Consider the following 69,934-nt stretch of genomic DNA (forward strand, 5'->3'; position numbering starts at 1 on the left):
CCTACATCGTCAGATGTTGCTCCAGGGGTGGCGTGTCAGAGAGCTGACCCCTGCATTTGGCCACGTGGCCACCGCCAGTGGCCTTGAGAAGCGCGTTCCAGTGGCTCGGTGGCAAGAAAAGTCCCGCTGGGCTATTGTAGAAAGAATGGCAGCTGATTCTGCAGCTCGCGTTTGTTGGTGGCAATAGGGGAGGCGGAACTGAAGCGGAAGTACAAACTAGGAATAACGAAGGGGGAGGGGAGGTGCAGGCTGGAGGGCCGGGTCCGAGCATGGTTCCCCAAGCCTTTGGAAACCCACAGCAGGTGCGCGGCACGAAAGAGACAGACCCCAACCTCCGCCGGCCCCGCCCCGCCCCGCCCCGCACGACGCGCGTGCGCGACTGGGCGGCAGGCGGCTAGCGGGCGGCAGTGCGCAGGCGCGCGTCGTGCCCGCCCCTTCCTCCGCGGCCGGCCCAGTTCCGCGGGGGCCACTCAGGAGCCAGGAGCCGGGCGGCTCTTAAAGGAGAAACGGCGGCGGGCGCGGAAGGTGGGCCCCGTCCTTCCACCGCGGTCCCGCCCGCGCCTGGCGGCGGCGCAGGCGCCGTGGGAAGCTGGTAAGGCCGGGCCGGGCGGGCGCTCGAGGCGGCCCCGGGATGGCCTGTGCAGTGCCCGGTCCGCTCACCGTACGTGTTCAGTGCTGCGGCCCGGGACCGGGTGGGGCGGGCCCCGGCCCCCGGCCCCCGGCCCCCAGGACGCTCCTTGCAGTGGAAGCTGTTTCCCACCCGGCTCCCCTTCCGGGAGGAGCTCCCCGTGGAAGAAGCACGCCCCCGCCCGCCGTTCCTGCCCCTCGGGGGTCGGGTCCCCTACCTCCCGCCGACGGCAGCGAGTGCTATGGCAACGGTTTGGTCCTGCCCATCCCCCGCTGAGACCGCGGAGGCCGGCCGGCGAGGGGCGGGTCCGGCCGGCCCACGCGCGTCCTCTGCCTTGCAGGGCCCGGGCCCATGGCTGCCTCCCCGGCAGAGGCCGACGCATCCCACAGGCGGCGGGAGAAGCGGCGGCAGCTGGATGCGCGCCGCAGCAAGTGTCGCATCCGCCTGGGCGGCCACATGGAGCAGTGGTGCCTCCTCAAGGAGCAGCTGGGCTTCTCCCTGCACTCGCAGCTCGCCAAGTTCCTGCTGGACCGGTTAGGGCTGGACGGGGATGGGGGGGGGGGGGGTAAGGGGGGTCACCCAGAGTCCCCCATCCTCACCCCAAGTGCTGGCCCATTGCTCACTTCGGCGTATGGTATGGACTGATTTGTGGCCTCCCAGGGTCCTGCCCCACCCTCTGCGCCCCCATCGCACAGGGGCCCGTAAAGCTTGCCCCCCTAAGTGTGTGAGGGCCCTTAGTTGAGGACACTTGTCCGACTGGGCCCGACCTGACCTGCCTCTTGTCCCTCTGGCAGGTACACTTCTTCGGGCTGTGTGCTCTGTGCAGGTGGGTAGGCAGCAGCTGGGGGAAGGGGCTCAGGTGCCATAGAGGGTCCCAGGAATACTCTCCCTAAGGGGACTGGATCAGGGGGAGCCCTGTGGGAGTTTGGGAAGAGCTAAGGCGTGGGGGAGCCCAGGGCAGTTGGATGAGAGCAGACTGGGGAAGGGAGCCGTTTCTCAGGACCTTGCTGTCTGGGCTCTGAAGAATGGAGAACGGGACTAGGGACCAGAGTTGCTCAGGGGTGTTACCAGGCAAGGCTCTCTGGGTATGGCTCTCAAGGGTGAGAATAGGGGGCACCCCAGCTTGCTCTGACTGTCACCTTCACCCCTTTAGGTCCTAAGCCTTTGCCCCCCAAGGGTCTGCAGTATCTGGTGCTCCTATCTCATGCCCACAGCCAAGAGTGCAGCCTGGTGCCCGGGCTGCGGGGGCCCGGGGGCCGAGATGGTGGGCTTGTGTGGGAGTGCTCAGCGGGCCACACCTTCTCCTGGGGCCCCTCTTCAGGCCCCACACCTCCAGCGGAGCCCAAGCCAGCCCTCCTTCCAAGTACTTCCCCGAGAAGCTGGTGCCCAGAGGCCAGGGGTGGGCAGGAGCCTGCAGGTAGGCGGGGGGAAGAAGAGCTGTGGAGAATAGGAAGGGAAAAGGGTTTCCATCTCTGCAGCTCAGAACCTTTGGCTCTAAAAATGATCTGTTCTCAATGGAAAACTATGCTGTCCAGGAAATATATCCTTAATACATCTTAGGTGTAAAAAGGAAAGTACATAATAGGGTATACGGCATGTGTTTTGGTGGGAAAATAAGGGGAGAAACACTTTTGAAAGAAGGAGATCTCTCTGGGAAGGCAAGTGGAAACCAGATTGCCTGTGGGGAGAGTTAGGCCACGAGGGGGCAGTATTGGAAAGGAGGCTTCACAGTGTACCTTTTTATACTTGTGTGTGCTTTTTTTAACCATGTGAATGTGTCATCTTTAAAATAAAATACCCTTTCCCACTGTAGTAGCCTCTGCCCCTTCCTAAGAGTCCTCCCATGAATTCAGACCTTAGAGTCCACCTGCCCTCATCCCTCCAGCCAGAGTTTCTTCCCCCTTAACCCCACCTGTGCCAACAGGTTTGGAATCTGAGCATGAGGAGAGGACTCGGGAGGCGAGGCTGCCCAGGTGAGGCTGGGTGAAGGAGGGACAAGCTAGATGGGTGGGCAGTAGGGGTGAGGGGTCAGAACCTCAGGCTTGCCTTCTTTGCCCCTGCAGGGGAATGGGACCCCCACCGGAGTCCTTCCTGCCTCCAGGAGAAGACGAGGGGGAGGACGAAGATGAGAGTGAAGAGGAGATGCTCAGTGACGCCAGCCCATGGACCTACAGCTCCTCCTCAGACAAGCAAGTTGGGGCTGAGGGGGGACACTGAGCAGAGCAGGAGGGTGGGGGCAGCTGACCAGGGATGAAGAGCTTTGCAGACTTGGTGGGAAAGGCAGAACGAACTGGAGGCTTGAAATTGGGTGGGAAGGGGTTAAGTTAGGCTTCAAGGGAGAATGAAGGCCGAATGCAGATATGAGTAGAGGCCTGGGTGTTGTTGTTCTGAGTTTGGGATCGTCTCGATTTAGGGGCTGGGGTGGGGCTGTGGCTGGCAGGGGGCCCAGGGAGTTAATGTCCTCCTCTTCATTCTTTCAGTTGTGAGCCAGATGCCCCCAGACCACACCCTTTCCCTGTCACCCATGCACTTAAGGAGGGAGAGACACCTCTGGCCCCTGCAGCTGCCCCCACTTCGCTTGCTGTGCCACCCTCATCAGCATCCTCACTGGGTTCTGGAGCTCCTCTGTCTGTAGAAGATGAGGGGGAACCGGAGCTCACTCGGACCCCTCAAGTGGCCCAGCAAACTGAGCCCCTGGCCAGGTAACCTATTGGCTGAGACAGAGGGCAGGGGTGTCCTGGGACATGGCCCTTCCTCGAGGCCCTCTGCTCCCTCTTTGCTGCTCGTAGCCCTGGGAGTCAGGTCCAGTCTGCTCTGGCGGTGGCCTGGGATGAGGACAGTGCACAGATTGGCCCCAAGAGAATTAGGTAAGGCTCGGGGAGGGGGCTGAGGGAGCGGGCTGAGAGGAGAGCCTGCAGGAGTCTTCATGCTCCTCCCTATTCTGCTCCCCCAGGAAAGCTGCCAAAAAGGAGCTGCTGCCCTGTGACTACCCTGGCTGCGGAAGGATCTTCTCCAACCGGCAGTATTTGAATGTGAGGATGTGAAGGGCACAGGTTGGGTTCCATGTGGCCTCGGTGGAGAAGGGCTGAAGGAGAAGCTGAGGCAAAGGAACCTGGGGTGTGGGGAGACTGGAAGTCAGGAAAAGAAGGGTTGGGGTGGACATGCAGAGCTTACCTGCAGTTACTAATCACTAAACCAGGTGACTGGTAGGAAGGCAGAAAACCCAGCCTTGGACACACTACCACTGCCCACTGCTGCTTGTGGCATGGCCTCCAGGGACCACAGGTTCTCTGGGTGAGAGTGACTGTTATAAGCACTTGACCTTTTGATCTTCGAAACGTCCTTAGGGAGTAGATGCTGATACTGTTCCCACTTTGCAAACCAGGAAGCCAGGGTACACATGGCTAAACGCTGTCCAAGGCTCCTCAGCTAGTGTGTAATAGTGCTGGGGTCTCCGAGTTTTGTCCCCATATCCAGGAGAAGTTTGAGGCACAGAAAGGGCAGGGCCCACCCCTACACTCAGCCAGAGCCCTCGGGGCAGGTCTGGGGTCTGAGGAGGCTCACGCAGGGCTGGTGAGGCATGGGTGTACCAGGAGCAAGTAGAGGGAGAGAGTCCCCAAGTGGCAAGCGAAGCTCTGGGCTGTGGACGTCAGCAGGGCTGGGCAGATACACTGAGCCTGTTCCAGGAGGAGACGGAAACAGCCCCAACAGCAGTTTAACTCAGTGGACAAAAAATAAGACGAGAATTCATGTACTGGACAACAGTGGGGTGACTGGGGGGGTACGGAGGAGGGTGGGTGGAGGTGGAAGAGGGCATGGAGGGGATAAATAGTGATGGAAAAAATAAATAAAATGAAATCAGAACAAAGGAAAGAATGTGGGATCTTGGAGGGGAAGCCCATGGGATTTAATGAGACGGGGTGAACCTGGGTCACAGAAGAAGAGAAATGTATTCCAGAAGTACTTGGAAGTCAAGGTCGAAGAACACACTACCCTTAAGAGTGTTCCAGGTTGAGAGTATGTGTGTCCAAAACAGATGTCAGAGAAAAGCGTATAACACATATCCGGGGTGATCTTTTGCTGAAAAGTAGGCCATCGGGTGATGTTGTACTTGAATATTGACAGTGAAGAGGGCAATCATGCCCCTACGATCTGTCCATCCCCAGCAGACAGCACAGTCATAGTTGGGGAACTGGGCATGACAAGGGGAAGTTGTGGCAAGGACGTGAGGTCATAGAAGTCAAGGCGACAACAAGATGAGGGCATTCTGTGGTCAGGATGGGATGGGAGGGCGCTCACGTGTAGGTGATGTGAGCCATGCTGACGGTTTTCGGCAGAGGAGCCTGTCCGGTGGGCCGGCTCCGGGGTCTCCCTGAGGGGCCCGTTCCCTTCCTTCCGTAGCACCATAAGAAGTACCAGCACATCCACCAGAAGTCCTTCTCCTGCCCGGAGCCGGCCTGTGGGAAGTCCTTCAACTTCAAGAAACACCTGAAGGAGCACGTGAAGCTGCACAGTGGTCAGTGGGGGGAATGCCTCCTCGTTTCCCCCTGTGGGTCCTTTCAGCACCCCCTTGGGGACCCATCACCTCCCCCTGTGGATCCCTTTACCTCCACCTGTGGGTCTGTCATGTCCTCCTGTGGGACCGCTCACCTCCCCTTGGGGTTCCTGTACCTTCCCACCTGTGAGTCCCTTCACCTCCCCTGTGGGGCCATCAGCTATCTGCAGTCCCTGTCACACTCTCCAGGTGACTCACTCGCACACTCATCATGCAGAAGCTCCCTGTGTGTTGAGCACGTACCTGCTTGAGGCTGTTGTGGGTGCTGAGACGCCTCAGTGAGCAAAGCAGGCAGCCCTCACCTAAGCTGGCCCCTCCCATGACACAGAGCCCGGCAGAAGTGAGGAGTGCATGGGGAGTTGCTCTGGTAGAAAGGGAAGGTGCTTTGAGCAAAGACCTCAGTGAAAGGAGAAATGGAGACGTGTCCATCTCTACGAGCAGCGCGTGGAAGGATGAGAAGACAGATAGGTGATGGGGCCCCAAGACTCCCATGAGGATGGCTTGGCTCCTGGGCAGATGAGATGGATTCCGCCTCAGGGTCTTGAGCAGTGAAGGGACACAGCTGACTTTAAAAGGAGAGCTGTGGCCCTAGTCAGTTTGGCTCAGTGGATAGAGTGTCGGCCTGCGGACTGAAGAGTCCCGGGTTCGATTCCAGTTAAGGGCACATATCTTGGTTGCAGGCACCAGGCCCTGGTCGGGGGCATGCAGGAGGCAACCAATCGATGTGTCTCTCTCACCTTGGTGTTTCTCACTCTCCCTTTTCCTTCCACTCTGCCTAAAAATCAATGGGAAAAATACCCTTGGGTGAGGAATTAAAAAAATAAAAAGAGAGCTATGGCTGCCAGGTGGCGTAGGGGATGCAGGGTGTGCAGGGCGCAGTGATGGTGGTCTGGAGCTGACGAGAGTGGATCCAGAAGGGCTGCCATGGGAAAGACACATTAGCACAGGTGGGATGGGCAGGAGGAGACGGGTGACTTGGAGGATTCCAGCCTGAGCAGCTGGGCAGGAGGTAATATGGCTTCTTGAAACACACGTGCTGTAGGAAAGGGACATTTTATTTGGGGCATACCAATAGGTACCCCAGAAGATGTGAATCCGGAGTTTGGGGATATGGGTAAAAAAGTAGGTTTGTCATGAGCACATGGTTGGTTTTGGAGCTGTGGGTGGCATAACCCCACACGGAAGGACTGAGCCAGGTGAAGAGGCTCGAGCGGGCAGGTAGGAAGGGCAGCTGCAGAGGAGCCAGCGAGGCAGGCGAGGAAACTGGTATTGAAGGACCAAGCAAAGTACTGGGGAGGGGCGTGTGCCGGCGCACAGGGCTGAGGAAGAGGACGAGGGCAGGTCACCAGACATGGTGGGAAGCCATCCTTGACTAGATGGTGGGTGACAAGGGGAATGACAGCCCGAATGGAGGGAGTTCCAGGCAGGAAGGAGCTAAGGAAGTGGAGACGGTGAATATGAACAACTCTGGGAATTGCTGAGAAAACAAGCAGAGAATTGGGGTCTTAGCTAAGAGGGCTGTAAGCTTGGGGCACACAATGGGACCGATCCCTCAGAGAGGAAAGACTTACTGACTAGGGGGGTGGGGAGTGGGCAACCTGTGGTCAGTGAGGGGGTATCTCAGGCACAGTCGGAAGGTGGCCGCAGAGGAGCAGGCGGTAGTCACATATGTGGGCACAGAAGCTTTCTGGCTGGTGATTTGGGGGCAGGATATGAGCATCCTCTCTGGGCTTCACTCTTATTGATGGCTTCAAAACCAGCTCAGTGCTGCATGGAGCTGCTGAGAGGAGGTGGTGCGAACATGGCCTTCTGGACTCCAAAGAGGGGCGAGTGAGCTGACCAGGGAAGTGTGGAGGCTGAGGGGAGGGGTTTCTGCCCCGCAGTATACAAGGGCAGGCCAAGGGTTGTGTTTATGCTGCATTGGTTTTAACCTAGCAGGTACAGCTGAGGGAGAGAGGGACAGGTGAATTGGTGTGAGTGACAGAAGGCTACACAGCTGTCTTAGAAACCGCACTGGGCAAGCGGTAGTGGGGTGTGCATTGGGCCCTGGACTGGCAGCCTGGAGTCACTGGATTATCATAGTGTGACAAGGTAGGGTATTGTAGGCAGGCCCGTGGCTGGAACTCGGATGGTTGAAACTGTGGTGATGGGGTATGTCTTGGGAGTGGTGGTTGAGAAGGGTGGGCTGCTAGGTCAGTGAAGGTCATGTCACGGAACAGAGACGTGAGTGCTGGCCAAGTAGGAAGTGAACTGACACCAGGATAGCTGGAGAGAAGGCCGGGAGCCAGTATTGCATGGGGCACAGGGGAGTAACGGAGTCGAAGGCTGCCAGTGTGTGATCTGATGGCAGGGTATACAGTGGTGTTGCAACAGGTCTAAAGGGCCCTTGAGAAGCTTGGAGGTGGCAGGGAGGGCAGGTTCCAGAAAAAATAGAGAGGGGATTGCTGACCACCACAGGCCGTTGTTGGGGGCCAGGATGGATGTGATGTGGAGGCTGAATGGGGACAGTACTCCTGTGGGGGCTGGTGGATGGGCTGAGGAGGGGCCACAGCCTGGAGATGGATGCTGGGGTGTCCCCATGCCCCCGCAGACACCCGGGACTACATCTGTGAATTCTGCGCCCGGTCTTTCCGCACCAGCAGCAACCTGGTCATCCACCGGCGCATCCACACTGGAGAGAAACCGCTGCAGTGAGTGTGGGGTGTTGGAGAGGGGGCCGGCAGGACACTCGGGCCACTGGGCCGAGGCCCCTGACTCCCCTCTGCTGACCCTGGCACAGGTGTGAGATCTGCGGGTTCACCTGCCGCCAGAAGGCCTCCCTGAACTGGCACCGGCGCAAGCATGCAGAGACAGCGGCCACCCTGCGCTTCCCCTGCGAGGTCTGTGGCAAGTGCTTTGAGAAGCCAGACAGCGTCGCAGCTCACTGCAGCAAAAGCCACCCAGCGCTGCTCCTGGCCCCGTCAGAGCAACTCAGCCCAGCGGAGCCCAGTTCCGGTGTCGCTCCCCCTGCGCTCCTGGGGGCCAGTGATGGGTGCAGGCCCTCGGGTTTCTCAGGCTCTGACCCTGCCTCCTGAGCAGTGACCACGGGACTGGAGAGGAGAAGGGCCAGCGCCTGGGCCCTGGGAACTAGGCTGCGGGAGTCAGGGCACAGGCAGGACTGGACTCCAGGGCAGTGAGGCAGTAGTACTCTTCCTACAGACAGAATAAACTCAGTATTTTACGTGGACGTGTGGGCAGTGAGTGATTTTGCACCAGAGGCGCAGGAATCCTGATTCCTTTGTAGGCACTCTGCCGGTGCAGCCAGGCACCAGCCCTGTGCCTCTCTGCAGCCCCCCTCAAGGACCCAGATTTCCCCATTTGCTTGGGCACTTTGCAGCCTTTCCTGTGGAGTGTCACACCCACTCTCACTGGAGCAGAGCAGGCTGTGAGCGCAGGGAGAGTACTGGGTCATTCTGGAGGTCTGGACCAGCAGGCATACGGTACGTCACCCTGGTCCATGTTCTGTCCGTTAACCGGGAGAAGCAAACACACAGGCCTAAGAATCTTGGCTTCTAGTACACGATCAAGAGGGCTGTGCATGCAGCATTGCTCAGCTGCCTTGGGAAGAGCAAGACCTAGGGACTTGGAATGGGCCTGACTCTCAGGTCACTTCTCAGGTTTGCAGAGGCAGCGGCCTCGGGGTTGGTAAAGGAGGCTCTTGGCATCCGGAACCCAGACACATACCTCCTATTCCACCAGTCATAGCAGAAAACGGCTGGCCCAGGAAATGTGCACCCTGCCCTGTTGCCTCTGGAGTCTGAGCTTGATTCACGTGTTCCACTTGGCTGTGCTAGGCTTTGGGGACCCATGTGGTCTTAGCCTAGGTCCCAGGGCTAATGCTGCCCACCTGGCTGGAGAATACTGCCCTGAGAGGCACTGGATCTGGGACAGGCGGGCAGCCCTGCTGAAGGCTCCCGCCAGCCTTCATGAGAGGGGGCCATCTCTCTCAGGCAGCAGCTGTGTGCCTCTGATGTACAGATGTCCTCAGGTAAGCTAGCTCCGCTGCCATTTCTGCCTGCAAATTTCCGATCTGTCAGAAGACCAAGGAGGCTAGTAGCTAAGGGGAACCATGAGGCAGGAAGAGCAGGTGGGATGTGACAGTGGCCACATCTGTGATCATTACCTGAAGAGGCAGGACATCAAAAGTACCCAGGCAGGAGAGGCAGAGGAGACTCAGGCTGGGAAAAGAAGATGGGGCAGAGAAAACCGCTCAAGTGGGAAGACAGGAAAACACCCGAGAGCACAGCGGCTGGGGACACCCCAGCCCCCAGGCTCTCCCAAGTATCTGGGGGCCTGTCCTGACTCCTCCCCCCGCCCACCAGAGGAACAGGACTGACAAGGAAGTAGGTGTAGGGCTCCGCAGCAGGCCAGGTAGTAAAGGCTCCACCTGCTGAGTTGGCCCGCAGTCCCTGCGACACTTTTGGCGTTTGCATAGCCTACTCCAGGGATGCCTCTCAGCAAGGGTCCCTTAGCTGGGACACAAGAAGTCCCTGCTTTCGCTGTCCTGCCTGCCCAGCGTAGATGAGGGCGGTGCCCTGGGTGGTGGAAGTGGCACGAGCATGATTAAGGGCCAGCTGGTGCTGCGAGGGCGAGCGGCTGTGGCTGAAGCACTTGCACTCGGCACGTTGTGGCTCACCCACGTGTGGCCGCTCACCCAGGTGCGTCTCGCGGCGCAGCGCCAGCTGGGGGTCCCGGGGGCGGGGCGCGCCCGGCCAACGCCCACTCGGCCTCCCCCGACCCTCCCTCCCGGGCACAGGCACTGTGAATGCAGACACGAGCCCACCCGGAGCGGAGGAGCTGGGGGAGTGTAGAGGTCAGGACTTCATGAAATGTGTGCATTCTTTCCTGTTCTCCTGATTCCGATTGTTAGCTTTCCCTCTTCTGTACCTGCTGCTTTCACTGCTGGGAATCCGTGTCCGCTGACCTCTGTGGAGTCACTGGGGGCAGCGTGGGAAGCGGCCGTGTTTGTGGTGCGGGCACTGAAATTGCCCTCTACCGTAGGTCCCCTCACCGGTAGCCAGCTGGCTCTTCGGACACCGGACACCGCGCGGCACCCAGTCAGCCGGCTCGCCGGATCCCCTCGCGGACTGAGACCGGCCGCCGAATTGGGGAGCAGGGAGGTGCCTCTGAGTAGGGGGTCCCGCTTCAACTCCGCTCCCCCGTGGTGGCCTCAGCGGGCCGTGCCGCTGCCTGCCGGAAGACCAGGAGGCTTACGAGTGCTGCTCGGCCGGCTCAGCCCGCGGGGCCGGCTACCCGGAGCGGAGGACCGCGCTCGTCCCGCCCGCCTCCGGCCCCGGGCCCGCCTTCCTCCCAGGCCAGCCAATCCCTGCTCCTGCTGAGGACGCGGCGCGGAGCCCAGCGCACCCTCCGCGTCCGCCGCTGAGTCGGGTGCCCCGCCTGGTCCTCCTGAGACCCGCGCACCCTTCCCGTGCCATGGCCGTGTGTCCTCGCAGGTGCTACCACCGCCCAAACCGCCCCGGTAGTGAGGCAGCTTCCAGTGAGGCCGGATGATTCCTGTGCTCACTTGCCAGTGCGTTTCCCTAGTGTTTTCTTTTGTTAAGCATTCCAGCTGCAGTGCCCTCACCATAAAAAAACGGCAGCTTCCCACGCCACAGAGGTCAGCTGACACGGATTCCCAACATGGAAAGAACCAAGTACAGAAGAGTGAAATCTAACCATCTAGAATAATGAGACCAGGAAAGAATGCATGCATTTCATGAATTCCTGAATTTTAGATTTTACTTTTTTTAAGCAATGATGATTTTTATTAACTTTACTAGAAGCCCGGTGCATGAAATTCGTGCACGGAGGGGGGTTGTCCCTCAGCCCAGCCTGTACCCTCTCCAATCTGGGACTCCTGGAGGGATGTCCGACTGCCCGTTTAGGCCCGATCCTGGCAGTCGGACATCCCTCTCACAATCCAGGACTGCTGGCTCCCAACTGCTTGCCTGCCTGCCTTCCTGATTGCCCCTAACTGCTTCTGCCTGCCAGCCTGATCACCCCCTAACCACTCCGCTGCCAGCCTGGTTGATGCTTAACTGCTCCCCTGCCAGCCTGTTTGCCCCCAACTTCCCTCCTCTGCCAGCCTGGTCACCCCTAACTGCCCTCTCCTACAGGGTTGATCACCTCCAACTGCCCTCCCTTGCAAGCCTGGTCCCTCTCAACTGCCCTCCCTTGCAGGCCGGGTGCCTCCCAACTGTCCTCCCCTGCTGGCCATCTTGTAGTGGCCATCTTGTGTCCACATGGGGCAGGATCTTTGACCACATGGGGCAGCTATATTGTGTGTTGCAGTGATGATCAATCTGTATATTACTCTTTTATTAGATAGGATAGAGGCCTGGTACAGGGGTGGGGGCCAGCTGGTTTGCCCTGAAGGGTGTCCCTGATCAGGGTGGGATTCCCTTGGGGCGTGGGGCGGCCTGAGCGAGGGGCCTGTGGTGGTTTGCAGGCCGGCCACACCCCCTGGCAACCCAAGTGGAGGCCCTGGTATCTGGAATTTATTTTCCTTCTACAATTGAAACTTTGTAGCCTGGCCGAAACCAGTTTGGCTCAGTGGATAGAGCGTCGGCCTGCGGACTCAAGGGTCCCAGGTTCGATTCCGGTCAAGGGCATATACCTTGGTTGTGGGCACATCCCCAGTGTGGGGTGTGCAAGAGGCAGCTAATCGATGTTTCTCTCTCATCGATGTTTCTAACTCTCTATCCCTCTCTCTTCCTCTCTGTAAAATAAAAATCAGTAAAATATATTTTTAAAAAAAGAAACTTTGTAGCCTGGAGCGGAGCCAAGCCTGCTGCCATTTCTGTGGCAGTTAATTCACCTTCTACAATTGAAACTTTGTAGCCTTAAGCGGGTGGGCCTGGCCAGGGTGTGCAGAAAGCTTTGCTTCCCCTGTTGCTGCCGGCAACCCTGGCCTGCTCTCTCAAGCTCCTTTCTGCCGCCATTTGTTTGAATTTGTTTACCTTCTATAATTAAAACTTTGTAGCTTGAGTGGAGTCTTAGGCCTGCAACGGCTATGGAAAGCTTGGCTTGCTCTGTTACCTGGGAAACCTTGCTCTCTGTGGCTGTAGCCATCTTGGATGGGGTTATTTGCATGCTCGCCCTGATTGGCTGGTGGGCGTGTCTTATGTAGCGGAGTGATGGTTAATTTGCATATTACCATTTTATTAGAGAGGAAGTTGCAAACATTATAAAGCCAGATCAAAATGGATTTCAGGAAATGAAAGAGGAAAACAAGGGCAAACTTATAAGTTGCATCAGTAACATACATTCAGCCGAGCAGGTGTGGCTCAGTGGTTGAGCATCAACCAATGAACCAGGAGGTCATTGTTGGATTTCTGGTCAGGGCACATGCTGGGGTTGCGGGCTTGATCCCCAGTAGGGGGCGTGCAGGAGGCAGCCAATCAATGATTCTCTCATCATTGATGTTTCTTCCTCTCCCTTCCTCTCTGAAATCAATAAAAAATACATATATTTTTTAAAAACACATTCATTTTAAGGATGTGATGCAGGGATTAAATGTATTTTTAATTAATTTAAACAACTCGATAGAAAATGATTTGAGAGTGTGCTGCCACCTTCAAGGTCTTGGATACAGATTTCATCAGAGACTGCTACTACTTATGCAGGTGAAATAACTGTGGAGAGCTATAGTAAAGTAGATGTAGGTAAACTAGATAAACCTGGTATAGCACAAAAACAGAATATTTGTTGAGAGTATATTTAAAGAACAGCTTTAAAATAGAAGCTTCTTACGAGAAGAGATAAACCAAATAACTTACATGCATAGCCCATAGACACGGGCAATAGGGTCGTGAAGATCTGGGGGATGGGAAGGGGGGCTGAAGGAGGTGGAGTGGGAGACATCTATAATACTATCAACCATATATATATATATATAAATATATTTTAAACAAAAAAAAAAAAAAAAGCATCTTCCTAGTCCTAAATGATGCAATTTTAGTCCTTAATAGCTTAAATAAAGAAAGCTACATTAGCACTGGCCAGGTGGCTCAGTTGATTGGAGTGTCATCCCTTTCTACCAAGAGGTTTGATTCCCGATCAGGTCACATACCTAGGTTGCGAGTTTGATCCCGGTAGGGGCGGGTACTGGAGGCAACTCATCGTTTTTTTCTCTCTCTTGTCCATGTTTCTCGCTCTCTCCCTCTCCCTCTCTAAAAATCAATAAAAACATATCCTCGGTGAGGATTTAAAAAGAAGAAAGCTACATTAGATAAAAAATAATGTTCCAAATCACATCTAGGAATCAGTGGTTCACAAAATAAGACAGACAATGAGCTTAAAATTATGAAACAGAACCTTCAGGGGGAAATCAGTTTCAAAGTAAAATACAAGGTAAGGATAAAAATCAGTTTTTATGATTGAAACCAAAGACTAAGAGCAGTAGTATAAATCATACTAGTATCACATGCAAATTTGTAGCATCTTTAGAAAATATTTTTATTTTGGTTATTTTCACAGATTGGAGCATTTAAAATGTAAGTAGATACATTTAAACTTAACATACACTGCACTGTTAAAAATATTTTACATAATCTTAAATACTGGAAACAAGAAGACAGGTTCGAGATGGAGGTGGCGGCAGCCACTGCAGCCTGACAGGAGCCCCATGGCATGCGCCCAGCCCTGCCTCAGTCCATCTGGACAAAATTCACCATGGAGTCACCATGGAGCCCCCCTGCCGATGGGGCTGAGCCATCCTGGGCAGTGGGCACTGTCAAAGTGTACCTGCCCAAGCAACGCCCAGTGGTGACTGCCCAGATGGCATGCGTGTTTACGACACCCCAGACAAGGCTCTCGGGGTGCAGGGTCTCCATTAGGATCGCTGTGTGGTCTACCGGCTCATCAAAGGGTGAAAGACAGTCACTGCCGGGGACACAGCCATTGCCCCCTGGATGGCGAGGAGCTCATTGTTGAGGTCCTTGAAGATGTCCCACTGACCACGCACAGTTTTGTACGGAAGACCTCCTTCAGCCTGGCGTCCTGTGACTTCTGCCTTAAGTTTCTGTCCCATGGCTTCCACTGCCAAACCTGCAAGTCCCACCAGCATTGTTCCTCTAAGGCCCCCACCATCTGTGTTGATATTGTTGCAGAAGACCAGAGAAAAACCAAGCAACGCTTTAGAGAAAGGGAGTTCCACTGTTACGCTGGTGGGCTCAGCGGGATAACTTCCCAAGTCTGAGCAAAGTAACATGCAGGGGGCTTCTCTTTTATATCTATCTGGTGTCTTTGTCCCTCAAATATGGATTATGCTTCCGGTCCTTTTCACAGGCTTTGCAAAAAGGCCCCAGGTGTTGGGGATCTCCAGGCCATATCTGATGGTCTGGCCTGGCGCCTGCACTAATAACCCCTCCTCCCCCCCGGGGCTGTGCACTGTTCACAGTTTATGGCCTCTGTGAAATGTGAGCATTTAGATAACAGGTTCTGCAGGACCAGTTTCTGGGAAAGAGGCAATGACTTAATTATAGGCTATCAAGAATGTACACTGGGCTTGCTGGCACAGATCCAGATTGCTAGCCCCCCAAATATCAGGGCTACATTAGCCCTTTTAGCCTTCTCAATATGAGTACCAACTGCCAGCAGTACTAGCACAGTATCCAGGATTTGTCCGGAGGCTACAGACAGCATGAGGCTCCCTCCATCCATCCCCTGAGTGAGCCGCTAACCTCTCAGGGTTCCAGCTCCGGCACCCAGCACCGAGACCCTGAGCACTTCCCTTTCCTGCCGTGGCCAATGCCCCCCTGCGGCGCATCCGCTCCACGTCTACCCCCAATGTCAATATGGTCCGCACCACAACGCCCCGGGACCCCAGCCTCATCCAGCTCGCTGCCCAGAGTTTCAGCACTGACGCTGCTGGTAGTAGAGGTGGCAGTGATGGAGCGGCCCGGGGGAGCCCCAGCCCAGCCAGTGTGTCCTCGGGGAGGAAGTCTCCATATTCCAAGTCCCCGGCAGAACAGCGGGATAGGAAGTCCTTGGCTGATGACAAGAAGAAAGAGAAGAATCTGGGGTCGCGATTACTGGCAGGTGCCACCCAGTGAGGTGCAGCTGCTGAAGAGGACCGGGACGGCTCCTTTGGCACCGTGTTTCGTGGGCGGTGGCATGGCCATGTGGCCGTGAGGATGCTCAAGGTGGCCCAACCCGCAGCTGGGCAGGCCCAGGCCTTCAAGAAGGAGATGCAGGTGCTCGGGAAGACACAGCACGTCACCATCTTGCTGTTCATGGGCTTCATGACCCGGCCGGGGTTTGCCATCACCTCACAGTGGTGCGAGGGCTCCCACCTCTTCCGTCACCTGCACGTGGCCGCACACGCTTCCACCCGGTCCAGCTCAGTGACGTGGCCGGCAGACTGCCCAGGGCAGGACTACCTCCCCAGAGCACCATCCACCGGGATCTCAGGTCTAACAACATCTTCCCACACCAGGGGCTCCCAGGGAAGATCCGTGGCTTCGGCCTGGCCGCGGTGAAGACGCGGTGGAGCGGGGCTCAGCCCCTGGAGCAGCCCTCGGGCTCTGTGCTGTGGGTGGCGGCTGAGGTGATCCGTAGGCAGGACCCGAACCCCTACAGCCTCCAATCGGATGCCTATGCCTATGGGGTTGGACTCTACGAGCTTATGACCGGCTCCTTGCCTTATAGCCACATTGGCAGCCGTGACCAGATCATCCTTATGGTAGGCCGGGGCCAAGTCTTCAGCAACTGGCCCGAGGCCATAGGGCGCCTGCTGTCTGACTGCCTCAAGTTCTAGCAAGGGGAGCGGCCCCTCTTCCCCCAGATCCTGGCCACGACTGAGCTGCTGCAGCGGTCACTCCCCAAGACTGAGTGGAGTGCCTCCAAACCCTCCTTGCATGGCACCCAGACTGAGGAGTTGTCCACCTGCCTACTCAGCGCAGCCCGCCTTGTGCCTTAGGCCCCGCCCCCAGCCACCAATCTCAGCCTTCTACACCAAGGAGCCCTGCCCACCGATCAATCAATGTTCCATCTCTGCCCTGACACTGCCTCAGGAAACCCCATTTCTGCTTTGGGAGATGAGGGGATCCCCATGTGCTTTTCTAATTTCTCTGGAATTGGGGGACCCCAAAAGACTGAGACCACAGCCTCATCCATAGTTTGGTTTTCTCTTGACTGTGGGGATACTTCTAAATTTGGGAGCTCCTCCATCTCCAATGGCTGGGATTTGTAGCAGGGATTCCACTTAGAACCTCTCTGGAATTTGTGCCTGATGTGCCTTCCACTAGGTTTTGGGGTCCCCAGCACCTCATATGGATTTGGGGGTCCCTTCTGTATCTCCCCCATCATTCAAGGACTCCCCTCTTTCATCACTAAGAAGCACAAAATTCTGCTGGGGAAAAAATAATCTTAAATACTTTTTTTAAAAAATATATAAAGCTTAATTGATGCAGTGAGTTATTGTGCCTGAAGGTCTGTATTGAGTTCAAAGACTGGTGTCACCACTTACCAGTAGTATGTTCCTCCATTTCCTCAATTGTAAAGTGAAGGTACAATATTACCTCCATTGGTTGTCTGGAGGATCAAATGAATAAAAATAAACCACTCAGAACTGTTCCTGGCAAAGATAAACACTGCATTGAGTGTTTGATGGTTTTTGTTTGTTTGTTTTTTGTTAATCCTTACCCGAGGATATTTTTCTTTAGATTTTGGGGAGAGGGAAAGACAGAGAGAAACATCAATGTAATTGGTTGCCTCCTGCACCCGCCCTGACCAGAATCAAATCCGGGACCCTTTGGTCTGCAGGCTGGCAGGCTATTCATTGAGCCAAACCAGCAAGGGCAAGTGGTTTTCCGTTTTTATTACTAAATGAGATGAGCAACTTGGAAAAATAATTTACTTCCAGATTTTACAAGGGTAGAAATAATTCAGGGATTTTAGTAATATAGGCTGTCCCTTTTATTAACATTTATTAGCAGATTTAATATATATTACTGGGAGCAAATTTTCAAACATTTTTTAAACAGCTTTATTGAGGTATAATTGACATACAGAATCTCACATACTGAAATGTACAATTTCAAAAGTTCTGACATATGTATACACAAATCAAATTCTTACTTTAATCAAGATAGAGAACACACCCACTACCCATAAGTTTCTGTGTGCCATTTTGCAATCCCTCCCACCTTTCCCCTAGGCAAACATTGATCTGCTTCCTGTCACCATACATTAACCAACTAATATGTTTAATTAGCAATTGATGGTGATATTTATTAAATATTTGAATGATGGTAGAAAAAAATGCAAGCATATAAAAAGGTAGTTTCTATGCTAATTTGAAAGAATATTTGCACCCTAATGTTAATTGAAGCATTATTTACAATAGCCAAGATCTGGAAGCAGCCCAAGTGTCCATCAGCAGATGAAAGGATAAAAAAGCTGTGGTACATTTACACAATGGAACACTACTCAGCCATAAAAAAGGAAACCTTACCCTTTGTGAGAGCATTATACTGGAGAGCATTATGCTAAGTGAAATAAGCCAGTCAGAGAAAGACAAGTACCATATGATGTCACTCACATGTGGAATCTAATGAACAAACTGAATAGGAAGCAAAATAGAGACAGGCTCATAGATAGAGAGCAGGCTGGCTGCTAAGGTGGGGTGGGGGTGTTACAGATAATGAAAAGCTAGGAAAGTTCCTAAGCAAGTGGAACAGGGAAACTGAAACTAGAAAATTAAACAAAGCCAAACAGTTTACAACTAGTTTGCAGCAGGACCTTATCTTGAGAGCAAAGGCTTAAAACCTCTCCTCACTAACTAAAGAGTGCAGGAAAGCAGAGGGAAGGGAAGGAGGAGGAATCTTAATGCCCCTTCTAGCTAACCAGAGAATGCATAGCATAAATCACCCTGAACTGCTAAGGCAGCAGTTGGGAAGGAGGAATGAAAAAAGTGCAGTTTTTTCATCTCACTGTTTAAACTGGGAGGCCAACAGTTTTGGGGCTTGTCAAGATAAAATTGCTAGGCCTGGCTGGTGTGGTTCAGTGGTTGAGCGTCAACCTATGAACTAGGAGGTCACGGTTCAATTCCTGGGTTGCGGCTCGATCCCCAGTGGAGGGCATGAAGGAGGCAGCCAATCAATGATTCTCTCCTCATTGATGTTTCTATCTCTCCCTTTCCTCTCTGAAATCAATAAAAACATATTTAAAAAAAAACCCTGTAATATTGATATTTAGAAAAAAAAGATAAAATCACCTGGTACTTCTCATAAATTCTAGGAAAGCCATAACAAAATAAAATGAGAGACCTTAAGAGTTAATCTGTCCCAACATATCCAGCAGAGGAATTTTAAAACATATAGACAGAAAGTATAAAATACTGAATCCCCACCAGACCATGCTTTTCAGGCTAGCTGAGAAGCCATCTGCACTCTACACCAGTTGTAGTTTAAATAGATTTGTTTGCCTTGCTTCTTTTTAAAAAATATATCTTGACTGCCCTGACGGGTTTTGCTCAGAAGGGTCCCAGGTTCGATTCCCATTAAGGGCATGTACCTCAGTTGCAGGCTCAATCCCCAGCCCAGTTTGGAGTGCATGTGGGAGGCAACCAATCGATGTGTCTCTCTCACATTGATGTTTCTTTCTCTCTGTCTCTCCACCTCTCTTCCACTCTCTCTAAAAAATAAATGGAAAAATATATCCAGGTGAGGATTAACAACAAAATAAAATGAAATAGTAATATATATATATTTATTTACTGATTTGAGAGAGGAAAGGAGAGGGTGAGAAAAACATCTCGGTGAGAGCAAAACATCAATCACCTGCTGCCCACAAGCATCCCAACCAGGGATCAAAACCATAACCTGGGTATGTGCTCTGACTAGGAATCAAACCAGCAAACTTACGGTGCAGGGGACGATGCTCACCTGACAGAGCCACACCGGCCAGGCTTGCCTTGCTTCTTTAATAAATTTACTTGCTTTACTTTTTAATAAATTGGCTTTACTACAAAGCAATCATCCCAAGTCACTCATTTGAATTCCTTCCTGTGAGATTGAAAGAACCGAGGAGGAAACAGCCCTCTCCCTTCAACTCAGGGGGGTGTCCTGTGACAACTTTTTTGGTGTTTCTGGGGTGCCTGTAACAAAGGGATTGAACAAAAAAGAGAAAAAACTCATGGACACAAACATCACTATGGTGATTGTTGGGAGGGAGGCGGTGGTGGAGGATATGGGGGGGGGGGTAAATTGTGATGGACAAATCTGACTTGGGGTGGTGAACACACAAAAGTGTACTAGTACAGATGATGTGCTGTAGAATTGTGCACCTGAAACTGAATTTTTGTTAACCAGTATCACTTACCTCAATAAATTCAATAAAAGGAAAAAAGTTTCTAATAGTAGAAAAAAATAAAAACCAAAATGAAAGAAATTTGGGTGAAGAAATTACAAAATAAAAATTTATGAGAATATTTTATTTCACTGAGAAATAGTTGACTCTGATACCACCTAGTAATTAATGGCATTACTAACATCTGTATATGGCTTTCATATTTTTATATTTCATTCATTAGCTTAGTCAACAGGGGTGGGTTGGTTATTTGTGCCAGGGACTGGAAGAGGGTAAACGTGGTGGGGAGATCGTGTAGACCTGTGCTGTCCGTTTGTCACTAGCTCCATGTGGATATTCAAACCACAATTAAAATTTTAGTTCTACAGTTCCACTAGCTACATTTTATCTTATTTATTATTATTATTACTAGAGGCCCGGTGCACGAATTCGTGCACACGTGGGGTCCCTCGGCCTGGCTGGCAATCAGGGCCGATTGGGGCCAGCAGGCCCGGGGGAGGGACTGCTGGAGGTTGGCCGGCCATGGGAGGTTGGCTGTGGGAGCACTGACCACCAGGGGGCAGCTCCTGCATTGACAGTCTGCCCCCCTGGTGGTCAGTGCGCATCATAGCAACTGGTCGACCAGTCATCAGTCTACTGGTCCTAACGTCATTTAGGCTTTTATGTATATAGATTATTTTGATGCACCGTTCCTAGAGTTACTGCAATACCAGGCCAATGTGTGGAGTGGACAGAGCAAGCTCCTATTCCATCTCCTAACTCCAAAAATCCATTTAGTATATCGTCCTCGGATAGAGGACGTATCAGATATTAAACTGATAAGAACAGATACTAAACTTGATCTTAGTCAAAAGGCCGAGAAGCGATTACTAGCTACATTTTAAGTTCTCAATAGTGCAGATACTGAGATTCCCATCATTGCTGAAAGTTCTATTGAACAGTTGATTCAGGAGACATTTTAAAATTTTTTATTGATTGATTGATTTTAGAGAGAGGAAGGAAGAGAGGAACATCAATTTTGTTGTTTCACTTCTTTGTGGGCTGGCTTTCACTTCTTTGGTTGATTCTTCTTTTTATTATTGATTTTTTATAGAAAGGAAGGGAGAGGTCTTGAGAGTTAAACATGGATGAGAGAGAAACATCGATCAGCTGCCTCCTGCACACCCCCAAGGTACATGCCCTTGACCGTACTCGAACCTGGGACCCTTGAGTCCGCAGGTGGACGCTCTATCCACTGAGCCAAACCAGCTAGGGCTGGTTGATTCTTGTATGTGCCCTGACCGGAGATTGAACCCACAACCTTGTTGTATTGGGGCGGATTCGGGCCTGGGTACACAGAAGGTGGGTAAAATGCAATCATCACAGTTTTACAAAATTAAAGGACAAACAAACTGATTCCCATATGTACCTTACATGGTTGTTGTACAGCACCTCAATAATAAAAAGGAACGTGACAGAAGACTGAAGCATTTATTATGCAGCAGGTCTGTTCACTGAGACACTCAGGGTCCCGCTAACCCACTGCAGCGAGCAACGTCACTACCTGGAATTTTAAAAATAAAATTTCTAATTTTGTGGAAGAAAACCTGTTTGCAATCCCTTTTAAAGGATCGTCTGGCACTGCTGGTGAAAACAACTTTTTCCCGTGGCGTGAAGAGGTGAGGGAGGAGGGAAGGGCCTGGCAGCAAGCTCCTCCTCGCGGCGGGCTCCGGAGCGCCGAGCGCCCGGGGAATCTCGGGTTAGCGCTCGCAGGGGTCCGCTTCCCGGGGCGCCCGAAGGAGAGATGTACCCCTCGGAGCCGTTGGTCGGACACGCAGGGCACCGCTGACTTCACCGCAGTGAGCACAAACACTTGTGGAAAACGACAGCCCAGCTCAACGGCTACGTCCGCCAGAGGCCGGACGCCAGTGCCCACCCAGCCAGCCAGCCGCGCCGAGAGCCCACCAGCCCACTTCCGGCGCGCTTCCAACTTCCTGGGCGAGGCCGGAAGTGGCTTCCCGGCGCTCAGTTCCACAGGGCCGTAAAGCAAGATGGCAGCGCTCGCTCCGACGTGGTTGGCCAGTCTTCATCCTATTTGTAGCACTTCTCTACCTACCAGGACCCCTCTGTTTCCATCTTCTGTCCTCGTTTCTCTCAGTAAAGCTCGCCCATATTTCAGTCTCATTCATCTGTGGCAGAGTACTGGCCGAAGGCAACGTGAGCTGACCTGTGCGCTTTGGGCGCCATTTTGTACGGAAACTGCTGGCCGGTTGGGCGGGGCGAGCGGCGGGGAACCCAGTCTAGGCCGCTGGCAGGAGATCGTGGGAGGGAGGGAGGGCGGGCTGGGGGGTGGCTGAGGGCGTTGCTATCCGCATGTATTTCCGCTTCCTCTCGGCCCCGTCCTATTAGGTTGGACCGGCTTGTTGTGGGGAGGGCGGGGGGAAGGTTGTTTGGAGCTTCGCGCACGGGAGGGTAAACTGAGGCCGAGCTGTGCGTGGGAGACCTTTGCGCCCGACTGTGCCGGAGGTCTGGGGACGGTCTCGGAGTGTTCGCAGGCTGGAGGAAGACGAGAAGGTGGGGCGGGGCTGGGAGTTGCGAGGTGAATCGCGGGGGTGAGCCCGGGGGTCGCCGGGGGGCGGGCAAGAGCGGCTGAGACGCGGAGGGGTCGGACCTCGGGTCCTGGAGGGCTGAGAAGTTGAGGGGGCCGGTCGTAGCTCGGGGCTGTGGGAGGACGAGAGTGGGGCCTTGCGGCCGGCGTTCTGGTGTTGAGCATGTCCTTGGCCTTTGTTTCCCTTGCAGCTCCCCAGAGACTTAGCCGCAGCGTCCGTTCGGGCCCAGCCGTCTGTCCCCAGCTGCCACCCCAGCCTGGTGGCGCCTGCCTCCGTCCTCCCGAATGCTGTGCTTCCTCGCAGGCCTCGGCCCAGGATCCAGGCCCCCTCTGCTCCCTGCCCCGGAGCAGCAGCTCCCCGTGGCTGGGAGGGAAGAACTTTTGTGCAGCCAAGGCTATAGCTGCAGGAACCCCACTGACGACTGGAGTCTCGGCCTCCGACCCAGTGCGAGTCCTTCCTGTGTCCCCTTTACCAGCCTTTGAGAAGAGAGACCCTTCTTGCCACCCAGAGCCCAGGAAGCCTCAAGCTGGGGCCCTGGTCCCAGCATGTCAGCCCTCTCTTGTGTATAGGGCTGTGCCCTCTCCCTGTCAGGATGGCTGAGCTCAGGCAGGTTCCGGGGGGGCGGGAGACCCCTCAGGGGGAGCTGCGGCCAGAGGTGGTGGAGGATGAAGTCCCTCGGAGCCCAGTCGCAGAGGAGCCCCGCGGAGATGGAAGTAATAGCAGTGAGGCCAAGTTGTTTCCCGGGGAGGAGGAAGAGCTGGATCCTAGAATACAGGTGAGAGGACCGATGGGGGGAGTCAGGAGCGCCAGCTTTCCTGAAGAGCTGGCAGGTGAGGGCACGGGGGCAGGAAAGGAGAGCAAGCTTGTCAACAAACCATTGCCACGAACTGAGAAGTGCTGAAGGATTAGCTTGTGACGGGAGTGCCAAGAAAGGCCACCGAATGCCTGGGGTGGTTGCTGAAGCCTCATTGAAGAAGGGGAGGGACATGTAGGAGGCACACTTCCGGTCAGTGCAGAGCAGAATTGTTCTTTCCAGATAAGCAGCAGGGCTGTGAGCTCAGAGTTGGTGTGGCGGGGACGTGAGAGGAGGTGACTGAGATCGAGGCACTCTCACCTTCTCATCAGTGCCTCCCAGGGATGTTCACGTCTGTAAACGGTGAGACCTTTCATGTGTTACGAAGGTGGCATCCGGTTTAGGCCTCTGAGGACGTCTGATACGTGTTGGTCGTGGGCAGTCCTCAGTGACACAGGTGCCCAGCTCTAAGGATGCTGTGGCTATCGAGTGTGTAGGAGAGCCCATTTGTCACCATGGAGCACGTACAGGCTGGTTGGTCGGTGGCCGCTCTTCGTGAAGGAGGCCTGCAGCAGTGGGTGAGGACCGAGGAGGGCAGGCGCCGGGTGGAGGAGATGCTTGGTGGTCGGAGGCCGGATTGCAGTGACTCCAGGCAGCGGCTGGGAAGGACTAGCTGGGGAAGCTGCTTGGGCAGGTGAGAGTCAGCACGTTTCTGTGTTTGAGGCCGAGTCTGCCCTTCAGTTCATAGCATCTTCAGGATTCTGGTGTGCAGGTGACTCACACCTGTGTGGGTGAGCAACACACCCCTGGCTTGCTTCCTGGGCTTCTCTGTCAACAGTGGATCACTTTGGTGTGTCCACAGGAAATCGCTGCTGGCCCTAGAAGCCTTCCTGCCCTCTTGGCGGGGTTCCTTGGTGGTGTCCCTGCTCACAGTGAGGCAGTGGTGTGTCAGAGACATTCCTGCTGTGTCACGGGGATTGCATTGAAATCAGCTCAATTTCTTCGGTTAATATTAGATTTGTCTTCCACTGAGGAAACAAGTTGTCATGAAAAGCATTTCGGACTGAGGTGCAAGCAACCTTCTGACTGATGATTTGTGATTTTCATGCAACTTATGTAACCTCTGCAAGCCTCAGTTTCTTTATCTGTAAAGTGAGGGGTGTTCCCCCTGATTTGCATGACTCCTTCCTGCACTGGTCTGTCAGAGTCCTAGGAATCTTTTCTTTCACAAATTCTTTAGTCTGTCTGTTGGTGAGTTTGCAGGTAGTGCTTTGGGAAAGACGTCCCTGTGCACGTTGGGGGAGGAAGGCCGCGTGACGTGCTGCAGCGTTCCTGGCCCTGCTTCCGAAGAGAATCCGGCAGTTCCTTCCTGCAGTCCCTCCCCTCCTGTATTGCCCAGTGCCCACGCAGCCACTCCCAAGCTTCACTGTCCATTCACAGCCTGCTTAAATCATTATAATGAAGGAAAAATTGAAGATACAGTTCCTCAGGTGCTATTGGCAGTGCAGAACTAGGACATTCTGTCATGGGCAGTGCCATTGGACGGGCTCTGTGATGGTTTGAGGACACTGGGCACGTGTGATATCCCCTGGCCTCGGTGGGCCCACCGTGACTCGCCAGAGTAGGAGTTGGTTGTGGGTTATGTAGGAAGGAAACGTCTCCTTGCACAGGTGGCACTGAGCCGGGCCAGTATCCTGGCCTCAGTGGGGATTCAGCCCTTGTCTGTGGGAGGGACACCCTGCTTGGAGCAGGCAGCTGGCACTCAGCCCTTCGGACTTTGGGCTCTTCTGTGTGCAGATGAGAGTGGGGCGTGCGCCTTTCCGGGTCCCTTTAGTGTTGACAGTGCACAGTCTGTTCTCCTTAGAGTGTGTCTCAGCGTTGTAAGTGGATTGTTAGTACATTCAGCGGGTCTTTACCCACAGATCCATCAGAACCTACCAGGGAGCTGTAAGAGCCGTCATCGGAGCTGTGTGCAGACATGTGCATCCTCCTGGCCTGCGTGGGTGGGAAGTGGTTCTAACGTGTCCCCTGGGCCAGGGATATTCGAAGATAGACAGGGACCTTGTTCAGGTGTTTTCTGGATCTTTGGGTGAGGCTCTTTGTGATGTAGGGACTGGGGTTTCTTGGCAGGCAGGCAGCATGCCCATCCCCTCCCCCCCTCCCCCCCTGTCTGGTGGGATCGCCTGGAAGTTGGATGGAAGCCAGCTTCAGGCCTACAGGAAGTATGCTGTTCTCCTGGGCAGGCCACTGTCCATATCCGTGTCTTGACCTCAGCGTAGTTCTCTGAGGCCTCCAAACTGGTCCTCCGGGCCTGGGTCTCCTCCCTTGTGACTTTCTCCGCCTCTGTGTTGGGCACATCTTTCCTGGGGCGAGTGGATACATTCACTCAGACCCTCGGGTGACTTTGCAGCCTCTGCCTCTTGCTCTGAAATGTTGGTTTGGCTCGCAGACAGCTTTAATTCCCTCATTTCTGAGACCTGGGCCTGCATCACCCTGGCCCCGCCCGTTGATCGTGGCTTGGTGTTTTAATAGCCGGCACAGGCAGACGGGCGTGTTGGTCAGGCCTCTGCCACAGTGGCCTGGCATCCTGGGAATGCACTCTGTGTCCAGGAAGGTCACCCTCCCTTCTGGCTGCAGGCTCACTGATGGGCAGTGTTCGCTGACTCAGACCTCATTTTCCTGGAGTTCTGTGTCAGCAGCTATCAGGAGTCCCCAGTGGGGCAGGCCACATGGACAGTGTTGCCAGCTGCCCCAACTGCTCAGTGTTCCTCAGCTTCCATTCAGCCTGGCTGCCCCCACCCCCTTGCCCACCCTGCCCTCCAGCCTGTTAGAAAGAGCTTTGTGACTGAGGGGCAGGCCTCATTCAACAGAAGACTTAATTGCTGGAGCTGCTGTGCTGATGCAAATTCCTGCCTTTCGCCAGTAGCCAAACCCTGCATGTCCCTTCTCCAGTGGCGGATGACTTCCGTAGAACCCTCTACTCTGATGACCTTGTCTGGCTGGGAACACTGTGGGCTGTGGAACCGAGTGGGAGGCAGTCTGGATCTTGGGTTGCCCACAGGAGCAATGCAGGGTGGCCTGCACCCACCTTCTCTCCTTCCCCAAAATCAATACTTGTTGTTCTCCTGAGGCCTGTCCTTTGCCCACCAGGGCAGTGGTTTTCTTTTCTTTTTCTTTTTAAAATATATTTTATTGATTTTTCACAGAGAGGAAGAGAGAGGAATAGAGAGTTAGAAACATCGATCAGCTGCCTCCTGCACACCCCACACTGGGGATGTGCCCGCAACAAAGGTACATGCCCTTGACCGGAATCGAACCTGGGACCCTTGAGTCCGAAGGCCGACGCTCTATCCACTGAGCCAAACCGGTTTCGGCAGGGCAGTGGTTTTCTAAGGTGGTGGTGGTCCTGTCTTCTCTGAGGCTCCCATCCAGGCACATCCTTAGTGTGGAGGGTGGTCACAGTAGCAGGACAGCAGATCAAAGGGTGGGTCCAGGATGCAGCCCCAACTCTGTCATTTATGGCCAGATGCACACCTCATTGTTTCCTTTTTTTTTTCTTTTCTTTTTGTTAATCCTCACCTGAGTATATTTTCTTTCCCATTGATTTTTAGAGAGAGTGGAAGCGGGGAGAGAGAGAGAGACAGAGAGAGAGATGTGAGAGAGCCACATTGATTGGTTGCCTCCTGCACATGCCCCAACTGCCCTGACCAGGGGCCGGGAATGGAACCTGCAACCCAGTTATGTGCCCTTGACCGGGAATTGAACCTGTGACCCTTCGGTACAGGGGCCAAGGTTCAAACCACTGAGCAACACCGGCCAGGGCCCCACCTCATTGTTCTTGACTATCAAGAGAATGGGCTGAGAAAGGGAGGATGCCAGCAAGGCTGCTGGGAAGGCCGGCACCTCTTGTCTCAGAGTCTGAAGCCATCGTGGGCTGAGTCACACACAGGAGCTGGGCCCATGGGAGAGGTGGCCTCTCATCCAGCAGGAATTATTACCTCTTCTGAGGTGAAGTCCTTGTTGGGAAGGCCGTGAAACAGAACTGTGTGCTTCCTTCGGCCTCCCTGGGGTCCCTGAGTTGGCTGCCAATGGTTCCAGACTGTTGTCTTATGGACACTGGGTTGTGTGACTAACCAGGTGGCCCAGGTGCACCAGTTTCTAGACCCACACCGCCCAGCACGGGAGCCAAGTGCTACTGGCCAGGCTAAGATGTGCCCTGAGGATCGAATGAATGTGAATATTTCACAGGCATCGTCTAAAAAAAGTATAAAAGTGTTGTAAATACTTTATGTTGATAACATAATTGAAATTAAAATTTCTTGGGCATGTAGGGTTAAGGGAAAAGTTACAATTTCATCTGTTCAGTTTTGCTTTTTTTAAAACGTGGCTACTAGAAAATGTGAGACACACATTGTGTTTCTGTTGGGCAGCTTTGTTCAGTCCAGTTCAGAGTCAAGTTTGAGGCCCTCGTGGAGGCAGGGAAAGTGTGCTTTAATATCTTTGTTCTTGGTTCTGTTGTGTCTTCCTTTACTGTAATTACGACATGTAACTTGGTTTCCTGGATTCTTACTTGCAGACTCGAATCTCAGGGCTTGAGGAGGTGTATAGAAATAAAAGGGCTAAGGGGGATCATACACTGGACTGTCGAAAGGGCTGAAAGAGGCGAGTGCAAGGCGGCAGTGGCAGTGTGCCTCCTGGCCACGTTAGGCCATGTCTGGGCCTGGGCAGCAGGCAGACAGGTGAGTCCAATTGGCTGCTGCAGGGCTCCTGGAGTGAGTCCCTTAGCCGAGTCCAGGCGTCTTCCGGGGCACTGCTGCTCCTCAGGAGTGTCCTTGACTTGTTGTGCTCCAGGAACTTGACCAAGAAAGGGCAGGGGCGGAAACTGGAGGCCAGCACTCCTCCCTGCTCTCTCTCCCAGGTGGTCCTGGGTCCAGTGAGGCTCAAGCCAGTGTGTCTGGTGACTTCTCCCTGCGGCTCTTCCTTTCTCCCACAGGATCTACTGCGTGGGGACTTGGGGTCACTGTCACTCTACTCCTGTGTTCTCGTGGCCTCTTGAACCCTGTGTTCTTCCCTCCTCTGGCCTCATTTGTCCATCAGGCCCTCATAATTCTGCAGCCTGCATTTCCCTGGACCTGTCCTTCCCTCCCCAGCCGGAATACTGCAGGCTGCCTCCACCATTGTCTGCCTGGGCTCTCCACTCGTTTCTCACATGGCTCAGGCCTTCCCAAGCCACAGCCAGGTAGTGCCAGGCTCTGTGCCCTGACCTCCCCCCTGCCCTGACCTCACTGGCTTCTCATCTGAGCATTGCCTCCTGGGCACCTGCCTGTCACTGGTGCTTTCTGTGCATCAATCAAGGCCCAATCTGGGGGCAGGTGTTCAGGGCATCCTGCCCAGCCTTGTGCTGCCCAGGTAGGTGACTCTGCTGCCCCACCCCTCCCATGACTCCTCACCATGAGGGTCTGTTGCTTACTTGCTGGGCCATAAGCTGCCACCTTTCTGAGCCCTGAATTGTTGGGTCTCATGCGCTAAGCTGGGATAAGTGCAGTAAATGTGCTGAGTGAGTGGCTCAGGGAGGAGGAGACTCCTGGCTGGGGTTTGAGGAGGAGCTGGTACGGTCTGAGGGAGAGCGCCCAGGCTGCTGCCCCTTCCCTGTGTGCGTGAGTGTTCCTCTCCAAACCTTGAGCTCCTTACCTTTAAAGTGGGGGCTTTACTCCCTGACACAGGTAAGTTTGAGATAATAGTGGATTGTGGATTAGGTCTCTGACAAGGAGGAGCAGTACCTCCCTGCACTTCTTCCCTTCCCTGGTTTGGTGGGCTCTCGTCTCTGCAGGCACTCCCTGCCCACCCAGCCCACGGAGGCTCCTTCTTTCCCCTGTCTAACTCTGCCCCTGTCCGCGGCAGGAGGAGCTGGAGCACCTGAACCAGGCCAGCGAGGAGATCAACCAGGTGGAGCTACAGCTGGACGTGAGTATCCTGCCCCGGGTGTCTCCATGTGTCCCCTATTCAGCACAGTGGCAGGGGAAGGGGCGACACAGGAAACAAGAGGGACTGGGACCCACAATTATTCGTCTGCCCACATATCTGTCCCTTTGCCAGGAGGCCAGAACCACCTATCGGAGGATCCTGCAGGAGTCGGCGAGGAAGCTTAACACTCAGGGCTCCCACTTGGGGAGCTGCATCGAGAAGGCCCGGCCCTACTATGAGGCTCGGCGGCAGGCTAAGGAGGTACAGCCCCCTAACCTTCGATCTGGGAGGGCCATGCACCGATCCTGGCCCAGGATTCTTCCTCTGTGTGTGGTGGGAGACAGATCACCTTTTCTCTTACTTCTCTTCCTCTTGGTTCATGCCTCTCTTTTTTGCTTACCCTCCACTTTTTTACCCTTCTTCCTCCCTTTTCTTTACGCAGATACACTGAGTGGCCAGATTATTATGATCTCTGAACGCATAATAATCTGGCCACTCAGTATATATATATTAGAGGCCCGGTGCATGAATTCGTGCATAGGTGGTGTCCGGCCAGCCTGGCCAGGGGGAGGGGACATGGGCAGTTGGCCGGCCTGCCTGCTGGTCGAACTCCTAGTTGAGGGGACAATTTGCATATTAGCCTTTTATTATATAGGATATACACTGAGTGGCCAGATTATTATGCGTTCAGAGATCATAATAATCTGGCCACTCAGCGTAATGTGGGTTCATTATTAGAAAACTATAATTGTAACAGTAAAACAAGAAAAAGATAAAACAAAAATTGCCCTAAATCCTACCGTGCACACTTGATTTGTTTTGGTCAAGTATGGTGAGATGGCAGAGACCATGGCAATTCCCAAGAGGCAGGGCATGGCATGCAGGGTTACATGAGAAGTACCTGGGTTGGTCAGGATGCTGAAGGCAGGAGAAGAAAACTTGGCCCACGGCCTTTCTACTGTTTTTGTGGTAAGGAATGAGGCAGGGTAGGCAGGGTAGGCTAAACTTGGGGTGGTAGGATGGTTTGAGTAACGGGAGGGCTCTGTGCTCTGTGGTGGGACCTAGTTGTCTGGTACTTGGTCCTGGGTAACTTAGGGCAGAGGCAATATTGGCTGGTGTGGTGGAGTCAGATAAAGGAGGTGGTGGGTGTTGGATTGGCTGGTTTGCATGTGAAACGTGTGCTCACAAGGGAGTTTGCTATCTCAGGAATTAACTAGCTTTGGGAGGGCCAGTAAGGATCCCGGGATGTCAAAGCATCATAAAATATAGGCAATAAAAAGCGTGGTTAATACAGTACAGATAACCCATTAAATTTTTTGTATACATTGTGCCAAATGTATTATACAATACTAGAGGCCTGGTGCATGAATTCGTGCACAAGTGGGTCCCTCTGCCTGGCTGGTAACCAGGACCGATCTGGGCAGTCTTTCCCAGTCCTGATCAGGGTCGATTGGGCCAGCCGACCAAGGGGGGCGGGGGGAGGACCGTGGGAGGTTGTTTGCCCCCTGATGGTCAGTGTGCATCATAGTAATGGTTGCTTAGGCTTTTTTATATCTAGATATGCTGTTTTTATTTCTTCATTTTACTTATATTATGACATAGTTCCATGTCAATAAATATACATCCATGCCATCATTTTTAAGGGCTGCTGAATATTTCCTTATATGAGACATACTATGTTTACTTAACAGTTCCTTGGAACTGAAAACTTAGGTTTGTTTCCAGTGTTTTGTTTGGTCAGCATGGCTGTGATGACTGTTTCCGAGCATTTGTCAGATTATTTCCTTCACCTTCCCTGCTGGACTGGAGTTGATGTGATGGTCTTGGGTGTGCTTTCTTTCTGTGAGACTTGATCCACGTCGCTAACTCCCTTGCAACTACCAAGGGGCGGACTTCTCTTTGTTCTCTGTAGGGCAGAAGGCTAGCGGGCTCTGAAACTGCGGGGTTGGTCTCAGCTCACCCTCCACGGGCAGCATCACGCTTTCCCATCTTCTCTCAGGCCATAGCCTTACAAAATACGCTTTGTAGAAGGTTGCTTTCTTGGTCGGCATTTATCCTTAGCGCAGTGTGAGCAGTGAGGCATTGCAGTGGGCTGTCCTCTTGTCCTCACCCAGGATATAGCTCCACAGTGGACTGATGGCCTTCTCCCCCCAGGCCCAGCAGGAGACGCAGAAGGCAGCCTTACGATACGAGCGGGCTGTGAGCATGCACAATGCTGCCCGGGAGATGGTGTTTGTGGCCGAGCAGGGTGTCATGGCTGACAAGAACCGGCTGGACCCTACATGGCAGGAGATGCTCAACCACGCCACCTGCAAGGTGAGCCAGGCGGTTCCAGCAGGTCCCCTCCCTCGGTTCCCATGCTTTCTTTGCTGTCTCTTTATCCCATCACCCTCCTCACCCCTTTCTCTTTTCCACTCCAGCCTTCCCTCAGCTGTAACTGTTTCAGACAAACCCGTTCCTTGCCCTGCCCTGTTTGGCCTCCAGTGCTTTTTATATCCATCTCCTCTGGATGCAGATTGTTTGGCTCTTTGCCTCCAGGTTTGGCACTAACCCAAACAGTTCATCCCTGCTGGATGCTCTCGATTCAATGCCCACATTTTGTTTTTTTTTTGTTTTTTTTGTTTTTTTAAATTTCTTTATTGATTAAGGTGTCACACATCTGTCCCCATCCCCCCACTCCCATCCCCCCCTCCCCACGCATGCCCCAACCCCCTGTTGAACTTAATCGTTGGATAGGCTCATATGCATGCACACAAGTCCCCTGGTTGAACTCTCCCCCTCCCCCCACCCTCCCCTATCCTCCCTCTGAGGCCCGATAGTCCGATCGATGCCTCCTTGCTTCTGGTTCTGTTCTTGTTCCTCAGTCTATGTTGTTCGTCATCTCCCCTAGATGAGCAAGATCATATGTCACTAGATATATACTTATGAGAACCGAATGTGAGACGGGCAACAATAGTTATGCTGACAGGCAGATGGATCAGTCTGTAGTGAGCCTCTCCCTGGACCAACAGTTCTATTGAGACCCAACTTCAATGTCCACCAGTTCCTTATGTGCACATGTCAGCACTGACCCCTCAGCTCTGGACGGTGGACAAACGGTGGCAACGGAGGTCCGACTCCCTCTGGTTTGGTCTCGGCCGGACCCAGGGGCACGGCTTCACCCGGACTAAGGGGCACGTGGCCTCACCCGGATCCAGGGACACATGGTCTCATCTGGACCCAGGGACGCTTGGGCTCTCCCAGACCCAGGGGCACGTGGCCTCACCCGGATCTAGGGACACATGGTCTCATCTGGACCCAGGGACGCTTGGGCTCTCCCAGACCCAGGGGCACGTGGCCTCACCCGGGCCCAGGTGCACGAGGCCCCACCCGGATCCAGGGACACATGGTCTCACCCGGACCCAGGGACGCTTGGGCTCTCCCAGACCCAGGGGTACGTGGCCTCACCCGGGCCTAGGTGTACGAGGCCTCACCCGGATCCAGGGACACATGGTCTCACCCGGACCCAGGGACGCTTGGGCTCTCCTAGACCCAGGGGCACGTGGCCTCACCCGGGCCTAGGTGCACAAGGCCTCACCCTGATCCAGGGACACATGGTCTCGCCCGGACCCAGGGGTGCGTGGCCTTTCTCAGACCCAGGGGCACGTGGCCTCACCTGGACCTAGGTGCACGAGGCCTCACCCGGGTCCAGGGACACATGGTCTCACCCGGACCCAGGTGCGCTTGGCCTCCCCCAGACCCAGGGGCACGTGGCCTCACCCGGGCCTAGGTGCATGAGGCCTCACCTGGATCTAGGGACACATGGTCTCGCCCGGACCCAGGGACGCTTGGAACGCCCACATTTTGTTATGTTTAGCTGTGACCCCTTCTGCTTTCAGACTATTCTCTCTTTCTTGCTTTTAAGCTCCGCCACTGTACTTTGATATTTAAAACAGAATTTGTGTATCATTTCCAAGCTACTTGAAGGGGACTGAGGAGCGGGAGGTCCCCTGGCATCAGCCACCTTCACCGTGTAGAGCAGTGTCTAATCCACTCAGGCTACTATAACAAAGAACATACACTGGGGCCTAAACAGCATAAGTTTCTCCCAGCTCCGGAGTTTGGGAAGTCCAGCATCAAGGCACAGGCAGATTTGGTGTTTGTGAGGCCCCTTCCAGGTTCTAGTCTGCCCTCTTTTCACTGTCCTCACACGGTGGAAGGGGCGAGGACGCTCTCCAGAGCCCTTTTGTAAGGGCACTAATCCCACCATGACCTACTCACCTCACAGGGCTGCCTCCCAAACCTTCAACGTAGTGGTTAGGATTTCAGCCTGTGAACTTTGGGGGGACACAGACATTTAGTCTAGAGCAGCCAGTGTGAGCTCCTGAGGGGTGGTCATGCCTCAGGTCCTTTGAGGACTCCTCAGTGCAGGCCACCGCCTTGCACAGCAGGAGCTCCTACAGGAGAGAGTGGCACTGCGGAGGGCTTGTTGAGCTGTGAGTGGCAGGGCATGACCGGCTCCAGTGTGCACCTGCCCAGTGTGTGGCAAGGTTGACCCCTGGTCTTGGTGCACAAGCTGGCAGGAGCCTTTGCCTCCTCCCTGTTGGGGTGTGAGAATGTAGAGAACCCAGGGAAGAGCTTGGCTGCCCCCACTGGGGCTCCTCTGGTCCCCCAGCTCCCACCCCCAGCACTGAGGGCTCCCTAAGGACGATGACTGTAGAAGATGTGCCCAGGCAGACATTCCTGGCAGGCTCACAAGTTGTCCATAGGGCCCGGCACCCTCCCAGCAGCAGCAAACCCGAGTGGCAGCGGTGCAGGCAACAATAGGCAGGTGCAAGGACCCACTGTTCTCCTTTGTGTCTCAGGAAACCCATGCTCTCTCCAGGCTCCTCAGACGGTGGGTTTCCCCCAGGGTAACATTTGGAGTGGCAGCCTGGGGTGAATGGCAGGGGTAGGAGCATGTCCCCCAGCTTAGTGATGTCTGTCTTCTGCGCTACCTGGGCCAGGTGAACGAGGCAGAGGAGGAACGGCTTCGTGGCGAGCGGGAGCACCAACGGGTAACGCGGCTGTGCCAGCAGGCTGAAGCTCGGGTGCAGGCCCTGCAGAAGACCCTCCGGCGGGCCATTGGCAAGAGCCGCCCCTACTTTGAGCTCAAGGCCCAGTTCAGCCAGATCCTGGAGGTAGCTACGGGGAGGGGGATAGGTGGGAGAGGGCGGGCATGGCAAGTGAGAGCAGGGAGACAGTGTGTGATCAACTAGGTGTGGGACAGGGGGTGGCCCCTGTGCTCAGAATGACCTCAAGGAAGTGGGAGGTGGAGTTGGGGGTGGGTGCTGGCAGGGATTGGAGTTGTAGGGAGATAAACAAGAAAAAGTGAGAATCAGGAGAGGAGGAGCATCGGGTGGGTTTGGGGCAGGGTGGGGCTGCCCAGTGGGACCTAAGGGGACTGGGAGCTCCCAGCTGTGGAGAGTTGCCAACTGGGTTAGCCACTCTGTCCCTTCCTCCCTCAGGAGCACAAGGCCAAGGTGACAGAGCTGGAGCAGCAGGTTGCTCAGGCCAAGACTCGCTACTCAGTGGCCCTGCGCAACCTGGAGCAGATCAGTGAGCAGATTCACGCGCGCCGCAGGGGCCTGCCCCCTCACCCGCCTGGCCCTCGGCGCTCCTCCCCTGTGGGCGCTGAGGCCAGGCCCCAGGAGGAGGAGGAGGACGGAGACAGTGGGATCATTGAGGGGGCCGAGGGCGAGGCCCCAGAAGAGGGCTGCAGCCTGGGGCTTGGTCCTGCCCCTGATGCGGACACGGTAAGCCTGCTGAGCCTGCGCACAGTGGCCTCAGACCTGCAGAAGTGTGACTCCGTGGAACACCTGCGAGGCCTCTCGGACCATGCCAGTCTAGACGGCCAGGAGATGGGCACCTGGAGCGGGGGCCGTGGGGGCCGCCACCAACGCAGCATCAGTCTGTAGCCTGGCTTAGGGGTCTGGTGTGGCCCTTACCCTGCTCCCCATTCAGGGCGGGGGCTTCAAGCTCCGTCCTGGGGTCCTTGCTTCCCCTGGAGAGGTCGGGTTGGCTGTGTCTGATTCTGTCCTTTGTCATTCTCCCTTCCCACCCGCCCCACCGCCCCAGTGTTACAGGTGACAGCTCTCTTTGCCTTACTCCCTCAGAAGGCTTACCTCCGGCTCTCACGGTCCATTCTCTTTGCTGGCCTCTTTCTAACTTCTTTCCTTCTGCCTGGCTTTTCCCTCAGGGAACTTGGTCTAGGAAGCACAGGGACCCCTTAACAGAAGGTGGATGTGGACCTGAATCTAGCATCTCGGTCCCCCCAGCCTCAGTGAGTGGACAGGTGTTCCTCCCATCTCCCCTTCTCAGGAGGGGCCAGAGGGATGTGAAGGAGCCCTCCTGGCAGCTGGCGCCATGCTCTGTGCCAGCCTGCCTGTGTGTAACCTGTAAGATGTCCTGTGGGGCTGTGTTCCTCTGGAAGACACATCCCTGTCCCTTCAGCACTCCCTCATGACCTAAGCCACATTGCTCTGGGTGCCCCAGAGCAGGACTCGAGGGTGCTGGTGTCAGGAAAGGTGAAACCCACCCTGCTGTCAGCATAGGGGACATTACCACCTCCACACAGGCTCCCACGTACATGGCGTTTTCCCCAGAAGAGTTGGGCCCTTAACATTGCCAAGGTGCTAGTGAGTCTCTAAAGGGTCCATGTTGGGAGTAGAGATGTTATGAGGTCCTGATGCTGAGGCCCTTGCCATCCCTGTTGCGGAGTGAGGTTTACTTTTTAGAGGATTTTGAGCTGGATCTCAGCCTGTTCCTGCAGGATGGAGTTGGGGAATTTGGTGCTCTTTCCCCAACAATGCCATACCTACTCCAGGGTCCCTTGGGGAATGCTGAAGTGTGGCTGCCCTTGATGTGGGGAGGGGACTCACCCTCCACAGGAGCAGCTTTAGGTGTTTAGTGGTGCTGCCAAGCTGTGTGTGTGCGTGGCGGGGGGAAGGTGGGGAAGCCTCACCAGGTCGGGGTGCCTTGGGAAGACTGGTCCTTCCTGTCCCACCCTAGGAGGGCTGAGAGCTGGACTGGGTAGCAGGGCTGTACCTAGGCCTGTGCGCTCTTGCCATGGACTGGGAGCAGTGGGCCCTCACATGGACGTGTGTCCCTGTTCTGGGGTTGCGGTAAGATGGTCACAATGAGAACCTCTGGGTTTGAGGTGGCCATGGGTGAAGGGAGGAAAGGGAAGATGTGGCCATGTGTGTGTGCATGTGCTGGTGTGCGTGGGGGGGAAGGATCTGCCCTGATTTTATTTAAATAAAATAGTTTATGTAACAGTAATGTTTACTACCCCTGTGTGGAAGGAGAAGGGGGGTGTCGAGCAGGATGATGGGGGCCTCTTTCGATGGGGTGGTCAGGGAAGGCCCCTGGGAGGTGAAGAAGAGTTGGATCCGAGATTAAACCAGGCCAAGAGAGGAGGGAAGGCTTATAGCAACATGGCTGGGTAAGTGCACAGGGCGGTTCCCCGTCCCACCTGCTGGTGTGGCCAGGTTTGTAGGGTGGAGTGACTTGCCAGCTACTTTGGGGTGGTCCATATGAGTGCCACTCCTGGATTGGAGTGAGCATGAAGGAAGGGCTGCAGGATTTAGCAAATATGCAGGTTGCCCAATTAGACTTGGATTTCAGATAGTGAGTGCTTTTTGCCCCAATGTTTAGTTCGTAACTTAGTTATTTGTGGTCTACCTGAAATTAAAAGTTTAACACAAGAGGAGACTCCCAAATCAAGGTTTGACTTGTGGGCCGGGCCCTCCTGTGGACCCTAGCCTGTGAAACATGTGGCATCAGGTGGAGAAGGGCTGAGGACTTCAGGAGCATGATATACACAAAGGCTTTGGACTGAGCCCAATCAGGGATGCACCTGTGTTTACATCCAGGTGAAGAGTGGGGTCAGCCAAAGGGATGAAGAAGGTACTGCTGGGAGGGTCGGAGACCCTGGAAAGCTGGTGAGAAATGAGGTCTCAACACTCTTAAGGGGCTGGGCAAAGGCCAGGAGTTGGAGGGACAGCAGTGACTGGTGACCTCAGGTGGGACATCAGGAGCCACTGTCACTAGTGCCCTTTGACAGGAAGTCTCGTCTCCTGGTGTGAAGGAGCCCAGGAAAGGGCTGGCTGGGCCCACCCAGTTCCTTGCAAAATCACCTGTCACATAAGGTAGGAGTGAGGAGAGGCCAGGAGGGTTAGAGCTGACGAGGCTTCCTCCAGGGAATAAAACGGCCACAGTGAAAGCACCCCCAGCCTGATCCCGACAACAGTGGCCAGCACCACCGGGCATGTCCTGTGCCAGGCGTACGCATTGACCCACTTTACTCCCACGATGGGGGGTAGCACCACAGCTGCCCTTTTACAGATGAGACAACGGGTACAGTGGAAGCGCCCCGTCTGCTCCAGCTTCAGAGGAGAAAATGGAGGAAGTTGGATTCTTTTTTTTTTTTCCCAATCCTCACACGAGGCTGTGTTTTTATTGATTTGAGAGAGAGGAAAGGAGAGAGAAACATCGAATTGAGAGAGAAACATAAATTGGTTGCCTCCTGTATGTGCTCTGACCAGAGAGCGAACCTGCAACCCAGGTACTAGTATGTGCTCTGACCAGGAATTGAACCTGTAACCCTTTGGTTTAAGGGACGATGCTCCAACCAACTGAGCCACCTGTCCAGGGTGGCAGCTGGATTCTTAAGAGTCCAAACTCACAGGAACCAGAAGTGACCGTAGAGGCAGTGGGTGTAATCACCTCTCAGGAAGTTACATGAAGTATCAGCATGGTCAAAGGGAATTTTGTTAAAAATTTTGTTGTGAGCAAGAGATGGCCAGGTTGTGGGGAATGTGGGGTCTCGGCCCCCCCATTCCTGTACCATGTCACACGAAACTGAGTGGTAGCAGTGCTGCTGAACCGTGTCCTCAAGTGAGCAGCTGGGCCTCAGTCTCCCAGCGCCCAGCACACACCCGGTGCCTAATGGGCGCTCAGTGGCCGTGCTTTTTTGCTTCCTACACGCCCCCAGTCTGATGTACACCGGATCACTCGGTTAGGGGTTGGGTTCTACATCCACGTCCATTGGGGGCGGAATCAATTGCACAAGGAGAAGGGCCAGGTGGATCAGTGGATGCCAGTCACTCCGTGTCAACAGTGAACCTGTGTGGGGCGGGAGGCGGGGGGGGGGGGCTGGTCCCATCGCGTGCTGGACAAGAGGCTCTTTATAAAGTCCCCACCTAAGGTTGGTCTCCCTCAAGGTGTGGTTGAAGAGGGATGGCTCCCGGGATGTCACACCCTGCGCTGTCAGCAGGGGACAGCAGAAGCACATGTCAACGTCTGTCCTGTGAGATTCCATTCAGGAATTTTGGTGGGCATCTGGGCACCTGGTGGGTGGGCGCTGGGCCAGTGTGGTGGGCACACCACTTGAGCCCCATCTGTCCCCGCTCCTCAGGCCTCCTGCACTCCCGCCTCCGTGTTGTCCCCTGCGGTGTGAGAGTGAGCTGGCCCAGGTCTGCGGGGTGGCTTGTCATTTGGGACCAGATGTTCTGTGCCTGTTGTGCCCTGTCCTCTTGCTCCGCCCACATTTCTTGTCCTCCCTAGGGCCCTGTCCCTGTTCATGCTTAACTCCCTCCACCTTCCATTCCTGGGCGATCATCTCTCTCCACCCCTCCTCCCCAACCCCACCATTCCTGAGCCCCAGTTCTGTGCACTGGGCCCTCCTGGGACCGATGGAACCAGGGGAAATCCACTGGCTGGCAAATGGATGTGTGCACGTTGTTTTTTTAATCCTCACGAGAGGATATTTTTCCCATTGATTTTTAGAGAAGAAGGGAGGGTTGGAGGGAGGGGCGGGGAAGAGAGAGAGGCACAGAAACATTGATGTGAGAGAGACACATTGATTGGTTGCCTCCCGCATGCACCCCCACTGGGTCCGGGGATAGAACCTGCAACCCAGGTACCTGCCCTTGACCGGGAATTGAACCTGTGACCCTTTGGTGCGTGGGCTGATGCTCTAACCACTGAAGACACCCTCCAGGGCTGAACGTGTTCAGTTTATTAAGCAGTATTTGCCAGGATCTTTCTGAGTACAAACGCTGGTAGGGCTTGTTAGAAACACCATGAAGTGGGTGGGGTGCCCAGATGAGGAACACAGGTGCGTGCTGGTAGCAGGTGATGCAGGGCAGTAAACAGATGACTAGAGAGGGCTGCAGTCAAGGAGGGATCTGGGAGATGAGGAAACGGGGGAGCGCTTTGAGTGGGGCACTCATTGCTTTGAAGCTCTGACCCAGCCACTGGGTGCAAGCTGGACAGGTGCTGGCAGGAGGGCCCCCGCCTCCAAGTCTTCCTGACCCTTCTGAAATCTGTCCTGAGCCCCTCCAGCCAGGGCTGTGTGTCACCCGTCTTGTGTTCTCAGGGTCTGGCACACGGCACTGTCCATCAAGATCTGCCCACTGACTTGCTGATCTCGTGTTACTCTTGACATGTTTCCCCTGCTTAACCCGTGGACTTCTGCCTGGATTTGAGACCAGCTCAGGTGGACTTGTCATCAAAGAAAGGCCTTTCTGGTTCCCAGCTCTCCGGCCAGCTCTGAATTAGTCCCCCCACTCTCTCCAAGTTCCCCAAAGCTCATTTGACTCCATCCTGTTCAACACTTAACATGCTACAATAGACATGATAGAGTGACCATACGCCATGTAAAAGGGGGCAGATGTGACCCAGGAGAGAAAAGCACTGACCACACTGTCCAGGGAGGGCTGCCATTGGTGTGCCTATGCCACGAGGGGCTGTGTGCACATGAATGACCCGCTCAGCTCCCCGGGGCCTCAGTGTCCCAGTCTGCAGGAAGTGCACCGCCCCGGGCAGATGACCTCTCGGGTTCTTTAAAGAGCCAACGACGTGGCCGGTGGAGAGTTGGGGCCTGTGAAGCATTTAGTGGGCGATGTGAGCGGGGGGATGTGTTTGCAGAGGTCTTGGGAACAGAGCATGGGAACTCCCAAGTCCAGGGTTGATTGGGACCCAGCCAGAGGCCGGGGGCTGCTTTGGGTGTGAGCTGATGACTGTCCATTGCGCCAGGACCCTGCCGTTCCGGGGAGGGCGCAGTGCTTGGGTGGCCGCCTTCCTGTGGCAGGCAGGCGTTGACCACACCTGGGATAAACAGCTGACTTGTTCAGCACAGTTGGAGAAGGGGAGTCAAAAGGAGTTTTCCCCATTTAGGACAGGAACATTTGGATCTAGGATGGAATGGAGGCCAGGGTGGCAGGGTTTGGCAAAAGAAGACAAACTCCTTTTTCCTCAGCTGCTGCTTCATCACACATGCCCTCGGCCACTCTGTCCCCATTCCTCTCTCCTCAGGGTCCTCTCCACTCCACACCCAGCAGAAGGGCATGTCAGCCATGGTGGGCCTGCCCTTCTCCAGAGGTGAGGCAGGAGTTCTTACAGGGGGTGGGGCTGGGGGAGGGGAGGGATAATGGGAGCTGCTGGCAGGGAGGGCCTCCTGGCGGGGGGCTCCTGGAACTGGGTGGGGTCTCAGGAGCTGCCACTGTTGAGGGGAGGGTGAGAGGCCCTCGCTTGACACCCCTCCCTTTGCTAACCTCAGTGTCGCTGCTGTGGTTTGTCTCCCACTCCCCTTGGAGAGAGGCCAGGAGCCCCGCTGCCCCTGTGCCTGGGCAGGAGTGTGCAGCCCCTGCTCTCCTATTGGGCTTTCTTTCAGCTGCCCTCAACTCTGCTTCCACTTTGGACAGGATTTCTGAAGCCTCTGATCACAAAACTTTCCTCCTCCCTCAAACAGTTGTATTTAGCAGAAGGGACTGGTGACTCAGTTGGAAGGAATCCGTCAATAACAAGAAAGGGCACAAGGCCTTAGAATGGTCTCTTGGAGGGAAGCTATGTCTTCATGGCACCAACAAAAACAAACTCAAGATTTTTTTTTTTTTAATGCAGCTAGCTATTTAGCTTACTTGCCACCTTGGATATGCTGTTTATTTATCTTTTTTTTTTTTCTGAATTAAATTGAATATATTAAAGACACATCCAGAGAAAATGTGAAAGGCAAGCAAATTGGTATGGAAGCATAAATGGAGGGGAGAGGAAATACTGTGCAACTAGAGAAATGAATACAAAAGTGGAGAGGAGAGGTGAAGACAGGTGCACTCAGCTGCAGTGGGGGGCCTCAGAGATGAAGCAGGAGTATGCCCATGTGATTCAGCCAGTAGCAGAACGGTGCTCAGAGGTGCCTGGGCACTCACTGAGCCCAGGTCAGATTTATAATCCTTACCTTGACCTAGTTCAAGGTCCTAGGGTGTGGGCCCTTCCTGGATCTGTCTGCATTTTGCGACCATCTGCCAGCTAGAAGTTTATGGCTCTGATGTCAGGAAAATCACTGATAAACCTTGTTTCAAACATGCTCCAACCCCAACCGGCCCTAACAGGGTTTGATATCCCGTAATTGGAAGCCAGATACGAGTGAATGCAACATGCAGGACCATTGGAGACACGGGGAAGGGTTGAACTTCCTCCTGGAAGTGCCATCCTATGACCAGGTAGGAAGACGCAGAGAACTGTGCTCAGGATGTGCCCCAGGCCCTCTGGGCAGCTCCGCACCATTAATCTATGAGGATTTGTGCGCCTGGAACCCAGCTGACACTGACCGGGCAAGTCTAATCAAAACAGTGATGCTTTCTTGAGGACTGGGGATTCTGGGAATTTTGGATTTTTTGTGGGGTATGATCAGTTATGAGCATGAACATCTCACAGTGAAATGAGAACAGAAGAAATGTCTGTCTCTCACCCTCCCTTCAGGATTCTTCTAGAACCCTGGTTTCTAAAGTGGGTTCTCTAGACCAGCAACATAAATATCACCTGCAATATGCACATTCGAAATGCACATTCTCAAGTCCCTGGGTCAGAAACTCGGGGTGGGTTGGGGTGGCACCCAGTATGTTAACGTGGTGAACAGTCACTTCATTCCCCTTTATTCACCAGGTCACCTGGTCTAACTTAAAAGGAGTAGGAAGTACAGCCTTACCATTTACCTGGGGGACGGTGTCTGGTGTATTTTAGGCGATAGGAAAAACCAAGGCTGTGAACATTATCAGGGAGGTGGCAGAAGTTGGATTTGCTGCTTCTGGAATGCAAGTCTGAAAAATACGGCCTTTGGAACATAAGCAGAGTGCCTTTGCCACACCAGACTAAATTAATAATTTCTTAGTGTCATCTGAAACCAAATGAAGATTTCCCCAATTGCCTCATCATCGCCCCTTAACACTGGGTGGTCTCAGGCTTCAAACAAGCCCCGAACGTTGCATTTGGGGTGTTAGCTTCAGTTCAGTCTGTGTCTCAGGCTTTAGTTGCCCCTGTAAAGCTGTGGACGAAAAAGGGGCCACATACCAATTTAAACCTTACACATTTATGGGAGGCCTGCATGGCAGCCTTACAAACTCAAGAGACCAAAAGAACCCCAAAGAATGGTCTGAAATTAAAAATGTCTAACTAAAAATAGTTCAGGGAGGATAGTCACGTGCTAGCGCAGTATTTTTTCCTATCAAAAGTCAAATCTTCACCTTAACTAAGCCTGTTGTCTTTTGCTTCTAAGATAACACACCTTTGGAATATCATTCTTTTTTTCTGGACCCCTCAAAGCACAGCCAACACCAGAGCAGAGACCACAGATCCCCTCATTATTATGTTGTTAACTATCTTACACCCACAAATGTAAAAGAAGTACGAGTCTATATGAAAAAATGCTGAGCTTCACACTAACCATCAGAGGGGTGCAAATTAAAACTACAGTGAGTTATCACCTCACACCTGAGATAATGGCTACCGTCAATAAGTTAAGTGCTAGTGAGGCTGCTGACAAAAGGGAACCTTAGTGCACTGTGGTGGGGATGCAGACTGGTGTGGAGCAGGTGAAAGCAACACACACCTCCTGAGGCCAAACTGGATTTACAGCTAAAATTTAGAGCAATCAACCTGAAAAAAACTGAAGAACACCTAAACAGGAGGATGGAAAAAGGAAGCTGCACAAAGACTGGTAAGAAGGGTGGAGATGGGGAGAGGGCGAACCCCTGCACCCTGGTGCAGCAGCTGAGAATCCAAAGGGATATTGTGGTTGCCAAAGTCCCTCCTGAGGAAAGTGGGGTCATCCCCACACTGGGACCACCAACCCAGAGCACCAGGGCTGGGAAGAGGAGCCCGCACAGCATCTGGCAGCAAAAATAAGTGAGGACTTTGCTGGAAAGAGAAGGGAGTCTAGAATCCCAGGTGCTTAAGGGCCAACACACAAGGGCTTGGGCACTCACCAGGGGCTCTGGTAGAGGGAAAGAGACTCGGCATATGGAAGCCATAAAGAGAAGATCTGGGTGGCATGGCTCCAGAGATCTGGATGATAGGCTACTGAGGTCCTGGTCCTGAGTCAACATCCCATACGGCCCTTGGATGCCACCTGCCAGGGTCAAGCGCTTCTATCCTTTCAGCTCCAGCTGGAGAAAGAGGACTAATCCTGTCCTCCCAATACTGGTGACGCCACCCTGCCACGACTGAACCCAGGAAAAAGGACTGTTGGCTGTACCCAATAGAGACCTGAGCTGGGCTCTTTTTCTGGAGAAGCTATAAACAGACGATCATTGAACTGAGTAATTTTGGAACCAGGGCCAGTTTTCCCGAATCCATGGGTTAGGCAGGTGTCACCCCAAAGGAAGACTTCTTTGTCAGGTTCTCAGGGAGCAATCCTCCCACGGCTCTGTGCCCCTCCCAGTGGAGGGCTGCCTTGATTTGCATTTCTAAAGCTGCTGGCCCCATTCTGCTAAGCCCAGATCTGGGGGAAGGGAGAAGAGGACACAACTCCGAACTGGGACATTTCACATAGCCGCTTAGGGACCCTCCATCAGAGTCTCTGGCAGTGTGCTGTGGAGCTTCGGGAAGGGTGACATTCTCTCCCCTCCCAAGTCCTGGTGCCACCCCAAGCAGAGGGCTGCCTTGATCTATTTTTAAAAAAATACATTTTTATTGATTTCAGAGAGGAAGGGGGAGAGGATGAAAGAGAATCATGGATCGGCCGCCTCCTGCACGCCCCCTAGTGGAGATCGAGCCTGTGATCCAGGCATGCGCCCTTGACCGGAATAGAACCCGGGACCCTTCAGTCCGCAGGCGGGCGCTCTGTCCACTGAGCCAAACCGGCCGGGGCGCCTTGATCTGCTTCTCCAAGCCCTGCTGGCACTGAACTCCTGGTGCAGCCTGTAGCGGAGAGGGAGCACAGCTCTGAACTGGGACATTGGTGTGACCACCAGGAGCCTCCTGTTGGGTCTCTGGTGGTGCACTAGGGGAAGGCTAGGAGCTCACTCCGCTCTGAAGAGCTGAGAGCCAGCGCCACACCCATCAGAGGGCTGCTTTGATCTGTTCCTCCAAGTCCTGCGGGGGGCAAGGGAGCAGGGGGCGAGCTTGGAGCTGTAGCTTTGGAATGTGGCTCTGTTGGGATCGCTGATGGTGGAGCTTGGAGCGAGGGAGAGGAGTTGTACAGCTCTCTCTCCCCACGGTGGCTAGCCCCCACACTGATGGAAAACTGCTTTGATCAGTTTTCATAAGCCCTGTTGGCCCCCTGCTGCTAGGCTCAGTTTTGAGGGGGAATGAGGCTTTGCTCAGAGCCAGGACATCCAGAGTGCATCTACCTCACAGGTTCCAGTCCAGGGCTTGAGCAGGAGTGGCTACAGAGCTAAAAGGAGGAATGCAGCTCGACCCTTCCTGTGGTACAGTTGGTGACACTCGGAAAAGAAGGCTTTCTTGATCTGTTGGCCCAGGTCCCTGTGATCCCATCCTGTCCTGCTGAGCTTGCTCCTTCAGTGAGGACAGCTGGCTACACCCAGCATGAACCTGTGGTGCACTCCTCCTGGGAGAGCCAGAGTTGGAGACTGGCAGAGTCTGAATGGATGGCTCTGGAGTAGGGGCACATTCTCCCCGTTTGAGAGTCAAACGATGCTGCCCCAAACTAGCGGACCCACTAGCCCTGTCTGCCCAAATCGGTTGCCCCAATTTACTGAGCTTTCACCCTGTGGAAGGGTCAGTGTGGTGTGGCCAGATTGGGCCTACTCAACAGCTTTCCTGCATAAGACTGGAGGGAGTCCAAGCAACATAGAGGGTGAGCTGAGTAGCCGACATGTGGATGTTGAGCTCACAGTGCATGGTCTTTGATTGATCTGCCACTATATCAGAGCTCCAGGAAGCTGACCTGTCTACACAGATTGACCCCTCCCACGCAAAATCAGGTCAAGTAGATGACACAAAGAGTGGACAGCATGCAAACTTGCATGCTGTGGGTGTGGTTGAGAGCCAGCCTGAGGGTTGATCCCACCCACGAACAGGTCAACAGCATTTAAGACCCAGTTAAAACAGGGAGGCCCAAATAACCCACAAAAGAGACATTCCTAGAGCACCCAGTTTAGGAGATCAAGGAGATTGCACCACTGGGTCCCACAGGACACCTACTACAGAAGGCACCGAAGTAAGAATGTGAGTGATAGCAGCTCTATCTAATACATAGAAACAGACAACAGGAGACAGCCAATATTGGGAGACAAACGAACAGGCCCCAATTAATAATAAAAAGCACAGGAGGACTATCTATAAAAAGAGCTAAATGAAATTTATCCGAAACAGAACTCAAAGTAATGGCTACAAAGATGCTCAACAGCATGGGAAAAAAACCACCCACAAACACATAGGAAACATGGAAAATAATCAGGTGGCAATAAAGACTACCATAGTTGAAATTTTAAAAAATACACTGGGAGGAATAAATAGGCTTGACGAAGCAGAGGATCAAATCAGTGATTTGGAAGATAAGGTAGAAAAAAATCACCCAGTCAGAGCAGGAAAAAAAAAAGAACAAGGATATCTAACCTTACAACTAAATGATTAGAAAGAGCCCAGCTAGCGTGGCTTAGTGGTTGAGTGTTGACCTATGAACCAGGAGATCACGGTTTGATTCCTGGTCAGGGTACATGCCCGGGTTATGGGCTCAATCCCCAATAGGGGGAGTGCAGGAGGCAGCCAATCAATGATTCTCATCATTGATATTTATATCTCCCTCTCCCTTTTCTGAAGTCAGTAAAAATATATTTTTAAAAAAATAAAAAATAATTAGAAAGAAAAGCTCAGAGGAAGTAGAAGAAAGGAAATAGTAAAAATCAGATTGGAAATAAATGACACAGATACTAAAATAACTACAAAATATCAATGAAACCAAGAGCTGGGTTTTCAAAAAGATAAACGAGACTGATTAACCTTTAGCCAGACTCACCAAGAAACAAAGAGAGAGGACCTCAACAAATAAAATCAGAAATGTAAGAGGTGAAGTAAAAACTGACACCACCAAAATACAAAGGATTGTAAGAAAATTTGATGAACATCTATATGGACAACATGGGTGAACGGAAAATTCCTAAAAACATACAATCTTCCAAAACTCAATCAGGAGGAATCAGAAAACTTGAATAGGCTGATAATAATTAATGAAATTGAAGCAGGAATAATAATAATAAAAAACCTCCCAGCAAACAAAAGTTCTAAATTGGATGGATTTATGTGCTAGTTTTACCAAACATTCAAAGAAGACTAATGCTTCTCCTCCTCAAACTATTCCAAAGGTTTCAAGGGTGTGTGTGTGTGGAAGACTTCCAAGGTTCTTTTATGAGGCCAGCACTATCCTAATTCCAAAACCAGATAAAGACACCACAGAGGAAAAAATTACAGGCCAATATTCTTGGTGAATATAGATACAGAAATTCTCAACAAAATAATGGCAAGTTGGATCCAGCAATACATTCAAAAGATCACCATGGGGTTGGAGCTAGGAGGGCAGCTACCCCCATTTTCCTGTGCCAAGTCATTGCCTTAGGCTGCAGAGGACATCTTTCTCATACAGACCTTTGTTACCCAGGTGATTGTGGCCTGGGGGGGAGGTAGTCACCACATCCTGTTGGAAGAACTCTTGGCCCACACTGTGGTCAATAGCATAAGGCCAATCAAGGCTGATAACAACCAGACTGCAGGCAGAGGCAGATCTTTGGAGGCTTTGAGTCTTTGCCTGATCTCCTTCTGGGCCTTGGGCTAGGAAAAGCAGACGCTGGTGCACATCTTGGTCTTTTCCAATGGATCCAGCTCCAGCAGAAGGAGCCACAAGCTGTGGATTGCTAATAGCCCCAAACAGGATACTCAGGACCAATTAGAAAGTGTCTGATTGTGTCCTGAACTAGAGATTGGGAGTCATAGCAGATCTACCTAATCATAGACACAAACCCAAACAGGCAGCCAAAATGGGGACACAAAAAAACATCCCCCAAATGAAAGAAGAATTCTCCAGAAGAAGAGATAAATGAAATGTAGATATAAAATTTATCTGATATAAAGTTCAGAATAATGATGGTAAAGATGCTCAACAGCATGAAACAAGATATAGTAACTATGAAAAAAGACCAGTTGGAAATAAAGAATGACATAGCACTAATAAAGAACACATTGGAAGGAATACACAGCAGATTAAGGGAAGCTGAGGATTGGATTAGTGAATTAGAAGACAGGGTAGAAAAAAAATCAGAGAACCAAAAAGGAAAAACAATTCAAAAACAGGAGGACAGATTAAGGGAGCTGTGGGACAACAGGAAATATAACAATATTTGCATAATAGGTGCAGCAGAAGAGGAAGGAAGGTAGCAAGGGATAGAAAATGTGTTTGAAGAAATAATGGCAGAAAAATTCCCTAACCTGGTGAAGGAAAAAGTCACACAAGTTCAGGAGCACAGAGAGTCCCAACCAAGAAGAATCCAAAGAGGCCCATGCCCAGACACATCATAATTAAAATGCCAGAAATTAGAGAGACTCTTAGAGGCAGCAAAAGAAAAGCAATGTTTTACTTACGAAGGAGATCCCATAAGGCTGTCAGCTTATTTCTCATCAGAAACTCTACAGGCCAGAAGGGAATGGCATGAAGTATTCAAGGTAATGAAAAGCAAGGACCTGAAACCAAGATTATTATATCCAGCAAGACTATCATTTAAAATAGATGGTGAAATAAAGAGCCTCCCAGACATAACAAGGCTAAAGGAGTTAATCACCAGCACTGCAAGAAATGCTAAAGGGACTGCTGTAATGAGAAGAAATAGAGAGAACCTAGGCATACAAAATTAAAATGGCAATAAGTAAGTACCTACCAATAATAACCTTAAATATAAATGGATTAAATGCGCCAATCAAAAGACAAAGGGTATCTGAATGGATACAAACACATGACCCAATTTTATGCTGTCTACAAGATGTCCACTTTAGGACAAAAGCCTCACACAAGATGAGCGTGAAGTAATGGAAATTTTTTTTCAGACAAATAGAAATGAAAAAAACAAAAGCCATACTCATATGTGACAAAATGACACAGCACTAATAAAGAACACATTGGAAGGAATACACAGCAGATTAGGGGAAGCTGAGGATTGGATTAGTGAATTATAAGACAGGGTAGAAAAAAAATGAAGGCCATCACAAGAGACAGTAAAGGCCACTTCATAATACTAAAGGGGTTGATACAACAAAAGGATATGACCCTGGTAAACATATGCAACCAATATAGGAGCACCTAAATATATATATTTTTCTTTTTTTTATTAATTACTTTATTGATTAAGGTATCACATATTTGTCATCAACCCCTCCCCCCCCTTTTTTTTAATTTCTAAAGGACTTTAAGAGAGAGATTGACAGCAACACAGTCATAGTAGGGGACTTTAACACCCTGCTGACTTCATTGGATAGATCTTCCCGACAAAAAATAAGGAAATAGTGACTCTAAATGACAAACTGGATGAGATGGATTTAATTGACATTTAGAGAACATTTCATCCCAAAGCTGCAGAATATACATTCTTCTCAAGTGCACATGGATTAGGACACAAAACAAGTCTCTACAAGTTCCAGAAGATTGAAATCATATCAAGTTTCTTCTCAGATCACAATGGAATGAAATTAGAAATCAACTACAGTAAAAACACTAAAAAACATACAAACACATGGAGTTTAAATAGCATGCTATTAAACAATGAAAGTTACCAATGAGATCAAGAAACAAAAAACTTTCTGGAAACAAATGAAAATGGACACACAACAACCCAAAATTTCTGAGACACAGCAAGAACAGTCTTGAGAGGGAAGTTCATAGCACTACAGGCCTACCTCAAAAAACAAGAAAAATTAATAATAGACTATTTAACCCTACTACTTAAAGAATTAGAAAGATAACAAAAAGTAAAGCCCAGAGTAAGTAGAAGGAAGGAAACAATAAAGATTAGAGCAGAAATAAATTACATAGAAGCTAAAAAAAACCCCAATATAAAAGTCAATGAAACCAAGACCTGGTTCTTTGAAAAGATAAACAAGATTAATAAACTTTTAGCCAGACTCATCAAGAAAAAAGAGAGTTCGCCCTGAGAGAGGGGCCCGTGTTTAAAAAAAAAAAAAAGAAGAAAAAAGAGAGGACACAAATAAAATCAGAAATGAAAGTGGTAAAGTAACAACTGACATCACAGAAATGCAAAGGATTGTAAGAAAATACTATGAACAACTCTATGCCAACGAGCTGGACAATGTGGAGGAAATGGACATATTCCTAGAAAAATACAATATCCAAAAATTAAATCAGGAAGAATCAGAAAACCTGAATAGGCCAATAACAACTGAGTAAATAGAACCAGTAATAATAATAATAAAAAACCTCCCAGTAGACAAAAGCCCTGGTCTGGATGGCTTCATAGGGGAGTTTTACCAAACACTCAAAGAAGAACTAACACATATACCCCTCAAACTATTTTTATAAAGTCTAAGAGGAAGGAACACTTCCCAAGCTCTTTTTATGTGGCCAGCATTATCCTAATTCCAAAACAACATAAAGACACTACAAATAAAATTACAGGCCACTATCCCTGCTAAACATGGATGCTAAAATCCTCAACAAAATATTATCAAATTGGATCCAGCAATATATTAACAAGATCATACACCATGACCAACTGGGATTTATTCTGGGAATACAAGGCTGGTACAATATTAGCAAATCAATAAATATGATACATCACATAAACAAATTGAAAGACAAAAATCACATGATTATGTCAATAGATGCAGAAAAAGCATTTGACAAAATCCAACCCCCGTTTTTGATAAAAATCTCAACAAAGTGGGAATAGAAGGTCATATTTCAACATAATAAAAGCAATATATGACAAAACTACAGCCAACATTATACTCAATGGGTAAAAACTGAAACCATTTCCCCTAAGAACAGGAACAATACAGGGATGTCCACTTTCACCACTCTATTCAACATAGTAGTGGAAATATTAGCCTTGGTGATCAGATTGGAAGAAGAAATAAAAAGCATCCAAATTGAAAAGGAAGAAGTAAAATTCTCATTATTTTCAGAGGACATGATATTGAACATAGAGAATCCTAAAGACCACTACAAATTGTTAGATTTAATAAATGAATGTGGCAATATAGCAGGATACAAAATCAACACCCAGAAATTGATGGCATTTTTATACACCAATAATGAATTCTCAGAGAAACTAAGCAAATAATCTCATTTACCATCGCAACAAAAGAATTAAGATACTTAGGAATAAACTTAACCAAGGAAGTAAAACACTTGTACTCTGAAAACTACAGGATGTTGAAAAAAGAGATAGAAGAAGATATAAACAAGTGGAAGAATATACTATGTTCATGGATTGGTAGAATCAACATTAAAATGTTCATACTACCCAAGACAGTCTACAGATTCACTGCAATCTTTATTAAAATACCAACAGTATATTTCACAGATCTAGAACAAATATTCCAAAAATTTATATAGAACAAAAAAGACCCCAAATAGCCATAGCAAATTTGAGAAAGAAGAACAAAATTGGAGGGATCATAATACCAGATATCAAATTATACCACAAAGCCATTGTAATCAAAACAGCGTGGTACTGGCACAAGACCAGGCATATAGATCAAAGGAATAGAACGGAGACCACAGAAATTGACTCAAGCCATTATGCTCAATTAATATTTGGCAAAGGAGGAAAGAACATACAATGGAGTCAAGAAATTCTCTTCAACAAATGGTGTTGGGAACATTGAACAGATACATGCAAAAAAAAAAAAAAAAAGAAAGTAGACCACCAACTTACACCATACATAAGAATAAACTCAAAATGGATAAAAGACTTAAATGTAAGTCATGGAACCATAAAAACCTTAGAAGAAACCATAGGCAGCAAAATCTCAGACTTCTCTCACAGCAATATATTTATAGATACCAGTACATTTCCCATGGCAAAGGAAACTAAAGAGAAAATAAACAAATGGGACTACATCAAAATAAAAAGCTTCTACACAGCAAAAGAAACCATCAACAAAATGAAACCGGAGCCCATTGTATGGGAGAACATATTTGGCAATGATACATCAGGTAAAGGTTTAATATCCAAAATATATAAGGAAACTCATACAACTTAACAAAAGGAAGGCAAAAAATCAAATTTTAAAAATGGGCAAGGTACCTAAATAGATACTTCTCCAAAGGGGACATACCAGAGAGATGCAAATTAAAACGACAATGAGGTATCACTTCACACCTGTCAGAATGGCTATCTTCAACAAATCAACAAAGGACAATCCAAATGTCAAGGATATGGAGAAAGGGAACCCTAGTACACTACTGATGAGAATGCGGACTGGTACAGCCATTATGGAAAACAGTATGGAGTTTCCTCAAAAATTAACTATGGAACTGCAATTTGACCCAGTGATCCTACTTCTAGGAATGTATCCTAAGAAACCCAAAACACTCAGAAAGAATGTATGCACCCCTATGTTCATAGCACAATTTACAATAGCTAAGATCTGAAAACAGCCCAAGTGTCCATCAGTAGATGAGAGGATAAAAAAGCTATGGTACATTTACACCATGGAATACTATGCATCAGTAAAAAAGAACAATCTTTTACCCTTTGAGACAGCATGGAGGGACCTGGAGAATATTATGCTAAATAAAATAAACCAGTCAGAGAAAGACAAATATCACATGATCTCACTCAGATGTAGAATCTAATTAACAAAATAAACAGATGAACAAAATAGATCCAGAGATATAGAAGCATAAAACAGACTGAAATCTCAGAGGGAAGACAGGGGAGGGTGGGTGGATGGGAAGAGATCAAAGAACTTGTATGTATATATGCATAACCCATGGACACAGACAATAGGGTGGTGAAGACCTATGGCAGGTGGTGGGGGTGGGCTAGAAGGGGTTAATGGGGGGGGAAAGGGTACATATGTAATACTTTCAACAATAAAGATTTAATTTAAAAAAATAAATTACTTAAGATTAAAAAAATAAAATAGTGACCTAAATGTAAATGGATTTAATGCTTCATTGAAAAGAGATAGGGTACCTGAATGAATAAGAAAACCAGAACCATATATATGTTGTCTACAAGATATCCAGCTCAGAACAAAAGATTCACATAAGCTGAAATTGAAGGGTGGAAAAATATTCCAACATGCAAATGTAAATGAAAAAAAAAGCTGGGGTAACAATACTTATTTCATGACAAAATAGACTTCAAAACAAAGACCATAATAATAGGCAAAATGTTCACTACATAATACTAAAGGCATTGATCCAACAAGAGGATATAACCCTTATAAACATATGCACCAAATATAGGAACACATAACTCTATTTTTATAAACCTCTTAGGGGACTTTGAGAGATTGACAGCAATATAATCATAGTAGGGGACTTTAACACCTCACTGTCATCAATGGATAGGTCTTCCAGACAGTCATGAAATACCAAACTTAAACAATACACTAGATTAGATGGACTTAATTGATATTTTAACTTTTTTTGAATAAATATTTATTGTTCAGATTATTACAGATGTTCCTCTTTCCCCCCCCCATAGCTCCCCTCTATCTGATTTCCCCCCCCCCATGCCCTTACCCCCCGCCACTGTCCTCATCCATAGGTGTAAGATTCTTCTTCCTGCACCCCTCATGCCCCCTTCCTCCCGAGAATTGTCAGTCCACTCCCTTTCTATGCCCCTGATTCTATTATATTCACCAGTTTATTCTGTTCATCAGATTTTTTTTATTGACTTGATTTTTAGATTCACTTGTTGATAGATATGTATTTGTTGTCACTTTGTTGTTCATAATTTTTATCTTTACCTTTTTCTTCTTCTTCCTCTTCTTAAAGAATACGCTTCAGCATTTCATATAATCCTGGTTTGGTGGTGATGAACTCCTTTAGCTTTTTCTTGTCTGTGAAGCTCTTTATTTGACCTTCAATTCTGAATGGGTAGAGTAATCTTGGTTATAGGTTCTTGCTGTTCATCACTTTGAATATTTCTTGCCACTCCCTTCTGGCCTGCAAAGTTTCTGTTGAGAAGTCAGCTGACAGTCATATGGGTACTCCCTTGTAGGTAACTAACTGTTTTTCTCTTGCTGCTTTCAAGATTCTCTCTTTGTCTTTTGCCCTTGGCATTTTAATTATGATGTGTCTTGGTGTGGTCCTCTTTGGATTCCTTTTGTTTGGGGTTCTCTGCGCTTCCTGGACTTGTAAGTCTATTTCTTTCACCAGGTAGGGAAAGTTTTCTATCATTATTTCTTCAAATAGGTTTTCAATATCTTGCTGTCTCTCTTCTTCTGGCACTCCCATAATTCGGATGTTGGTACGCTTGAAGTTGTCCCAGAGGCTCCTTACACTATCTACATATTTTTGGATTCTTTTTTCTTTTTGTTTTTCTGGTTGGGTGTTTTTTGCTTCCTCATATTTCAAATCTTTGGTTTGATTCTTGGGGTCCTCTAGTTTACTGTTGGATTTCTGTATATTATTCTTTATTTCAGACAGTGTATACTTGATTTCTGACTGTTCCTTTCCCATTTTTTTGGCTTTCTCATTAAGATCCTTGAAGGTCTCACTAAGTTCCTCAGAGGTCTTACTAAGTTTCTCAGCGGTTTCTAGAAGATTCTTGAGTAACCTTATAACTGTGGTTTTGAACTCTATATCCAGTAGTTTGCTTTCCTCCATTTCTTTCATTTGTGACATGTTTCTTTGTTTCCGCATTTTGGCTGCTTCCCTGTGTTGATGGAGTGGCTTTGTGTGGTAGGTGACCTATAGGGCCCAGTGGCTCAGCCTCCCCAATCACCTGAGGTGGACACTCTTGGTGCACCCCTTTGTGGGCTGTGTGCACAGTCTTGTTGTAGTTAAGCCTTGATTGCTGTTGGTACACTGGGAGGAATTGACCTTCAGGCCAATTGGCTGTGAGGATCAGCTGTGTCTATAATGGAAGAACTTCTGTGCTGGAGACACCCTTATGGGGCAAGACTTGTTTCAGTGGGGCTTTGGTGCTGACTGAGTCTGCCTCTTGAGTGTCGCTTATGGATGTGAAGAGTTGAAATCTGGTGTCATTTCACACTGACCACTAGGTACACTGGCTCCTGGATCTTCAAGGAGGTGCAAGTCAGCTCCTGTCTGAGGCCACCCAGCAGGAGCTACAGCAAGATCTGCAGATTTCTTCTCTTTGCTTGGGGTTTGGAAGTTTTGCAGCTGACCCAGCTGCAGTTTGTTAGGTTAAGCTGAGATAAGGCAGGCCATTCATATGCAAAAGCCGCTGCGCACAGTTTGGGTGGGTTTGTAAATTGTGCGGGGTGGGGTCTCAGGGACTCACTAGGGCATGGCAAACAGCGATGGCTGCCAATCAGCCATCTCTGCGTCTTCGTGTTTCCGTGTCCCCGAGTCCTGTGCCCCAGCGCAGTAAACAATAATTTCTGCGTGCACCTCTGCAAGAAAGCCACCCTCACTTTCCAACCCAATGCCAGATAGTCCAGTTTCTCCCCATAGGAGTCTGGGTCTCCAGAGTCTCACCAGAAACTGGAGTTCAGAGCAGTCGGAAGCTTGTGTCTCCCTCCCGCTTGAAAAAGACAACCGCGTCCTCAGTTGCCAGCCCTCTCCGCGTGTGCCTCCGTACCTCTGCTTTTCCATGGCTCTGCACCTCCTACACAGTCTCAATGCACTTTTTTCTTTTCTTCTAGTTGTAGAACTTCCACTCAGCCAGCTTTCCCATGGTTCTGGGTGATAGTCATTTTGTCTTTTAGTTGTTGTTTTGGTGTGGTTGTGAGAGGTGTATACCTTATGCTGCCATCTTGGTTTTTCTCGATATTTACAGAACTATTAATCCCAAAGCAGCAGAACATACATTCTTCTCAAGTGCACATGGAACATTCTCAAAGATAGACCACATGTTAGGACGCAAAATAAGTCTTAACAAATTTTAGAAGACTGAGAACATATCAAGCATCTTCTCGATCACAGTGGCATGAAACTAGAAATCAACCACAATAAAAAAACGCAAAAATACTGTGTAGCTACCTGTATATAAGGCTCCTCACACACCTGTTCCAACCCTTCATCAAGTCTGTCTTCTGCAGGGCAGTCCCCATGCCAGACCCAGAGGTGTGGAGCTGGTCTGGTCTGGGAGGGATGATCGCAGCTTGGGAGAAGTTGAAACCAGGAGCATGGCATCCAAGGCCTAGGGTCCTGGTCATTTCCACGGCCTCAACTAGGAGTTCGTGGTCTGTCAGTGTGGTTTTGTGTCCTCATAGCTGCTCTGAGCCCTGGTTCCCCTGATTATGGAAAAGACTTGATTTTATATTTTTAAGAAATAATTACAAATATTTTTATTGATTTCAAAGAGGGAGGGAGAGGGAGAGAGATAGAAACATCAATGATGAAATTTGAATCGAGGGAGGAACCAAGATGGCGGCATAGTTAAACAACTAATCTGCTGCCTCACACAACAATTTCAAAAACACAACTAAAAGACAAAAACGTCTACCACCCAGAACCACGGGAAAGCTGGCTGAGTGGAAGATTTACAACTAAGAAGAGAAAGGAGCACAATCGCTGAAAAGCTGAGGTACGGAGGCACGTGAATCGGGCCGGCGGCGGGCGGCTGGGTGCGCGGCTTTTCTTCAATCCGAAGGGAGACAAGCTCCCGATCACTCTGAAATCCAGTTTCTGGGGACACTCGGGGGACCCAGACACCTACGAGGAGAAGCTGGACTCTCGGCCATCGGGTCGGAAAGTGAGAGTGACTTTTTTGCGGTGGTGCGCCCAGCAATCATTGTTTACTGCGCTGGACCGTGGGGCGCAGGGACTTGGAAACGGGAAAGGCAGAGACGGCTGACGGCAGCCATCGCCGTTGGCCACGCCCCAGCCTAGTGACGCCCTGAGACCCCGCCCAGCCCTGAGGCCCCGCCCTGAGGCCCCGCCCCGCACATTCTACAAACCCGCCCAGGCTCCACACAGCGGCTTTTACATATAAAAGGCCTGTTCTGTGGCAGCTTAACCAACTGCAGCTCCAGTCAGACTGCTCCAAAACCGCCCAAGCAAAGGAGGAGAAAACTAGCCCTTGCTGTAGCTCCTGCTGGGGAACACACAGTACACAAGGGTACACCAAGAGTGTCCACCTCAAGTAACTGGGAGGCTGACCCGTTGAACCAATAGGACACCTAGTACACAAAACTACCCTACCAACTCAGGGAAGCAGAGAATATGAGAAGGCAAGGAAACAGATCACAAACCAAAGAAATGGAGGAAAACAAGCGATTGGACATAGAGTTCAAAACCATGGTTATAAGGTTTTTCAAGAATTTCATGGAAAAGGCCGATAAATTCCATGAGGACCAACTAGAAATTAAACATACACTGACTGAGATAAAAAATATTATACAGAGACCCAAAAGCAGACTAGAGGATTGCAAGAATCAACTCAAAGATTTGGAATACAAAGAGGCCAAGGACACTCCTCCAGAGAAGCATGAAGAGAAGAGAATTCAGAAAGTTGAAGATAGTGTAAGAAGCCTCTGGGACAACTTCAAGCGAACCAACATCAGAATTATGGGGGTACCAGAAGAAGAGAGAGAGCAAGATGCTGAAAACCTATTTGAAGAAATAATGAACGAAAACTTCCCCCACCTGATGAAAGAAATAGACTTACAAGTCCAGGAAGCGCACAGAACCCCAAACAAAAGGAATCCAAAGAGGACCACACCAAGACACATCATAATTAAAATGCCAAGAGCAAAAGACAAAGAGAGAATCTTACAAGCAGCAAGAGAAAAACAGTTAGTTACCTACAAGGGAGCTCCCATACGATTATCAGCTAATTTCTCAACAGAAACCATGCAGGCCAGACGGGAGTGGCAAGAAATATTCAAAGTGATGAATAGCAGGAACCTACAACCAAGACTACTCTACCCAGCAAAGTTATCATTCAGAATTGAAGGGCAGATAAAGACCTTCACAGATAAGAAAAAGCTAAAGGAGTTCATCACCACCAAACCAGCATTATATGAAATGCTGAAAGGTATTCCTTAAAAAGAGGAAAAAGAAGAAGAAAGATAAAAATTATGAACAACAAATACATATCTAACAACAAGTGAATCTAAAAGTCAAGTGAATTAAAAATCTGAGGAACAGAATAAACTGGTAAACTTATTAGAATCAGAGGCATAGAATGGGAGTGGATTGATAATTCTCAGGGGGAAAGGGGTGTCTGTGTGGGGAGTATGGGAAGAGACTGGACAAAAATCATACACCTATGGATAAGGACAGCGGGAGGGGGGGGGAGGTAAGGGCAGAGGGGGGGGGGGTGGGAACTGGATGGTGGGGAGATATGTGGGGAAAAAAGGAGAAACAATTGTAATCTGAACAATAAAGATTCATTTAAAAAAAAAAAAAAGAAACATCAATGATGAGCCTGGTCAGTATGGCTCAGTGGTTGAGCATGGACCCAAGAACCAGGAGGTCGAGGTTCAATTCCTGGTAGGGCACATGGCCAGGTTGTGGGCTCGATCCCCAGTGTGGGCATGCAGGAGGCAGCCGATCAATAAATCTCTTTCATCATTGATGTTTCTATCTCTCTCTCTCTCTCCCTGTCTCTCTGAAATCAATAAAAAATATATTTTAAAAAAGAAACATCAATGATGAGAGAGAATCTTCCAGCCCCCGTCCTCCCAGTCCCTACCCTATCTCCCCCCCCCCCCCAGGTCTTCACCACCCAAGAGAAGTTTCTGTTCAGGTCCTCTGCCCATTTTTTAATTGGGTTGTTTGTTTATTTGGTGTTGAGTTGTATGAGTTCTTTATATATTTTGAATATTAACCTTTTGTCAGAGTTGTGTACAAATATCTTCTTTTATTTGGTTGGTTGCTGTGGGAACCATGCCAGAGTCGCCAGATAGTCAAGGCAACTCAGAGTGTGAAAGGCCTTGTTGATTGTACGCCGGATGGCCAAGGCCACTCTGAACATGGGAATCTAAATCAGAATGTCCAAGGACAATGTGCAGGTGCACAACAAGGTCACTAGTTGGAAAGAAGCCTCCCTTGTCTAAATGGTACAATACATGTTAACCAGCCAGTGTGAGGGGGAGAAGAAAAGGCAGGCACAGAGGATATAGCTACTATGTGAGGCTGGAGAGGTAGGAGAAGCTGCTGAGGCAGAGAGCTCAGGTGCTGCTGCTATGTGAGGCAGTGAGTCTAGAGGCAGCGTGCAGCTGCTCAGATAATAGCTGTGGGTACAGAGGCTAATGCTGCTTTTGTGGGAAAGATGTATTTGTTCACCAGCCGGTGTGCGGCTGCCTGTATAAAACTTTTCTGTGAAGAACTCTTTTGTCTGATGGCTATATGACCACTGGCTTCTACAATAAAGACTCATTCTTACACACCCACAACTTCTCATGGCTTCTCCATCTAAGACCTGGCATCCAAGAAGGTCCAGCCCCTGGCAGAGGGGCTCGAACCCAACAGTTAGTGTAGTGAGCAGGGTTTGAGAAGGAACCTGCCCTGACACTTGGTGTAATCGAGCAGAATTCAGAATAATATACGGACTCAGAGCAGCTGTGCTCTTGCTGCTCTGACAGTTGCCTTCTTGTTTTGCTGTGCAGAAGGTTTTAAGTTTGATATAGTCTCATTCATTTATTTTTGCCTTTACTTCCCTTGTCTTTGGAATCAAATTTGTAAAATCTTCTTTAAGACCAAGGTCCATAAATTTAGTACCTATGTTTTCTTCTACGTAATTTATTGTTTCAGTTCTTATATATAGTTTTCTAATATTCTTTAAGTTATTTTTTTTTGTATGGAACAAACTATAGTCTAGTATCAATCTTTTCATGTGACTTCCCAAATTTCCCAGCACCATTTATTGAAGAGGATATTTTTTCTATTATGTGTTTTTACCTTTGTCAGAAATTATTTCCCATATAAATGTGAGTTTATTTTTGAGCTATCAATCCTGTTCCATTGGTCTGTGTGTCTGTTTTTCTGCCAATAATACCATGCTGTTTAGATTATCGTTGCTTTGTAGGAAAAAGATTTAAGTTTATTGGCAAAAAGATTTAAGTTTATTGGCATAGAGGTTACAAGTGTATAACTCAATAAAACATTATCTGCACACTGCATCATGTGCCCATCGCTTCAAGCAAAGCCTTTTTCCATCCCAATTTTACCGCCCTTTGGCCTCCTTCACCTGTCCCCCTTCATACTTTGCCTTTGGTTATCAGCACACTGTTGTCTGTGTCGATGTATTATATATATTGCTTAATCACTCTACCTTTTTTCATCCAGCCCACCAATACCCTCCCCTCTGACAGCTGTCAGTCTGTTCCATGTATCCATGCTTCTATGTTTATTTTGTCAGTTTATTTTGTTCATTAGATTCTACATATAAGTGAGATCATATGGTATTTTTCTTTTCTTTAAAAAATATATATTTTATTGATTTTTTCCAGAGAGGAAGAGAGTTAGAAACATCGATGAGAGAAACATTAATCAACTGCCTCCTGCACACCCCCTACTGGGGATGTGCCCACAACCAAGGTACATGCCCTTGACCAGAATGGAACCTGGGACCCTTCAGTCCGAAGGCTGATGCTCTATCCACTGAGCCAAACCGGTTAGGGCTTAATTTTCTTTCTTTGTAGTGTCTTTATTTTTGGTATTAGGATAATGCTGGCCTCAAAAAAAGAGCCTGGGAGTTTTCCATCCTCTTGAATTTTTTGGAATAGTTTGAGGAAGATAGGTATAGGTTTTTCTTTGAATGTTTGGGAAAACTTCCCATTAAGCCATCCTGTCCAGGACTTTTGTTTGCTGGGAGTTTTTTGATTCCTGCTTTGCTTTTATTAGTTGATATTAGTCTATTTAGGTTTTCTGATTCTTTATGATTGAGTTTAGGAAATTGCATGTTTCTAGTAATTTGTCCATTTCACCCAGTTTGTCCCATTTATTGGCATAGAGTTGTCCATAGTATTTTCTTAAAATCCTTTGTATAGGTGTGGACTCAGTTGTTACTTCTCCCCTTTCATTTCCGGTTTTATTTATTTCAGCCCCGCCTCCCTTTTTTTGAATTGATGACTCTTGTTAAAGCTTCATCAATCTTGTTTATCTTTTCAAAGAACCAGCTCTTTGTTTTGTGGATCTTTAATATTGTGGGTTTTTTTAAGTCTCTATTTTGAGCAATTAGTGGTACATCGAGTGACAGGTTATGGTTCCTCAAGGTATGCTGCTGAAATATGAGGACTTGCAGATGTAAAGTGAGAACGAGACTGTCTTTTCTGAGGAATATTTGGAGTTGTGCAAATGTTAAAACTTAAAGATTTGATATACATGGAGTGTTTCTTTGTGACACCAAAACTGTCATGCTTTCAAACAAGGTGCTTACATATTTGTAAATATTTAAGCAATATGGAAGTGCCTGGAAAATTGCACGCCTGTGCTTGGTTTGTACTTTTCAGGTAAATCTCTATACGGAGAAATAGAGCTCAAAAACAAAAAAATTTTCCACTCTAATCTTTATTATTTTATTCCTTCTACTTACTCTTGCTTTGTTCATTGTTCTTTTTCTAGTTCTTTTAGATTCAGTGTTAGGTGGTTTGAGATTTTTCTTGCTCCTTGAGGTAGGCCTGTAATGCTATGAACGTCCCTCTCAGGACTGCTTTTGCTGTGTCCCATAGGTTTTGGGTTGCTGTGTATTCATTTTCAGTTGTTTCTAGATAATTTTTTTTATTTCTTCCTTGATGTTATTGGTAACCAATTTATTGTTTAATAACATGCTATTTACATGTGTTTGAATATTTTTGAGTTTTTTCATTGTGGTTAATTTCCAGATTCATGCCATTGTGATCTTAGAAGATGCTTGATATGATTTCCATCTTCTTAAATTTATTGACTTACTTTGTGCCCTAACATTTGGCATATCTGAGAATGTTCCATGTGCACTTGACAAGAATGTATATTCTGCTAATTTGGGATAAAATGTTCTGTAAATAGCAAATCCATCTGATCTAGTGTGTGTCCTTTAAGGTTGCTGTTGAGTTTTTTTAAAAATATATTTTATTGATATTTTACAGAGAGAAAGGGAGAGAGATAGAGAAGGAACATCTATCAGCTGCCTCTTGCACACCCCCTACTGGGGATGTGCCCGCAACCAAGGTACATGCCCTTGACCGGAATCGAACCTGGGACCTTTCAGTCCGCAGACTGATGCTCTATCCACTGAGCCAAACCGGTTTCGGCTGGTTGCTGTTGAGTTTTTGTCTGGAAGATCCATCCAATGATGACAGTGCGGTGTTAAATTTCCTTACTCTATTGCTGTTGATCTTTCCTTTAAGTCCACCAAGAGTTTTAAAAATATATATTTAGGTGCTCCTGTTTTGGTACATACATGTTTACAAGGCTCATTTCTTGTTGATTCGGCCTCTTTGGTATTATGTAGTGGTCTTCTTTGTCTCTTTTATGGGCTTTGTTTTGTTAGATATAAATATTTCTAGTCCAGCTTTTTTTTTTTTCTTTTTCATTTGCATGGGTTATTTATTTATTTTCCCATCTCTTCACTTTCAGACTCTGTGCATATTTAGTTCTGAGGTGGGTCTCTTGTAGACAGTATATATATGGGTCATGTTTTCTTATCCCTTCAACTACCCTATGTATTTTTTAATTTTTATTGGAGCATTTAATCCATTTACCTTAAGACTACTAATGATAGGTACTTATTTATTTATTACCATTTTATTCTTTATACTTATTTTTTTTTCTCTCCCTATTTCTTCTCATTCTTAGAGAAACCCTTTAACTTTTCTTGCAATGCTAACATTGCAAGACTCTTTTAGTCTTTTTTTCTAGAAAGCTTTTTATTTTGTTTTCAACTTTAAATGATAGCCTTGCTGGATAGAGTTGTTTTGGATGCAGGTGCTTTCTTTTCTTTACTTTGAATATTTCATGTCAATCCCTTCTGTCCTCAAGTGTTTCTGTTGAGAAATCAGCTGACAATCTCATTGAAACTCCTTTGTAGGTAACTATTTGTCTCTCTCCTGCTGCCTTTAAGATTCTCTGTCTTTAACCTTTTGCACTCGGATGTCGAGTGTGACTCGACACGGTTAGCATTAGAATAAAGGAATCGAGAAAAAAAGCAAGCGAGTGCAAAGGGTTAATGTTTGCCATTTTATTTTTTTTTTAAAAAAATATATTTTATTGGTTTTTTACAGAGAGGAAGGGAGAGGGATAGAGAGTTAGAAACATCTATCAGCTGCCTCCTGCACACCCCATACTGGGGATGTGCCCACAACCAAGGTACATGCCCTTGACTGGAATTGAACCTGGGACCCTTCAGTCCATAGGCCGACACTCTAGCCACTGAGCCAAACCGGTTTGGGCTAATGTTTGCCATTTTAATTATGATATGTCTTATTGTGGGTCTCCGTGGGTTAATCTTGATTGGGACACTGTGGTTCCTGAACTTGTTTGACTTTTTCCTTCACCAGGTTATGGAAGTTTGCTGTCACTATTTCTATGAGGAGTTCTCTATATTTTGCTCACTTTCTTCTTCCAGTAGCCTTATGGATGTTGTTACGTTTCGTTTTGTCCTGAAGTTCCCTTAAGGTATCCTCATGCTTTTAAATTGTTTTCTTTTTGCTGCTCTGATTGTTTTTTCTACCTTGTCTTCCAAATTGCTTATTTGATCCTCTGCTTCACCTAACCTTCTTTTAATTTCTTCCATTGTATTCTTGATGCCATTCTTCATTTCTGAGTGGTTATTGTTTCATGGTTTCTATGTCCTTTTTTATGGTGTTGTAGTTCTCACTAAGTTCCTTGAGCATCCTTATAATTATTACTTTGAACTATATCTGATAATTTGCTTGCTTCCATTTCATTTAGCTCTTTTTCTAGAGATTCTTCCTGTTTTATCATTTGGGACCTCTTTCTTTGTCTTCCCATTTTGGTTTTGTCTTTGTGTTAATTTCTATGTATTAAATAGAAGTGCTATGACTCTCAGTCTTTGTTTGATGGTCTTATGTAGAAGATGATTTATGGGACCAAGTAGTATCTCCTGACTGGATGCTCTAGGAATGTCCCTTGTGTAGGTTATGTGGGCCCTTCTCTTGTAATTGGCCCTGATTGCTGTTGGTCTGTTTGTGGGTGGGATCCACCCTCAGACTGTCTGTCTGTGAGGCTCAACCTTGACCACAGCATGAAAGCTGCTGTGCTGGTTCTGTCTTATGATGTCTTGGTGCACTCATTGGCATAACCATTACGATCACCTGAGTTCCATGATCTGGAATGTCTCTTGTGGCTTTTGTGCACACCCTGTTTTAGTTGAGGCTTTATTGCTGTTGGCCTTTTCCTGGGTGCAGATGGCCCTCCAGGCTCAGTGACTATACAGGTAAACCTTTTCTCTTCAGTGATGCTGTGTAGAGGCTGTCCTAGAGGTGGGTTTCCCCCCAGCAGGGTTTTCTGTCTGAGGGATCTCCCTTTGGGTGTGCCACTTGTGTGGTTAGTTGGGTCAAGCTCAGTTGTGGTCTGAAGCCCGTCACTGGCTGTGTTGGTCTGGGTCCACTGGGGTGTATTGCTGGTGCAGGTCACTGCAAGATGTATGTAATAGACCTTGGGCTACCTGTCCATAGCTACCACACTGTTCACTATTTGGGACCATGTCTACTAGATCTGTGTGTTTGTGGGAGGGCTGATTTGTGTAAAAGAGTCAGTTTCTTTCAGCTTAGGACTGGGGGAAGATCTGTGATAGGACCAAGGTTTCCTGAGGTCTGCTCCCTCTGTAAGCTATTCCACCTCTTCCCTGAGGTTGCCTGGTTTCAGTCCAGAGCCTTCTGATAGGATGAACCTAGGTTTACACTGCAGGATGAGCCTAGGTTTGACAAGATAGGCACTCTAATTTGGGATCATGCAGGGAGGCACTCAATGAAGGGAATTACTTCTTGCTTCAAAGCCAAAACCTCAGTCTCTGCCAGCGTCTCCAACTTTATTTCCCCATAGAGGGGTTCATTGCAGGTTCAGGTTAGATACACGCTAGCCATGTTCTCTGCAGGAACAAGTTCAGCCACCCTGGCTCCTGGGATAGATCAAGAGTCTGCCATTGAGGATGTCAGGCCAGCCTCCTGGAGTGAGCTAAGCACCTCCTCCCATTCCCAGACAGTAGCCTCTGCGGTTCTTGTACTTTGAATGGCTCCACTCTGAGCTGCTTTCTCTTCCCTGACAGACCAGCTCCCGTGAAGGTGTCTGGGACTCGGCAGGCCTGATTCAAACAGTCTCACTTTGGGGGTGATGCTCACAAGCTATAGGAGGTGGGGTAGGCATTTCCTTTCCTATCCAAGGAAGCATGGGCTGAACTCACAGGGGAGCCTCAGCCGCCCTGCAATGTAGTCACAGACCCTGGCACTCGCCCTTCTGACTCCTGGACATAAACTTCCCTGGAAGACACAACTGAAAAACCTTACTCTGTGTGGCTCCTTGGCTCCATGGCCAAACTGAAACATGGGGTTTGGGGTGCAGATTCTTCTTGTGGGTTTTTGTCCTATGAAGTTTGAAGAATAAACTCATGGACTAAAGGCTTCTTTAATAAAATATGGAAGTTTATTGGAAGCATATACAAACTCCATCTGGGCAGGGGTGTCCCCAAATGGGAAAGGCCTGCTTTCTCTCTCTAATGGAAAAAAAAAAAATCTGAATCTACTGAGTGTCTTTGTCTCCAGTTTATAAAGGCTGTAGTATTCCATTGTATATATGCTCCATCTTCTTTATCCAATTATGCATTGAAGAGCACTTTGGTTGTTTCCATGTTTTGGCCATTGTGAATAATGTTGTGATGAACATAGAGTGTATTATAGGTGCATATATCTTTTCTTTTAGTATTCTCATTCACATGAACAAAATTGGTTCACTTTTTTAGAAGACCTTATTTGACTTTGAAGCAAAAGCATATCAATTTTAAAACTAAGCCAGTACATATTAAGTAACTTCACTAACTCTTCTGTCTACTTAGTATTATTAACATTATATTTTACTAGAGGCCCGGTGCACAAAATTCATGCACGGGATGTGTGTGTGTGTGTGTGTGTGTGTGTGTGTCCCTCAGCCCGGCCTGCACCCTCTACAATCTGGGACATCCCTCTCACAATCCAGGACTGCTGGCTCCCAACCACTTGCCTGCCTGCCTGCCGGATTGCCCCTAACCGCTTCTGCCTGCCAGCCTGATCACCCCCTAATCACTCCCCTGTCAGCCTGATCGACGCCAAACTGCTCTCCTGCTGGCCCGATTGCTCCTAACTGCCCTCCCCTGCCAGCCTGGTCACCCCTAACTGCCCTCCCCTGCCAGCCTGGTTGCCCCCAACTGCCCTCCCCTGCAGGCCTGGTCACCCCCAACTGCCCTCCCCTGCAGGCCTGGTCCCCCCCAACTGCCCTTCCCTGCAGGCCTTATCACCCCCAACTGCCCTCCCCTGCCAGCCATCTTGTGGCAGCCATCTTGTGTCCACATGGGGGTGGCCATCTTTGACCACATGGGGGCAGCCATCTTGTGTGTTGGAGTGATGGTCAATTTGCATATTACCTGTTTATTATATAGGATAAACTATTGCATAATTTGAAATAATTCTCAATTTATCAATGTCAACAAAATGTTCTAATTTTCATATCTATATAGCAAGATCACAAATTAGCTTTTCCTTTTATTGGATAGTAAACTTTACCTCATACATGTGCAGTGCATTATCAATGAAAAAACATTGGTTAGATTGTTAAATGTTTGGTAAGTATTCTTTTTTATTGTATTTTATTTATTTTTTAAATCTTTATTGTTGAGAGTATTACAAATGTCCCCTTCTTCCTCCCCCCCCCCCCCCCACTGCCCTCTCCACCTGGTTCCAGACCCATCCCAGGTCTTCACCCCCTATTATCTGTTTCCATAGGTAATGCACATATGCATATGTTCTTTAGTTAATCTCTTTGCACCCCCTCCCCGCTTCCCTTTGAGATTCATCAGTCTGTTCCATGTTTCCATGCCTCTGGTTCTATTTTATTCATCAGTTTATTTTGTTCATTGGATTCCTTGTTTATTTTGATTTTTAGATTCAATTGTTGATAGATATGTACTGGCATTTTATTGTTCATATTTTTATCTTTTTCTTCTTCTTCTTCAAGAATATCCTTCAACATGGCATGTAATACTGGTTTGGTGGTGATGAACTCCTTAAGCTTTTTCTTGTCTGTGAAGCTCTTTATCTTACCCTCAATTCTAAATGAGAGATTTGCTGGGTAGAGTAATGTTGGTTGTACATCCTTGCTATTCATCACTTTGAATATTTCTTGCCATTCCCTTCTGGCCTGCAAAGATTCTGTTGAGAAATCAGCTAATAGTTGTATAGGTGCTCCCTTGTAGGTAACTGCTTTTCTTTGCTGCCTTTCAGATTCTCTTTGTCTTTAACCCTTGGTCTTTTAATTATGATGTGTTTTGGTGTGGGCCTCTTTGGGTTCCTCTTGTTTGGTACTCTCTGTGCTCCCTATACTTGTAAATCTATTTCTTTCACCAGGTAGGGGAAGTTTTCTGTCATTATTTCTTCGAATAGGTTTTCTATATCTTGCTCTCTCTCTCCTCCTTCTGGCACCATCATAATGCGAATGTCGGTATGCTTGAAGTTGTCTCAGAGGCTTCTTACATTATCTTCATATTTTTGGATTATTTTTCTCTTTGCTCTTTTAATTGGGCATTTTTGTTTCTTCATATTCCAAATCATTGATTTGATTCTCAGAATCCTTTGCTCTACTGCTTAATCTCTATAAATTATTCTTTATTTCAGTTAGTATATGCTTAATTTTGGACTGTACCTTTTTCACGTCTTTGTTCTCACTAAGGTTCTTAAAGTTCTCACTAAGATACTTGAAGCTCTCACTAAGATCCTGGAGCAACCTTATTTTTAAAATCTTTATCATTGGGAGTATTACAGATGTCCACCCTTTTTCCCCCATTGCGCTCTTCACCCGGTTCCAGCCCCACCCCTGGTCTTCACCCCCTATTATCTATTTCCATAGGTAATGCACACATGCATATAAGTTCTTTAGTTAATAACTTTACAGCCCAAAGTTATGGGGACTTCTCTTCCCAGCTCTGGGACCCTGGACTGGGGGTCTGTGGTGCTAGGGCCCCATTGTTTTGAACAACTCTGTATCTAGTAGTTTGCTAGCTTCCATTTTATTTAGTTCTTTTTCTGGAGATTTCTTCTGTGTTTTGTTTTTTTTTCCATTTGTGATGTTTCTTTCTCTCCGCATTTTGCTGATTTTTTTTCTGTGTATTTGGTAGAGCTGTTATGTCTCCTGGAATTGGTAGAGTGGGCCTTGTGTAGTAGGTGTCCTATAGGACCCAGTGGCTCAGCCTCCCCAGTCACCTGAGCTGGGCACTGTCAGTGCACCCCTATGTGGGCTGTGTGCACAGTCTTGTTGTAGTTGAGTCTTGATTGCTGTTGGCATCATTGGGAAGAATTGCCCTCCAGGCCATTTGGCTGTGAGGACCAGCTGTGACTACAGCAGAAAAGTTGCTGTGCAGAAGACACCCCTATGGAGCAGGACTTGTTTTCAGTGGGGCTTTGGTGCTCACCGAGTCTGCCCCTTGAGTGTGTCACTCATGGATGTGTAGAGTGTGGTCTGAAGCTGTCCACTGGGTGCACTAACTCTGGGGCCTCCTGGGAGGTACAAAGTCAACCATTGCCTGGAACCACCCAGCAGAGCTACAGAGCAATCTGCAAATGGCTGCTACTAATTTTGGGCTCAGAAGTGCCCAGGAAAAGCAAGGCAGGTGGTGCTAGTGCCAGGTCTTGGGCCTCTTATTGATAGGTATGAGGCACACTGACACCAGCTGCTGCTTGTTTGAGAGACTTCAAGAAAATCTGAAGCCTGAGCCATTCATATGGAAAAGCCACTGTAAACAGCTTGGGTGGGGCTGCAAATTGGATGGGGCAGGGCCTCAGGGAATAACCAGGGCAGAGTGAATAGTGTGAGCCAAGCTGATGGAAACTTAGATATGGCTGCCAGTCAGCCCTGCAGTGGAGGAGGTCTCAGCATAGGAACAATGACCCTTTCAAGCACCCATCTAGGAGAAAGCTGCCCCCAAGTTCTTGCTCTGACACCAGACAATCCAGTTCTTCCCCATATGTCCCTGGATCCCCCTAACCCACTGCCCCAGTGCTGAAGCTCAGAGGGAGCAGGTGAATAAGTTAATGCATTGGCCCTTTAAGAGGAACTGTGTGGGTCTTCAGCAGCCTCCTTGTAAGTCAGCCACTATTCCCGCTGGTTTTTGCAGCCCAAAGTTATGGGGACTTCTCTTCCCAGCTCTGGGATCCTTGGCTGGGGGTCTGGTGTGGGGCTTGGGCCCCTTGCTCCTCACAGGAGGCCTCCACAGCCTAGATATCCCTTCTAATTAAAAACACGCCACATGTGGGTATCTGACCAGCCTGTTCTGCACCTCCACCCCTCCTACCAGTCTCACTGTGCTTTCATTACTTCTCTAGTTGTAGGACTGCCATTCAGCTGGCTTTCAGGCAGTTCTGAGTGATGGTTGTTCTGGTTTTTAGTTGTAATTTTGATGTGGTTATGGGCTGTGGTGAATACCTACGCCACCATCTTGATTCTCCCTTAAGTATTCTTTTTATTTCAAGGAATTCTTGAATTGGAGGTAACAGTATGGTAAAGTTTGTAAAACTCTTGCAGGATTCACCTAGCAAGTGTTGGCAAAGGACACAGGGTAATTAAATCTCCGTAAACTGGTGATAATTCAGGACATTTTCATGTATACATTCAGTGATTTTAAAGACTATCTACGACACTTTTCACAGGAGAGGGGCTTCTTCAGAAAACTAAGCAAAAATACTTCCAGTGGACTAAGAAAAACATCTGCCTCTTGTTTTAAAATCCAATAAATCCTTATATTTGACCTACTATAGTTTGAGCACCATTCATTACGATAAAAATTATTGGATTATATTTAGCCTAACTATTTATTTGAGGGATACCAATGGCATGAGTTTAGCTTTTGAGTTGAGTTGACTTTTCTTTATATATTTGGAAGTCCTTTGAGATAAGACATGTTAATTTGGTCAGTGTTCTTATATTGCATGGCTCATTTAAAGCTAAAGAAGAATACTTGCAATTTTCAAACTTTACATCAATTGACATTTTATATCCTTAGAAAGTGTTTGTGTTTACATGCATTTGTTTTTTGGCTTAATTGAACATCTTTCATTTTGTGTAAATAAAGAGTTTTACTCTTTTCCTCAGACCTCAATGTGTTTTTTGTTTTGTTTTGTTTTTTAATAGTAGCTGAAAGTTAGATTTGGGGGTGGGGGGTGGGGGAAGGGGACAGGAATAAAAACTAAACCGACTGAGGACAAAAAGTATGGGGGCAGGGGCCGGGATTCACACAGATTGCCTGAATTCCAATTTCCAGTGTGGCCCAGCTGAGCTACCAGAGGGTTCTAATGGGCATTCAGGGGTGAGAACCACAAACAGGCCTCTGACTTCAGACCATTTCTCCAGGGTGCTGGGAGTTGCTTTCCCACATGAAGGGAGCAGGCCATCCTCAGTGCAGTAGGTGCCCTGTGTTCACCCGCTGGTGGTGCCTCCATCACTCACTGGGAGGCTTCCA

General features: G+C 49.3%; 2 protein-coding genes, 1 non-coding gene and 1 pseudogene across 10 annotated transcripts; 3 read left to right on the plus strand and 1 right to left on the minus strand.

The window, feature by feature from the left end:
- Positions 1–450: 450 nt before the first annotated feature.
- ZNF692 (zinc finger protein 692) lies at positions 451–8,409 on the plus strand. Of its 8 annotated transcripts, none has more exons than XM_054717147.1 (12): positions 451–661; positions 969–1,161; positions 1,423–1,454; positions 1,782–2,045; positions 2,553–2,601; positions 2,692–2,817; positions 3,109–3,330; positions 3,418–3,495; positions 3,582–3,660; positions 5,030–5,144; positions 7,774–7,873; positions 7,963–8,409. In XM_054717147.1, the coding sequence occupies exons 2-12, from the start codon at positions 980–982 to the stop codon at positions 8,255–8,257; spliced, it is 1,542 nt and encodes a 513-aa protein (XP_054573122.1). In that variant the 5' UTR covers positions 451–661; positions 969–979; the 3' UTR covers positions 8,258–8,409. The 8 variants fall into 8 exon arrangements, with proteins under 8 accessions (XP_054573122.1, XP_008149626.2, XP_054573123.1 ...); XM_008151404.3 differs by having other exon boundaries at positions 451–592; XM_054717148.1 differs by having other exon boundaries at positions 451–592; positions 1,782–1,892.
- Positions 8,410–13,895: 5,486 nt separating this feature from the next.
- On the plus strand, positions 13,896–16,143 carry LOC103295004 (serine/threonine-protein kinase A-Raf-like; annotated as a pseudogene).
- A 4,068-nt stretch (positions 16,144–20,211) lies between these two features.
- Positions 20,212–20,402, minus strand: LOC114235138 (U2 spliceosomal RNA). Its single transcript, XR_003621321.2, has one exon. It is a non-coding gene; the product is annotated as a U2 spliceosomal RNA (small nuclear RNA).
- A 1,533-nt stretch (positions 20,403–21,935) lies between these two features.
- SH3BP5L (SH3 binding domain protein 5 like) lies at positions 21,936–36,225 on the plus strand. The gene is made up of 7 exons (XM_028160465.2): positions 21,936–22,088; positions 22,314–22,898; positions 28,818–28,880; positions 29,013–29,141; positions 31,035–31,196; positions 33,866–34,039; positions 34,367–36,225. Exons 2-7 carry the CDS (start codon positions 22,716–22,718, stop codon positions 34,814–34,816), a joined length of 1,161 nt encoding a protein of 386 aa, XP_028016266.2. The 5' UTR covers positions 21,936–22,088; positions 22,314–22,715; the 3' UTR covers positions 34,817–36,225.
- Positions 36,226–69,934: the final 33,709 nt, after the last annotated feature.

Source organism: Eptesicus fuscus, chromosome 6 (genome assembly GCF_027574615.1).
Source record: "Eptesicus fuscus isolate TK198812 chromosome 6, DD_ASM_mEF_20220401, whole genome shotgun sequence".
Taxonomy (NCBI): domain Eukaryota; kingdom Metazoa; phylum Chordata; class Mammalia; order Chiroptera; family Vespertilionidae; genus Eptesicus; species Eptesicus fuscus.

Coding starts and splice junctions, on each gene's coding strand:
- ZNF692 (XM_054717147.1), top strand. CDS start 980: ATGGCTGCCTCCCCGGCAGAGGCCGACGCATCCCACAGGCGGCGGGAG. Junction 1,162..1,422: donor GCCAAGTTCCTGCTGGACCG/GTTAGGGCTGGA, acceptor TCCCTCTGGCAG/GTACACTTCTTCGGGCTGTG. Junction 3,496..3,581: donor ATTGGCCCCAAGAGAATTAG/GTAAGGCTCGGG, acceptor CTGCTCCCCCAG/GAAAGCTGCCAAAAAGGAGC.
- SH3BP5L (XM_028160465.2), top strand. CDS start 22,716: ATGGCTGAGCTCAGGCAGGTTCCGGGGGGGCGGGAGACCCCTCAGGGG. Junction 28,881..29,012: donor AGGTGGAGCTACAGCTGGAC/GTGAGTATCCTG, acceptor TCCCTTTGCCAG/GAGGCCAGAACCACCTATCG. Junction 29,142..31,034: donor CTCGGCGGCAGGCTAAGGAG/GTACAGCCCCCT, acceptor TTCTCCCCCCAG/GCCCAGCAGGAGACGCAGAA.